The 72,089-nt window shown below is 39.3% G+C and overlaps 1 protein-coding gene across 1 annotated transcript; it reads left to right on the plus strand.

Annotated features, from left to right (window-relative positions):
- The first annotated feature begins 2,543 nt into the window (after positions 1-2,543).
- Ugcg (UDP-glucose ceramide glucosyltransferase) lies at positions 2,544-40,104 on the plus strand. Its single transcript, XM_026391139.2, has 9 exons — positions 2,544-3,041; positions 22,610-22,751; positions 29,880-29,982; positions 31,023-31,124; positions 32,650-32,762; positions 35,119-35,297; positions 36,252-36,338; positions 37,030-37,219; positions 37,693-40,104. The coding sequence occupies exons 1-9, from the start codon at positions 2,944-2,946 to the stop codon at positions 37,861-37,863; spliced, it is 1,185 nt and encodes a 394-aa protein (XP_026246924.1). The 5' UTR covers positions 2,544-2,943; the 3' UTR covers positions 37,864-40,104.
- The last annotated feature ends 31,985 nt before the right edge of the window (positions 40,105-72,089 follow it).

Here is a 72,089-nt window from a genome sequence, read left to right on the forward strand (position 1 = left end):
TCATTTCAGTTATAATTTAGAATTGGTTATAATTAAATTATTTTGGTTTGGGTTTGGTTCAAGCCAAAAATGTTCTTCAACCACTTGGTTTGAACCAGACATTTTGAATTATTTTTTCATTAAGGTTTGATAAACTACCTATGGTCATTAAGAGTTGAACTTGGGTTTTGTTTGCTCCATAATATACATCAATCTAATATATATCAAATGTTACTGAATCACCACTGGATAAAGTCAGAAGTGCTGAACTTGATGGAATTGTTTTTCTGGAATGGAAGCCCCTTTAAACAAACAAACAAACAAATATATTTTTAACAAGTTAACTGTCCCACGGGAGATTAGCAATCAGGGTCTTTGCTGCCACACTACATGGAGGAAATTTAGGCTTTGGAAAGTACATAATCTACAGAATATTAGGATTATTATTCTAAAGCTGTTGTTTAAAAACCAGGTTTGGGCAGATTTAATTTAACTAGGGTCAAGTATGATAAAGCTGATCTCTAGCTGATTACACTCCATTACAGCAATTCTGGTTAACTCTTAAGCACGCTATAACTTTCTTTGGCTTCACTTTCTGTGTTATTGTTCAACTCTATTTTAAGTCTGCAGAAAACATTTTGGAAAAATGCAAAATGTAACAAAATGTTTAAACGGAGCAACTGATGGAGTTCACCAAATCAAAGATGACATGAATTATAAGATGCAAAATTATTATACATATCACTAAGATGCACATTAGAAAGGGGGAAAATATCCTATTTTTTGTAAGATGTCATTGACTGTGAGATGCATTTGCATTTCAGAAATGTTAAAATACATTTTTTTTAAAAGTGTCTTAGACCCGATTAACTACAATAATGACATTTTAAATTGGGGGGGGGGGGTTACCGGGAATTGAACCCAGGGGTGCTTAGCCACTGAGCCACATTCCCAGTCCTTTTTATCTTTTATTTTAGAGACAGGGTCTTGCTAAATTGCTTAGGGCCTGGCTAAACTTCTGAGGCTGGCTTTGAATTGCAATCCTCCTTCCTCCGCCTCTCCAGGCGCTGGGATTACAGGCTAAAATTTCTATTTGTAGTTATTTCAATGTTAGGCTTTTATTCTGCTATAACTTTATCAACCAGTAGTTCTCAACACTAAAAATTTAATTTCTAAGCACTGGTCTCTCTTTACACTAGAAGAACAAAGGGCATCGAGCATTCAGCATTGGTTCTCAACACAGATTTACTATTTTTAGTAAATCTGTAAAAAACTGTAGTTTATCATTTAATCAAAGATTGCAGTATCTCTATCACTAGTAACTACAATAAATAGTAATAATAAAATAAATAACTACTTTTCGAAACTGAATTCAATTCTAAAACCTCTCAAGGGAGGTCATGGATTATTTAAAAGGAAATCACTTGAAATAATAAACACTGTTTAAATGTAGAACAATCGAAAACAACATAAACTCATCTAGGCTAAAGAAATAAACGGAAACATTTATTACTAGCACCTCCCTGGACTTAGGATAAACACTAAGTTACGTTATTTTCTGAAGTAACTCTCTTTTCCATTCTAAAGCAGTGCAATCCACATGTTTAATAAAATTTTTCTAGTAGCTAGTCACTTTTTTTCAAAAAACTTTTTTTTTAAAATGTGAAACTAACTTAACGCAATATATCCCAAACTTACCATTTCAGCGTGTAATCGATGTAAGATTTATTAACCAGATGATCTACATGCACGGTGTATTGTCAACACTAACAGCACAACCGCTTTCGAACCAGCTGCATTTCAAGCGCTCACTTAACCTCTTGTGGCTACCGTCCGCAACAGTGCAGTCCTGGGAGGTTTCAATTTCAACCTAATTCTGTACACTTTGAGTTTGAGAATTTTATTACATAATGTCCCTAAGATGCTTAAAGATCTGTGAGGCACACGGAGATTTAATTCTTGGGTTCGTTTGGAACCAAAATTCCTAAGCATTAAGCGCAGGGGGTGACGCGCGGTGTGTGGGGGGGTAGTCTAGGGGAAACCCTCGGGTCCTTGAACGTGGCCTGGAGGAGGGCCTAGCCGCTCGGAGCGACGCCGGGTGGGGAGGCTGCAGACGCGGCGTTGAGAGATGAATTTCGAGACAAGGTCGGGAAGCTAACCGTGTCTTTTTTTCTGGGGGAACCACGGGACTGCAGAGCCGGAGAGAGGAGGAGCAGCCTCCGATCCCGGCACCCGGTTCCCGAGTCACCGCCGCCGCCAAGGAACGAGCACAGCTCAAGCTGTAAGGCAGCCCGTTCCCGGCGCCTTGGAGGCTCGGTGGGCGGCATCTGGACAGAGCAGCCCGGGGAAAGCCCGGCGCGCGTCCAGCACAAGCCGCCCAGGGGCGCGCTCGCGCCGGCGACGCAGCGGGCGCGCGAGCGGCGGGGTAGGCGGGGAGGAGAGGGTGCACCGCCCCTCCGAGGGGCGGGAGCCGCCGTTCCGGAGGGCGGGGGCGGGGCGGGCACCGCCGAGGAGTCGGGGCGCGATCCGCTGGTTTCGATTAGTGCGCGGAGCCGCGGCGGCGGAGCAGGACGGCGGAGCTGCACCGCCCGGAGCCCAGCGGCGAGGAAGCAGGGCAGCGGGGAGGCAGGGCGGCGGCGGTGCACAGGGTCCGGCCAGCGGCCGCAAAGGTCTGGACACACGAATCAGAGCCACGGGCAGCGGCAGCCCAGATCACGGAGCCCGGCCACCGCAGCGCCCGCAGCCGCGAGCGCGCCGAGGACAGTGCGCGGGCGAGTGCCCGTGGGCGGGGGCGCGCAGGCCCTGCCCGCCCCTTCCGTCCCCACCCCCCTCCGCCCCTTCCTCTCCCCACCTTCCTCTCGCTTCCCGCGCCCCCGCACCGGGCGCCCACCCTGTCCTCCTCCGGCAGGAGCGCTGTCCGCGGCGGCAGCCGGAGCGGGCCGGGCCGGGCCGGCGGGCCGGGGGATGGCGCTGCTGGACCTGGCCCTAGAGGGAATGGCCGTGTTCGGGTTCGTCCTCTTCTTGGTGCTGTGGCTGATGCATTTCATGGCCATCATCTACACGTGAGTGAGGGGCAGCCGGAGGGGCTCGCGGCTAGGGTCTGGGCCTCGGGGAAAGGCGGGAGTGGGAGGTATTTGTGTTTTGGAGGGGACTGTGCTTGGGAGGGGTGAAGAAAGCTAGTTCTCAGACGCTTCCCTCCATCCCCTCTTCCCTTATACAGGATGGGGTGAGGAGCGAGGGTCCTTGGGTAGGAAAAGTGACCAGTGAAGGGGTTGCAGGCTATTGAAAAGCCAGGGGGAAAGAAGGCTGTTCCTTACATATCAGATTGCTTGTACTGATTGTACTGGGATTTGTGTGATTTTTTTCATCTGGGCCAAGATGTATGGTGTATTGTTTTTTTCTCTCGGCATGGACCACATTTCTGTTACGGTGATGATCGATTCCACTCTTCCGGGAGCTGGTCACAGCTACCTGGAGATCTCCCTGTGGATTTTCTTCTTCCTGGAAGTGTTCAGTGCGCTCTGATAGGTGTGAAGCACCTGTCCACCTTGAAAAATGTCCACTAAACCTCTGATCTGGTTGTTATAGCTTTGAGTCATTCTTAGTGTCTACATTTCAGTATGGTTTTCTTTTTTTCTTCTAGTTCCTGATTTATTGTCTTGTTTAGATTTGTACCCTTCTCCTGCCCTCCTTATCTCTACAGTATTTAACAAATACTTCTTGAGGCCGACAAGATACCATTTACTGTTCTTGGCTGAGCAAGACACAATTTGGTGAGCAAGACATAATTCCTGTCCTCATGGAGCTTACATTCTTGAAGGAAGATACGATGACAAAAATTCAAAGAAGTTTATTCCGGGTAGCTATAAAGCCTGTGAATAAAACAGAATAGGGTGAAAAGGTGGAGACATGCGATTTGTGGCTAGTTTTGATATTTCACTCAGTGTCTCTAAAATTAAGTTTGCCTGCGTAAATAAATGAAAGAATTGTGTAGCGCACATTACTGATGTGGATGCACTTGGCTTTTAGCCTGGGAGGAAAAAAGTAAAAATAAAGAACATTTTTAAACTTTATCCTAACAGGGAGTCTCTTAGGAGACCAGAGGACTTGAAGAAATTTGTTTCTTCTAGGTTTTTTTCCCCCTTTTACTACAGAAAAAAAAAAAAAAAAGGTGTGCTTTTCTTTTTGAAAACATTGCTTTTTATTAATAGAGTGTGGCACTTCCTGATGCTATAGAAAGATGCTCCTTGTACAGTATACATTGATATTTCTTTGAAAGTGAAAGAAAACATGCCACTTCCATATTGTTGATATTGGTTTTTGGAGTTTTTGAGTTGTAGGTACTGAACATGTACTGGTGTTCATTTTAAGTATATGTATGGGTTCTTTAAAAAAAAAAAAGTGTTACTTTCTCCAGTCATAAAAATAAAAATGCTCACTATATAATGAATTTAGGCAATATGGAGAGGAATAAAGAAGAGAGTTAAAAATACGTATACCCAAACATTACCTTGTTAATCTTTTGTGACTGTCATTCCAGTTATATCTCTCTGTGTGTCAGAGAGACAGCGAGAGCAAGAAAAGAAGGGGGAAACCTTTTCAAATTCATCTAATTAATAAATGGTTATGAGCGTCAGTTTAGTACAAAGCACTGTTCAAGGTACTAGAAATAAAACATCCAAGGTCATTGTTGAAATGGAGCTGACATGCAAAATGTCATGACCATTTCTTTTTATGTCAATAATGAATATCTCTGCAGTTTTTAAAATTATTTGTTTTTTGGTACTGGGGATTGAACTCAGGGGTACTCTAGCACTGAGTTCCAGCTCCAGTCCCTTTTTTATTTTTGTATTTTGGAATAGGGTCTCACCAGGTTGCCCAAGCTGGCCTGAAAGTTGGTGATCCTCCTGTCTCAGCCTCCTAAGTAGTTGGGTTCACAGAGTGTTCCGCTGCACCCATCTCTGCATTACTTCTAATAGATTTATGAGAGTCTAACATTTTTATTCGTTGTTATTGATGACATTTAGGTTGTTTGCAGTTTATAAAACAATACTGTTTTGTTTTTTGTTTTTGGTGCTGGGGATTGAACCCAAGGCTTCGTGGATGCTAGGCAAAGATTCTACCACTGAGCTACATCCCCAGACCTTTTTCAATTTTTATTTTGAGACAGTGTCTCACCAAGTTGCCGAGGCTGGCCTGGAACTTGTGGTCCTCAGCTTTCTGAGTAGCTGGCATTACAGGAGTGTACCACCACACCCAGTAGAAGTGGTGTGTCTTTTAAACTGTAATACAAATTGTTCTGTAAAAATGTTGTATCTATTCATAGGCCTGGTAACATTGTATAATGGTGCCCATTTCTCTCTCACAAAGTATTAGGCTTTTCACTGTGTTTTGTTTTTGTTGTTTTATTAATTACCAGTCCTGTCAAATATTTTTCATGTATTTATATACTACCTGCTCCTAAGTAGTTTTTTTTTTTTGGGGGGGGGTGTACCAGGGATGGGCACCTAAGCCCTAAGCCATATCCTAGCCCTTTGTACTTTTTTATTTTAGACATAGGGTCTTGCTAAGTCTCTGAGATTGGTTTTGAACTTGCAGTCCTCCTGCCTCAGCCTCTCAAGATACTGGGATTAAAGTGTGTGCCTCCATGCCTTGCTTCTTTCTTAAATTTTTAATTTTACTCTTTAGTGCACCTGATATTTTGCTTTGTTATGAGATTCTAGAGCCCTGATTATTTTAGTTTCATTTGTCCCAAAATCATTTTTCAAATTATTGATAATTCCACTTTTTTGAAAATACCATCTTTATATTTTCTTCTTTATACTTGTGTATTTTAGAGGGCTTTCAGTGGCATTTCACAGATTTATTAATCTAGTTTTTATTTTTAATTAATGAAATTTTATTAACTGGTGAGGCAAACCTCTCCTTGTTCTTTTGCAAAACGTTTTGAATTGGTACACATTTTTACTTAAAGGTGAACTTTAAAGTCTTTATTTCAGACTCTTAAGTAATCTTTTTCTTATTGTTTTGGTTGAAATTAAATTTATAGCTTCATTTGGAAAAGCCTGAATTTCCACATGGGACCATGATATTCTGCCTCCCTCCATTATATATTTGTAATTATAAATATCATACCTCTTTAATTAAAATTAACCCCATTTCAGATAAGCATCTGGAAATGTTCTTAAACTTGAGACCACTCTGGAATTTTTTTATTTCCTTTGGCTTAATGGTAAACAACAGATGTTTTCTTAAAATACTTTTTAAATTTTTTTACTTTTAGGCAAATTTTTAGCTTAGTTGAGATAATGTAGACAGCCTTTGTATTGTCTATAGCCCCACAAAATTGCCTTTTTTTACTGATAGTAACAGGTTCCTGAAAAGCATGTGAAAATCAAAGAAAACGCAATTAGTTTGTTACAGTTTGGAGGGCCTTGTTAATTACAGTAAACCTGTGAATATTTTTATGATTGAATAATTGATGGAAGGTAGATAATCAACAGATTAATTTGTGTATAAATTAAGTCTCATCTTTTTTGATAAGTATTTTTTTTTCTGGTCTGATTCCACCATCAGGATTTTTGATTTGATACTTTTTTTTTTATTGAATTAAAAGATGCCTCCCAGTTTAATGAGTTGTTTTCAAACAGATAACTAAGCACTTTTTCATCTCCCTCTCCCAACTGTATTTAGTAAAATTGCAGTTGAATCTCAACATTTGACAAACAAGGTTAAAGAACTTTGGCAACAATATATTGGTTAAAATACTGTGCTAGGTAGTTTATATTTTATTAAAGGATATGTTTTCTGAATACATATTCTATATCCCCTCAAATCCTTTTTTAAAATACGGCAGCATACCAGTTAGCAGGTATTGATACTTCTGAAAATGTATGCTTGCCACTGGTAGAAATGGAACCTATTCTTAAAAACTTATGGCTCTCTATCTAGGTGTCAGATCAAGGAGCATGGCTTCTCCTTAATCAAAATGTTTAAGTAATATAAATATTGTAAAGAGATTACAAGGAAAATTAAAGCATTTTAAAAACTGGTTATATTAGAAATATTAAACACCATGTATGTCAGTGTATAATGGTTTTTTTGTATCTTCTTTCAAATAAAGAGCTAAGGATTGGGCTTTATTTTTTTAAAAAAATAGAGCTGAAGTTGATTAGAACAATAAACAACTATTATTTAGTGAGATTATTTGTTCTGATTTTACAGATGTCTTACAGTTCATTTAAGCCTGCAATTTAAAAAAAAATTTGGTATCAGGATTGAACCCAGGGATGCTTAACCACTGGGCCACATCCCCAGCCCTTTTTATATTTTTATTTTGAGACAGAGACTTCCTTAGACTAGGGCCTCCATAAGGTGCTGAGGCTGTAACCCTGCAATTTTAAAAGCCGTGATAACTTACAAACTAGAAAACCAATATTTCCAGTGTTTAGAACCATCTTCACATGACATTATCTCCACCAGCCGCTTTGCTCCTTCCAATTTTAATACTGAACCGAGGCTTAGTCATTTCCTAACATTTTAGATGGCAGATACTTGTTGGAAGGGTCTTATTCCCAAGATTTTTGATTTCCTAAAAATAGTTGATGAGCCTCAGCAGGCCGAGTTATTTGGTGATCTTCGCGCTGTCCCCCTCTCCCTTTCCTTTTTGTGAGAGTAAGCATGGCTTGGTAGTTGGGGACTGAGGGGAAAGCAAACACAGGTCTGAAACTAGGTGTCTTCTTCCCTCTTAGCCCCTCAGAGCCATCTTGCAGGATGATGAGGGTATCTGCTTAGGCAGGATGGACACCTTTCCTTTTTTTACTGCCCTTTATTCTTTTTCTCCTTTCTTTTCCCCACCCAACTCTGACCCTCTGATTATCACTTTCCCCCTCTTTTGTAATGTCCTAATGTTTAGCATTAGACTCTGTGTTTCCTGTTCATTGACTAGAGGTGCCAGGCTGCTGTGGTAGTAACTTCTTGTATCCACAGGTACTAACTGTCCTAGTAAAGCAGAGGTCCTTTTCCTGGAGGGTTTTTCAAGTGAATTCTGCCTTGTACAAATACATTTCTAAGGTTTCTAGCAGAGCATTTTATACCATTTGCATAACTTTTGAATGGAGGTTATGTGTTCATTGTGATTACAATTGCAATAAACTACCTGTCAGAAGCTAGTTGTGTTTTTAATCTAAATTTTAGTATTTAGAATATTTAGGTGGTATGATTTGGGGCTTAAAATTCACGTATACATTGGTCTTCTAAACCTTGATGAAATAAAAATCAAGAACTTCTTTTCTGGTTTAAACCTGAAGATGCACTTGGACTTTGGTCAAATGTTGATCAGATCTGGGTGTGGTGGCATATGCCTGTAATCCCAGCAGTTTAGGAGGTTGAGGCAGGAGGATTACAAGTTCGAGGCCAGCCTTGGCAATTTAGATCCTATCTCAAAATAACATATAAAAAGGGCTGGCTCAGTGATAGGTACTAGGTACTGAACCCAGGAGTGCTCTATCCCTAGTACCTGAAAAAAAAATAGTTGATCAGTCAAAGTCATTGTGGCAGGACCACTTCATGATGAATGAATTAAACATTTCAGCAGTTGAGCCTCTTTAACCTGAGCCTAGAAACAATCGTATGTTACCTTTAAGGAGTAGAATGAAAATTATAATTTAGTTTAAATATTCAGTGATAATTCTATTGATTCATTTCTCCCTCCCTTTTGCTACATAATTAGTTCCATACACCTTTTTTTTTTTTTAAAGAGAGAGAGAGAGAGAGGGAGAGAGAGAGAGAGAATTTTTAATATTTATTTTTTTAGTTTTTGGCAGACACAACATCTTTGTTTGTATGTGGTGCTGAGGATCAAACCCAGGCCACACGCATGCCAGGCGAGCGCGCTACCGCTTGAGCCACATCCCCAGTCTCCCATACACCTATCTACCTACCCTAGATTATGGAAACTATTTCTGCTCACTGGTATCTTCACCTACATCCTTGCTCTCTTTCTAGTCTATCCTTCTGGAACACTGATCTTGGTTCATATGCTTGAAGACTTACTATGACTCCCAGTGCCTTCAGGTTAGAAATCAGACTCCCTAACAAGACATGCACAGCTCCTTAGCATACCATGCCCTTGTACCTACCTGTTTCTTCTTTTTGAGTTGGTGGCGTTTGTCTGAATATTCGATGGACTTTCTGTAGAATTCTCTCTTCTTTTTTCCTTTTTCTATAACTCCTGCTCATTCAAGTCATTTTATATTTTAATTAATTAATTTTTTGGTACTGGGAATTGAACCCAGAGGTGCTTTACCACTGAGCCACACCCCCAACCATTAATTAATTAATTAATTTGAGACAAGATCTCACTGAGCTTGCTCAGGGCCTCACTAAGTTGCTGAGGCTATCCTCAAACTTGTGATCCTCCTGCCTCAGCCTACTGAGTTGCTGGGATTACAGGCATGTGTCACTGTGCCTGGCTCCCTGGCTTGTCATATTATGTGTAGCTCCCTACTGGATTAGATGCTCCCTCTGTGTCTTTTCTTAGTACTTCGGATTTACTCATCTAAATTGTAAATGAATGTCTCTTCTCTCATTAGATTTTTGAGGATAGAGATGATGTCTTATTCACTACTGTGTATTCAGGGTCTACTAAGCACTCAGTTACTACCTGTTAAATGAATGATCTTTGAGGTTTCTCCAGTAGCAATGCTGGATTTTTATTTATTCATTAATTCAGTCTCTGATGGCCATTGTGGTTTGAGGTACATCATAGAATTTGGGATGCTTTCAGTGATCATAGATTTTGATGAAACTGATTAGAACAGTAAAATCTTTTTTAAAAATATTTTTTATTAGTTATTGATGGACCTTTATTTATTTATTTGTTTGTTTGTATGTGGTGCTGAGGATCAAACCCAGGGCCTCACACATGCTAGGCAAGTGCTCTACCACTGGGCCACAACCCCAGCCCCACAAGTAAAATCTTTAACTCACTATTTCTAACTAGTTACAAGTTAAAATAGGAATAGGGCTACATCAATAACTTGTTTACCTTCAGATTCTTTGTTAAATCTGAATTTTCCTCCAAAGGTTTTTCCAATGGACTGGCTGTCTTTCCCATAAATAATCTTGATACTCAGATCTATCTTTGGGGCAGTCATAGCCCAGGGCTATCCTGATTTGGATCACAAATGCTTTTTTTCCAGTCATGGAATTTTATTTTATACATGAATAGTTTAATTTAAACATTAAGTTCACTTTTTCTTTATATATATATATATATATTTTTTTTTTATGTATAGACCTTTACTTTTATTCATTTACTTGTATATGTGGTGCTGAGAATCGAACCCAATGCTTCATACATGCTAGGCAGGTGCTCTACCACTGAGCCACAGCCTCAGCCCTAAGTTTACTTTAAAAGAGTAATTTTAGGGGATTTTGTAGAAGAGTATAGAGACAGTCTCATTAGTTTCCTTTTGATGCAAAGGTGACTTTGGGCCTGTGGTGTGTTTGTGGGTGCTGTGTTTTGAAGTGCTTTGTAGTGAGTGCAGATCTACTAAGGAATCAGCAAAATGCTGTGTTCTACATGTTTTCTATACACTGGAGCTAATTCTGTTGTCACTAAAGGGTTATTGAATTGGGTCTTATGATCCTGTTTGAGAACTTAATAAGGATCTTCTCTTTGTTTTCTATGGTGGTGGACTCCTTTATATTTTGTAATATTGGTGTTTATTGTCCAGTGGAAATAGTTGTGTTTTCCTGTACAGCTAACTCATTGTCAGTTATTTTTCTTTCTCTGGAGAATCTTGTCTGGAGAATCAAGGTTACACTGGAAGGTATGCTTTGTGCTGCTATTGAAGCCCATTTTGTTGCAATGCCATTTTAAAATGATAAGTACTGTGTCAATAATATTAGTCATGACACATACCAACCAGAATCACATAACCACCACCTTCCAGAACAAAATCATAACAGCAACAACAACAAAGGCCTTTAGTCTTTAATCACTGGGAACTGCTGACATGGACTGTGTATAGTATGGGCCTGCCGATATCAGAATCAACCTAATTTTGTGTGAAATATTAACCAACGTGGTGGCGTGGAGCAGAGGAGATAAATTCCTGGGTTTAGATAAATTGTTTTAACTGAATTCCATAGCAGAACTATAAAATAGCAGTCTGGATCTGTTAAGCAAGGTGACCTTTGTCCTTGTGGAATCCATATTCTTTCTTGGAATTGTTAAATGTAAGTCTTGTGCCTCACATCTGGTGGAGAAGATCTATATAAGGTTGCTGCAGAGCCTGCTGCCAGCCACCTGAAGGGAAAGAGCACCGCCCACCACTGCCTTCGTTCAACTTTGTCTTCTCTTTCCAAGGGCTTCTCCTCCTATCAGGCTTCCCTCTTGCTGAAACTAAATTAGAATAGAAAACTGTAAAAGAAACCAGTTAAAAATGGTACAAAGCATTAACTGAAAAATCATCGTGGTTGATGAGAGTAAAAAGATGAAAAGACTAAACAATCAGCTAACATGATGAAAAAGTAACAATTTTAGAGACTTGGATGCTAGGAAATAAAAACAAAGCTGGGCACCTGCCTGTTCTCATGTTTGCAGGAGTGGGGCAGATGGGTGGAGAGGTCTGATTTGAGAGTCATACTTAGGGGACCTAGAAGGAGCCTTCTGCCAGCCCTTCTTCAGATTGCTCAGGTGGCAACAGAAGGGTTACACTCTGTCCTGTCACCAAGTCTAGGTGTGGGCTGCTCCCAGTACTGACAGAACAAAGTCCCACTCCTGAGCCTGCCTTCCCCTCCCCACTGCCACAGGGAGCAAGCCCATTGGCTTTCCCCAAACTGTTCTGGTATGACCTTATCTCAGATTCCTGCTTTGGACAGGGGACAGGGCTAGTTGCTCCTATTCTCAACCTCTGTTGCTATCTTCTCTTGAAAGAATAAAATTGCCTTTCTCCATGAAAAAAAAAAGGGGGGGGTGGTGGAGTTGGAGAATCAACTAAGCTAACATAAGGCCATCCCATCAATTCCGAGGCAGTTAGGATCATTAAGCTAAGGCAGGTATAATGCTGGCAGAACCCCTGAATATTTCTTACTGTCACTTGAAGTTCTTTGAAGTTTTCCCTGAATAGATAGATGTCCTTCTAGCTCACAATGGAAAAAGCAGGATCCTGAAGGTCTCTCTCTTTTGCCTCTGACTCATGGCTTACCACCTTTGGACTTTAGGCTGAACTAAGTTGCTTTAAGGAAGCACCACTCTGGTGCCTCCACTCCTCCTCTGTCACTAGTGTTGGCAGTTCCAGTCCTGAGCACTTCCCTGTCCCTGTCCTTGGGGGTGTTAGTGTCTTTAGAACACCTGAATGCCTTTTTTTTTTTTTTTTAAGGTGGTGAATCTAGCTCCCTATTTAAAATTTAATTTAAAAACAATTCCTAGGGAAAACGATACATCTATTGGAATTTTACTATGCTTTCTAACTCCCCAGAATTGCCTACCTGTATCAGGATCACTTTACTCTTCATGAAAAATGGAATCAAGTCATTGATGATTTGTATAGGAAGGCTATGCCCTTTATATACCCACTGCATTTCTGAAAGTGTAATAAAATCAAATTTCTGAAAATTAAATTAATTTAAATGGATATATGTGTTAGGAGGGCAGATTATATTTCAAGAGAACTAAGAATGTTGTTAAAAATCACAAATAATTTCGACACTTGTGGTCCAAATGCCTGAGAGCTTGCCTTGCCACGGAGCGCTTTCTAGGTGTTAGAGACTAGGGGAAGGGGCTTTCTCTCCCACCCTGATTGGGGTGGGAAAGCTGGTGGGTAGCTTCTCTGGGGGCTGTGCTGGCCATTGGAATATAATGGTCAATAGAACAAACATAGTCGCTACAGTATCTTCTGGAATTTTTTCAACATCTTCATACTAAAAGGCAGTAGCTTGAAGTTACATAATAACTTGCAGTTGCTTTCTGCCTTGTATCTGCTGCAGAGTGGAAACAGTTCTGCCTTGCTGGTCTTAGCTCTGAGGGTGCCACCTTCTGCCTGTACTAGCCAAGGGACAGGGGTTCTTGTTACCCAGTGTCTTGAGTCAGCCTCTGAGGATAGGAGCATTAAGAGAAGCCAGGACTATGCAGCATCTCTGCCCAGCTAAGAACCCATTTCATGGTTTAAGAGGAGAGCATGGCTAAAAAACAAATGAGCAAAACAGTAACAGGCCATTTTTGTTGGAAAATAATTTGTGATATTCAGTGTTCCTTACTCTTAAACTTGCATGGTTTTATGCTTCTGGATGTCTATAGCACTTTAAATTTCCTAAATATATGGTGTGACTTTAGCTTTACATACAATGTTAACCTAAATAGTGGGCATGATTTTAAACTGTACATTAGGTGTGTTTTATGCCATGTTTTGACTTAATTTTGTTTTAACCATAATTGGGGGCTTTGGATAATTTTTTTCTCCCCTTTTAATCTTTCTTAGTACATACAATTTATTTTATGTTTTTTAAAAAAAGCATTCAAGGATTATACTTGGAAAGAAATAAAAAAATGAAAACAAAAAAATTCATCATAATGGCTTAATATAAATATATATGAATCTTTTGGAAATATGAATTTCTAGTCTTTCCAATTTGGCATATGTCTCAGCAATATTTGACATCTCTAAATCCCTAATCAAAACTATGATACTTCAGAGAAATTATATTTTGGTGGAAAAGTCTTTGAAATTATAGCATAGGTCTTATTTTAAAGTTATGGATAGTAATAGGTATATTTTTCTTTGTGGCTTTAATCTCATGTCTTTCTCACAGCTTCCCTGTAAGATACTATTATGAACACTTTTATTTATTTTATTTTTTATTTTTGGTACCAGGGATTGAACTGAGGGGCACTCAACCAGTGAGCTGCATCCCCAGCCCTTTTTTGTATTTTATTTAGAGACAGGGTCTCACTGAGTTGCTTAGCATCTCTCTTTTGCTGAGGCTGGCTTTGAACTCTCCGTCCTCCTGCCTCAGCCACTGGGAGTACAGGTGTGCACCACCTTACCTGGCCTATGGCCTATTATACACACTTTAAAAAACACTTAAAGAAGTAACTTGCCCAAGGGCACAGCTAGTAAGCTGGGATAGAAACCTAGGCAGTCTGCCACCAGCCCAGGCTCTTAAATCACTATGCTATATACTGCCAGAGGTGACTTCAAAATAACCCCGGAAGTAATCCATAGGAATAGGGTATCTAAATGAGGATTTCTCCACTTGCTGTCTTAGTCTGTGGCATTGGAAACACTTAGATTATGGTGGAGAAGGCCCCTGCTCATTCACCTCTCCTACTCTTCACATTTTCAGTCCATCCCATAATTGCTAGTCTTTAAGTTTCCACCTGGGCCCTCCTCTGTTCTTATAGTAGTAACCTAGTCTTCCTGGGTCTGTGGCTCTCCACCCAGATGGCACTTTGGAATGACATGAATGGCTTAAAAAATACTGCCACCTGGACCCCACCCCAAGAGATTCTGATTTAATTGGTCTCAGCATCAGGATTTAAAAATCAACTTCCCCAGGTGATTTTGATGTACAGCCTGGACCGAGAACAGCTGCCCTAGACTGTTGATCCACAGTTGTTTCCTGCATGTGCTACCTCTTGGCTTCATTTAGTTCTCCCCGTAGCCGGAACCTGCAGTTCATCACTTTATTATCCTGCGCTTTGCCTCGCCTCACCTTGCCTGGCCTTATATCAGTCTGCCCTGCTATCCTGAATCCATCCAATAATTTATAGCTTCTCAACTTTCAAATCCTGCAGAGGGTAATCACACGCCATGTGGATTAGTACTACTACACATTCATGGTCTCAGATCTCAGCCAAGCCTACAGTGCTATCTGGCAGTACTTTGTTTCTTTATTTAGCTCTGTCATCCATTACCTCTTCTAAGTCTTCACCATTCTACCACATTCTTGGCAGATTTATCTTAATTCCCACTTCACACTGTGGATCCTATCATGCCATTAAATTTTTTTTTTTCTTTTCTTTCTCTTTTAACTAGCTCTTTCCCCTTAGCCTGTGTCCTCAGGCATTCTTACAAAACCAAACAAATCTTTGTGCTTCATCTAGTCACTCTTTGGCCCTTTCCCTCCCTGCAGGGTTTCAGGGAACTAATCTTATTCACTATCATCATCATGTCCCACTTCCTATCCTTTGTAGCCCGTGTACCCCGAGGCTCCATCAACTACTCCATCCCTGCCAAAAGTGCTCAGAGGTCATCAAGTACATACTAAATCTAGTGGACATTTCAGTTCTTGTCTTGACCTTTTGGCAACTTTCAATGTTGTTCTTTCTTAATCCCTTGAAGAAGAAAACAGCCACCCACATAAATCTTTCTGTTACTTTACCTTCATCCTGGCTGTCTTTCTACCTCTGATCACCACTCACTCTTGATCCGCTTCATACATTACTAGTTTGATAATATAAGCTATATTCATCTTTTTTCATGTAATTTTTCTACTTCTTTTTAAAAATTTGTTCTAATTAGTTATACATGACAGTGGAATGCACTTTGACACATCATACATAAATGGAGTATAACTTCTCATTTTTCTGGTTGTACGTCATGTAGAATCACACCGACATGTAGTCATAGATGTACATAGGGTTATAATGTCTGATTCATTCTACTACTTTTTCTATCCCCATACCCCTCCCCTCCCTTCACTTCTCTCTCTACCTAATCCAAAGTAACTCTATTCTTCCCTAGCCCCTTGTTCCCTTATTGTGAATTAGCATCTGAATATCAGAGAAAACATTCAGGCCTTTGGTTTTTTGGGATGGCTTATTTCGATTTGCATGATATTTTATTCATTCTTGACCACCTGTAGATAGTATATGGATGACTCCCATATTTTTGTCTCTAGACCAGTCTTACCTTTTGAGCGCTGGATCTGTTTATTTACCTGTAATCTATTCAACAACCTAAAGAAGTACTAAGAGTGTACTCTCTAACATTGTTTTGCTGGGGCCTGGAGAATTTATAGTTTACTGTGGTTTTTCTCTTGTGCAGTGTCATCCTGTGTTAGAATCACTTGGGATGTTTAGGAAAATGCATACCTTAGGCTCAGGCTGGTTCATTAAATTGTGTGTTCACTTCCTGTGGGCACTGACCTTACTCACTGTGGCCAACTACTAGCCCCCTGAGAAAGAGAATACCACTTCATGTCTTAAGAGTAACTTTATTGTGTTCAAAATAATGTTCATTGCTTTCTTCCATCTGTGATTGTGGCCAGATTTTATGAATGGCACTAGTTACCCAAGCCCAAACCTGAGAGTCATCTGTGCACGTCCTCATCACCTCCTCCACCCCTCATTGAACACTGGCCAGACCCCATGAATTCTGAAATTTCATTTTTCCCTTGACTTTTTATTTCCTGCTCTTCCCTCTGCTGCTTTTTTGGCTATGTACCTGTCTTTTTTTTTTGCGGGGGGACCTTTAGAATATTGCCCCCTGCCTTCTCCCATACTTGGCACTTTTTTTTTCTTCTATGAATACAAAAATAGTCCTGTTATCTTCCTTTTAGTCTTTCATGTTTTTTTCTTGCCAAGAGGCTGGGCTCCTTTTCAGCATTGTCTGTGAAGTGGAGGAAGAGGCTATAGTACAAAGGAATTTTAAAGTATTTCTTCCCAAGCTTGAATGTGCCCATGAATCACCTGGAGATCTTGTTAAAATCTTGTTTCAATAGTTCTGAGGGGTAGGGGAGCTGAGACAGATATTTTCACAAGCTCCAGGAGATACCAGGGCTGCTGGTCAGTGCACCACCCTTGGAGTGTGACGGTCTTAAAGGAATGCCATCTGTCGAATGTTAGATGCTTCCTTCTCTCTCCATCCAGGGTGTGTAAATAGACTTTTTTTTTTTTTTTTGGTACTGTAATTGAACTCAGGGGCACTTGACCACTGAGTCACATCCCCAGCCCTATTTAGTATTTTATTTAGAGACAGGGTCTCACTGAGTTGCTTAGGACCTTGGCCTTTGCTGAGGCTGGCTTTGAACTTGCCATCCTTCTGCTTCAGCCTCCCCAGCTGCTGGGGTTTCAGGCATGCACCACCACACCCAGCCTAAACATACTTTAATGATCGCGTGTACCATGTATGTACAGAGACTTGGGCAGAAATTACTTTTAAATGAGACAACCACCAATCCTATTCTAAACACATGGAGATGATGTTGAGGTCATATAACATGCGTGCTCGATTGAGAATGAGCATGCGCGTTCACACGCAGCCCTGAAAATAAGAAAGGAAAATCTCCATCACGATTCACAAACAAAGAAGGAATGCAGAGCAGTTTGTCTGCCGTACCTGCTCATGTCACCTGCTCGGTGACATTTCTGCGTTGGCTTCTGTTTATTGATTTCTCTCCTCATCATTGGTTGTATTTTCCTGGTTCCTTGTATATCTGGCAATTTTTTATTAGATGCCACGTGTTTCGGATTTCACTTTGTGTTGGGTGCTGAATGTTTTTCTGGACTCAGTACCATCCCCTCTGAGTGGTAGAGTCCGCTGGACTCTGCCTGGGTTCCCCTTTCCTGCACCGTGGCCTGGAAATGGCCTGAAGCAGTAAACAGGGTAAGTTGTAGAGCTCATCCTCCCTCAGTCTCCAGAATGTGCTCTTCTATCTAACGTCCAGTATCTCAAAGCCATCCTTCCCTATATTTTACCTGATTTTTTTCTGTTTTTTTGTTGCTTCAAGTGGAAGAGTAATCTAGTCTCTAATCTATCATCTTGTCCAAAAGTTGAAGTCTGGAAGAAGGGGGCCTTGTTTTTTAATATTTGTGCAGTATTTGTGTAAGCACACAAGTCTGCATACTGTTTTTATTAGCTCCAAACTGTGAACAGCCCAACTGTCCACTAACCAAAAGTAGATAAAGTTAGGCATATCAGTACAAGGAATACTACATTGTATTGAGCATGAATAAATTTTAGCTGAATGTAATAATGTGGATAAATCTCACAGAGATGCTGTTAGGCAAAAGAAGCCAGACACAAAGAGTATATCTAAAGGGATTCCATTTATATAAAATTTGATCAGGCAATATTAATCTGCTGTTGGTCAGGATAGCAATTACCTTGGAGAGGAGGGAGTCCGTAAAGGTGGACATGCATGAACTTTGGGGGTTTTGGTGAGACTTTCTTTTCATGATATGGGTTCAGGTTACAGGGAGTTTTACCTTGGGAAATTCTTCAGACTGTAAATTTACCTGTGTTGTACTTCAATAAGAAAGTACCCCTTAATAAAAAGGTCAAGAGAGCAGTGTGTGCCTACAATCCTAGCAGAAAGCAAGTCATCTGTGCTAGCCTGAGAGTGGAAACGGGTAACCAGGAAAAACTCTGTCAACGTGTAGGAGCCTTAGGCTCAAGTTCATACTGTACCTAATGCGGAAGTCCTGATCTGAGATACTGAAATAAAAACTGGCTCAAAACCAGTAAACTTTGCAGTACTTTGTCAGAAACACTCATGAAACTGGCTCAAGTGAGCCAGGCACAGTGGTGCATGCCTGTAATCTAAGCAACTCAGGAGGCTGAGACAGGAGCATCACAAGTGTGAGGCCAGCCTCGGCAACTTAGCAAGACTGTCTCAAGATTAAAAAAAAAAAAAAAAAATTAAAAAGGTGGTGGTGGTGGTGGGGGACCTGGGAATGTAGCTCTGTGGTAAAGCCCCCCTAGGTTCAATCCCCACTACAAAACAATCAATCAATCAATCAGTCAATCAAAAATGGCCCACTTGGAGGACTCCACCCCAGACCACTTTTGAGAAAAGTATAAATGGGCTGCTGATCACAATTTGAAACATACAGCTGTAGGTTGATTTACAACACACTGATCATGGCCAAGGTCTCGTTTCTGTGTGTGGCAGGCAGAGTTACTACATCCTTGCTCCAGACCATAGCTTTCTTGTCATCCATAAGAATTTTATAAGAATTTGTGCAACTCCCCTCATTAAACCACAACTTGCTGACTGTAGATAATTTGCCTCTTCTTCACTGTATCTCCAGTCTATAGGATAATGTTGAACGGGCTCAAAATAGATTTTTCACTAAGTGAACTCTAAATAACGTGGAGCATCACTATATGCCAAACACCATGCAAGTTTTGTGATTTAATCAAAATCACATGCTTTGTGATTTAATGGGTATTCTTTCATTATTTTGGTAAACATTTTATGTAATTTGTATTATGGGCCTCTGTCAGTTTATTTCATAAGTCAAAACAGTATTCTGCAAAGTAGAATCTTATATCCTAGGGGGGGTACATGACAAGCTCACCCCTTGGGCTATGAAAGAAAATCCTACTAAAGAGCGATTGCAGATGAGAATCTTGAGGGTTCTGCCATATAGTCTGACCTGTAACTATTTTTGATTAGAAATTTCAGATATACTACTTATCAGTTCTCTTTGCCCACAAGCTTTCACTGTTATTTGGAGAGTCAGAATGAGTTTATGATAAAATACTGCATTCTCAATATGAAAAGCTCTTAAAAGGATAGCAGGTGCATCTATGTTAATATTTGAAGTAAAATATTTTAAGACAAGGAAGAAGAAGAGGAAAATAGGATTCACTCTCAACATTTTCACAAATTGAAAACTGTAAGAGTGCTGAGTAGTTTAAATGGCCCTTGTTGCTGTTCTGTTCTTAATTTAATGTCTGCCAAATGCAATGGAATTATCAGTGGGCTGGGTTTCACTATAAATTGGTCAGCACTTAATGTAAGTGTTTTGAGACAGTTTCTTATTATTTAATGGTCACATAATGGGGAAAATGGATAAAAACTAATGAGATTTCAGAGTTCTGTTGTCCACTCCTAAACTTTTTCATGATTCTCTGTGTGTTTGCCTCTTCGTCTCTCTGTGATGCATTTTGGGTGATTGCTACAGATCTAGGTTCTAGTTCTCTCTTACACTGGGTGTATGTGAACTTCTGTCTTAACCTGTCCATTGAATTCCTAATGTCAACGAGACAACTTTCCTTTTTAGGTATTGCGTGGTTCTTTTCATAGCTTCGTGGTCCTAGTTGATGGTTTCTCATTCCTTCTCTTGAGTTTTATTCAGGCAACACAGATACTTTGCATTCTGGGCCCCAAACCCACATGATGGGGTGTTTTCCAAAAAGACTTTTCCTTTTATTTTATAACACTTAGGACTGAATCTAAGATAAGCAGCATCCCCGGCTTCCTCTTAGGGCCAGGCCTTTTCTGCCTTGCCTTTCAGGGATGCTAGATTTATACCAGGCTTTCAGAACAGATTGCCTGTCATTCTTATGTCAGGCTTGTCTCCATCTCTAGGTCACCCAGGACCAGCAGATGGCCTGGAGGTGAGCATTGGTCTCGGCACATATTCACTGAAAAGTTCTTGTTTCTGACATAGGAGGCCTTTTAAATATTTTCCTAACCGTTCAATCATATATTTTAAAACATGCTTTATTTTTAACATGTTTGAATTTAAAGGGAGGGGAGAAAATTATGTTTTGTTCACACGTACATGCATACGTACACACAGTTTGTATGTATGTTTTGGCTTCTATACACATTTTTTAAATCTCTGGAAGGATGAGTAAAAAACTAATAACCCCAAGGGAAGTAAGTAATGATTAGAATGGGGCAGATGGGGTAAGGGTGACGGGGAGACTTCTTTTAGGAGAACATTTCATATTTTTAGTGATTTCAACCATATGAACATGTTACTGATTTAATCAATCAAAATGTGTGATACGAACTTTTTACCCCTCAGCCATCCAAATTCCTGTATCGGGTAGGTTTTTCCAGACAGCTGGTCTGCTGTTTTATTGGAAATGGGCAAAGGGTGATTTCTGTGGTATTCCAGCTCCATAGATCCTAATTTTGCCTCTGTGTGGCCCTCTAGGTGCACTCTGGAGATGAGTGGTTTCCACACTGTCTGTGGCAAAAGATTCATTCTTATATTTTCCAGACTGCCGTGAACAGATAAGTTTGCCAAACTACAGTAAAAATAAATTGTTGTAAGTTGCTTTCTGTTAGTTTCTTCTCATTGCAGACCAGCGAAAGGCAGCTGGTGGACCAGAGCACACTCTGAATAGCACTGCTGTAAAGGATGTTCTGTATTTTCTGGTGTTTGATGTTGTGGATCAGAAATTAACACCACCGTGTTCTATGCATTTCTTACCAATTAAAAATGGTTCCATTGTATGTAGCCTGTTTTCTTCCTGTAAAGATGTTTCCATGGCCATTTCTGAAACATGAGGTGTTTATCATAGCACATCCTCGCCTTAAATAGGTGGGAGTGAGCTTGCAGCTGGCTGCTCGTCCTGCTGTGCTTCCAAGTCATTCATAGGGTCATAGTGTAATTCTTTGATTAAAAGATGCATTGATACTAGGTGTGTGTATGGGGGGGGTTGTTTTGTTTTGTTTTACTAATCTTCTCAAAGGTCTTATTATTATTATTTTTTTTTTTGAGAGAGAATTTTTAATATTTATTTTTTAGTTCTCGGCGGACACAACATCTTTGTTGGTATGTGGTGCTGAGGATCGAACCCGGGCCGCACGCATGCCAGGCATGGCGCGCTACCACTTGAGCCACATCCCCAGCCCCTCAAAGGTCTTATTATTGTTTTTCACAATTCTGTCAGGACTACCATCTGGTTGGCAGTAATTATAAGATGCCATTAATTTTAGACACAGTAAAATGTGGGAAACCGTGTCTGAGAATATCTTGCAGGGGACCCGTGATTGCTCTAGCATCTAGTTTCTGTTAACACTTGGAGACTTCCTTTTGAGAAGTACTTGCAATGTACTTATGAGAAGCAGAGAGGAAGTCTTTAGTGTTCTGCTTTAGAAACCTCACCACCCTGTCTCATGTGGCATCTTTTGTTTCGACAGCCTGAGGTACAGTGGAACACTGATTGGCAGGGAATTTTTTCAGCAAGGGCCCTGTGCTGAAGCACCACTAGTGAGAACCTTGGTCACCTTGACACTGGCATATCTTCCAGTGTGGTTAACAGACATTTTTCTATTGAGAATTTTTCTCCTATTTTCAACTTCCCTTATTCTACTCCTGCCACTCTGAGCTTATTAGTATCAAAAGTCATTTTCCCATTTTCTTCTTCCCCTTAAGATGTTTGACGTTCCTTTCAATTATATATTATCTGGACTGTTTATAATTTTCTCAAAACTTTCTTGTTTCATATTTTTCTGGCATAGATAATGAATTTTATTTTACCTGGTATTTATTTTACCTATAGTTCTTTGCCCACCTTGATGGCAGTTCAAGAGGAAGAGCAATAACATGTGGGCTATCACTGTCACTCATTTCTTCACCATGTCATTCCTCTATGCCCAGCATAATTCTTAAGCACCAAGAACACAACAATAAACAGAGAGTCGTCTGAGTTCTTCATTGGAACATTTGTTCTGCTTAGTTCTATTTTTCCTAAACCAAAAGCTTAATTGGTTCTACTTTCTTCATTTTCAGGTCTTCTTTTTTGGAAAGATGTCAGCTTTTAAAAATCTCATTTTAGGATTTAGTAATTTATTGATAGTTTGCTATGTGCTTTATTTTGATTTGACACTAATATATTCTCTAGAAATAAATTACGTGTCATTTGCTTTACAGCCGATTACACCTCAATAAGAAGGCGACAGACAAACAGCCATATAGCAAGCTTCCAGGTGTCTCTCTTCTGAAACCACTGAAAGGGGTAGATCCTAACCTCATCAACAACTTGGAAACATTCTTTGAATTGGATTATCCCAAAGTAAGTACAACACTGTACTCACTAGAAATGGGCTGGACCATGTGTTTATTCTTCTCTCATAAACACTTAGGAATTTTCACACTGCATACAGTGAAAGATTTGAAAATTCACCGTGATGTTGGACTCATAACATTTAAGCTTCAGTAGTAGTTGTCACAGGACAGCGGTAGGGATGACCAAGGCGTGTAAATTCCTTGTCTTAAGCACCTGTATGTCCATCTAAAGTAGTGAGCCTCCTGGAACTTAAGACATGGTCAGGTGTTGGTGGTATGAGTATAAAAATCTTGTTCCAGCTGGGCATGGTGGCGGACACCTATTATCCCCAGCTTGGGAGGTTGAGACAGGAGGATCTCAAGTTCAAAGCCAGCCTCAGCAATGGCAAGGCGCTAAGCAACTCAGTGAGACTCTGTCTCTAAATAAAATACAAAATAGGGCTGGGGATGTGGCTCAGTAGCCGAGTGCCCCTTGGTTTAAATCACTGGTACCTCCCACCTCCACCCCCCAAAATATTCTTGTTCCGTGAGATTCATATGAAAACAGAAGGAAGAGGAGGATGTGAGTGAGAAACAGGGTGTAGTGGTCTGAAATGGAATGAAGACAGCTAGGACTAACATGAATCCCCTTGAGAAACTGGCTTTTAGCCTAGAAGGGGATATGATTAGTGGCAAGCAGAGGTCTCATCTTACCTAATTTTTAATTTCTTTATTCTGATTTTTAATGCTTAATTGTATTGCTCATACCACTTACCTATATACTCTGCATCTACAACTCAGTGTGTCCCTTCTTTGGAGAACTTCCAGTTTTCTTAAGATAGATTGTAATATTTTTATAGATTCCTTTTAGTATTCACTTTGAGTTTTTTAGGAAAACTTAATACATGTTGAATTTTCATATTTAGCTTTACTGAAGGTTTATAAATTGCCTATTTGAGCTAAGTGAAATAAACCAATCGCAAAAATAGGAAAGGCAGAATGTTCTCTTTCATATGCAGATGTTAACATACAATAAGTGGAGGAAGAATAGAAGTTCATGGAATTAGACAAAGGGAAATGAAGGGAAGAGAAGGGGGATGGGAACAGGAAAGACAGTAGAATGAATGGGACAAAACTTTCCTATGTTCTTATGTGAATAATGACCATTGTAACTCCAAATAATGTAAACCACAAGAATGGGAAGTTATACTCCATGTGACATGTCAAAATATATTCTACTGTCGTGTATAACTAAAAAGAACAAATAAAAACATAATCAATTAATAGCCTATTTGAGACACTGCTTTTCAAAGGGTGTAGATTACTTGTAAGAACAAAGTGTCTTTAAATTTCTACATGCTTGATTTTTCAGTACAGCTTAATTTTCCCTTTGTCAATACTCACTCGCCTCGATTTTTTACCATTTCCTCAGTTTTTTTTTTTTTTTTTTTTTTTTAGTTATTTTTGCTGCTTGGAGGCTCTTCCCTGCTGTTTCTTTAGTACTCTATAATCTGCACTATCAGATGATGATGAACATACCACACTTCTCAGGGGGATCAGTGTTCATGCTCTTTCTTTTAGCCCTTATTTTTCTTGGTGCAGCACCAATGAAAAGAATAGCAAAGACACAGTTATGGTAGCCTTAATATAGTTCTTAGTAAGTATGGGGACATGAGTATCATTCAGGTTTTTTAGTGTTATTTTTATATTATCACTTTGTGAGTTTTAGATTTATGTATTGAGAACTAATTAAAGCAAAATTTTCTTCTGGCCTATTGTGTATTTATATTAAAGAATTTAGAGATTTGAATTATATGTGTATATTATATAGTCAAATAAATATGTCATTTTCAAAAAATAAGATAATTATATTTTTCCCCCTCTGACTAGAGATGCAAATTGGAAAATGGTAGAAATAAGGTTAATTATAAATTACAATTTGGAAAGTGATAGAAATAAGATTAAATGAATAACAAAGTAACTTTTACAAGAAGAAAAATGGAAGTTTTCAAGACCCACATTATATAAGTAAATGCAAAGGAAAATCTATTTTTCTGAATGAAATATTTTCATTCATTATGAATAAGTATTAGGGCAAAGCTTAGAATTACAAATCATATACCTTTATTGATGTGGAATGTGATCTCATATTTTACTTTCTTAACCATCATCTTATCCTTTCCCCATTCAGTCATCCCACCCTCCTCCACATTCAGTCACTCTTTTTTTTCCATGCATTGCAATTGTTTAATTGATGCATAATTATACATAATAGTGGGATATGTCGTGATATAGTGTTTTCATTCTTTTCTTGCTTTGCTTCCTAGAAATTGTTCAGTTTTGAAAAAGGTTTTGACCAAATATAGTACTACCTTGCCTTCACATGGCCAAAAGCTCCTTCCCAACCATTACATATGATACAGTCCTGTAAGCAAATGATAATATTATTTGACAGATTAGCAAACCAAGGTACAGAGAGGATAAGTGGTTTGCTCCAATTCACTGAATCATAAAATGCCCAGAATAAATACTAAGTTTGTTAAATTACTGTAGTTGTCTCTCTGCAGGTCACTTAATAACTAAGACCATGTTCAAGTGTAAATAAAGGAGTTTGAATTCTAGAATTCTAGTAACCTTTCAATTCCAGGCTTAAAAACAAGATTATGTTTTGTGCAAAGTCACCTCTGATCTATACATGAAATGTTGCCTCAACCAACATTGATTTGACTGCTTTGCTTCAATCACTTTTAAGCCTTGGTTATTTAATTTTTATGTTGCAGCCTTTCTGAGGTGATAAGTCATGGGATTTAAATAGTTGAGGAAGTTTGTGCAGCCTTTAGTTATAGAACATGTTCTTAAAAATAACCCTGGGAACATATGTTCCATTAATTATGAACACTTGGGGTGAATCTGTAATTGATTTCTTCTGAATGAAATTTTAAAAAAATGTTATAATTCAGGATTATTTCAAGCTCTAGTTTCACTTAGGTCTTTTACCATTTGCAGTATATCATTGAGGTATTTGAGTTAGTTGAAGAGAAAACTATTTTAGTGCTCTTTATGAAATGAGAACCAGCATATGCAGAAGATTATTCCTATTCTAAGGCAAACAAGTTTATTTTATAATTATAAAAGCTGTGTAAATAGAATATTTGGAAACCAGAGGAAAAGTGCAAAGTGCATGTGAATTAGGTACTACTGTGCTTGGTCAAGCGTTTTACTTGTTCTCTCTGTAGTGAAACATTTGCAGTAATAAATTAGACCACTGAAATCACAATTCTGAGTGTGAACAGATGCAATGTTTGTGTCACCGGAGGCAAGTAATCACAAAATAAACAGTCACATGACGGCCAGGCCCAGCACACTTTAGTGTTTGCTTTTTGTTGAGTGTGAAGGTCATTTTACAAAAGTATGGAAATATCTTCCTTCTGGACATAAGTTTTTCCTCTGCTATTTGATTTGGAACCTCATGGGCCATTTTGGGGAAAAAGGGTAGAACATATGTTGAAGTTTTAATTTTTTATTTAATTTTGGGCGTTTGCAAGAATATTTATTAGTGGTATTTGTTCTGAATTTCTAGGTTTCAATTTGGTAAGATTATACTAATTGCCCTGAAAGATTTCTGTGCTTGAAATGTCTTATAAATCCACCTTCATGTTAATGCACATTCTTTAGAAGACACAAAAATGAAAAAAAAAATGATACAATTCATTTTCTGCAAAATTGAATGCTCATTTGGCATCAGCATAGGAGAGGTTTGGGGGAGATCCAGCAGTAGCAGAAGGATTCAGCATTATGCATCTAAAGTGGCTTGCTAGCTTCACTTCAGCCATGTAAACACTTTTAAAATTAATGGTCAGTTTTTAACAATATAGCTATGGTAATTGGACTTTTTTTCTTCTCTCTCTCTTTTGCAAATGTAGAATTGGTTTAAAATGTTACAAGTTCAGAGCTATGTTTTAGATTCCTCATTGTCGGTGGTGCAGTTATCCTTATGAGGAATATTTTTCTAATGCAATAGTCATCTAACAAAGAATTAAAAGACTTTAAAATAGAGGCTGGGGTTATGTCTTAATGGTAGAGCACTCGCCTCCCACATGAGAGACCCTGGGTTCAATCCTCAGCACCACATAAAAATAAATAAACAAAATAAAGATATTGTGTCCATGTATAACTAAAAAAATATTTTAAAAAAAGACTTAAAAATAGGATCAGTTGAAAGCTCAAGTACAAGTGTTGTTAATACATGTAGTAAAATGAAGTCTGAAAGATGAAGAAGTTATCGAATGAATTTGAAAAACTGTATCAACAATCTGTTTTTTGAGACTAGATAACAAATATTCAACCTTACCTGTCAAAACTTTGAATTTGGAGCAGTTTTCTTATAAAACATCTTCTTTCTGGCATCTTTCTTTTGTTTAGAAGTTACCCCAGACAAATGTTTTAACAAATCTATTCACCACTGACTCTGTGCCAGTAAATGTTCTAGGCATTTGGGGTTAAAGTACCTTCTGTCATAGGATCCATGTTCTATTGTAACCCAAATACTACAAAATTGTAAATATGATGTGAGAAGTAGTTATTTGTAAATAATAACTTAAGCTATTTCAAGGTATTTCTACTTGATAATTCAATTAATTGATCCATGCATGAAAACATTTTTTAGGACCGGAGGTGTAGTTCAGTGGTGGAACATATGGTTAACCTGCACAAGGTCCTGGATTTAATCCCCAGCACTGGAAAAAAACAAAAAACAAACGAACAAAAAACCACAAAACTTCTATTTTAAAGAGATATTTTATCCTGTTTATTACAGTAAAACCTTTACTTTTCTAATGTCAACAAGACTGAATCAATGGGATTTTTAAAATATTTGTACATTTAAATCTGTTACTTATGCAGCTTAATATATTCATAAATGCAAAAAAGTCATCATTATTGCAATTTTATATATTCAGTTCTTAAACAATAAAAGACTGGATGTTCTTGCTTGTGGACTTTTTTATGCCTATCTTGTTCTCAGCTTTTTAGTCATTTCACTGTTTTTAAAGAAAACGGGGTGGGGGGGAATTACTTTGTTTGGCTATTTGCATAGCAATCTTACTAAAGACTTAATGGAAAATAACCTTATGCCTTGTTTGGAGTTTTAAGTCTAGAGTTCATGTATTCAAACAGTATCTATTTAAAGTAGAATCTATTTTCTTAGATCCCTTGCAGATGTATAAAGTAAATGTTTTCTTGAAACACCTTAAAAGTGTTTTTTAATAGACACTGTTTTTTAACATATATATTTATACCTAATCCTTTAGAGCGTGTAAAAATACTTGAAAGTTATTTTTGTATGAGCTAAAAAGCCTCTCACCAATTTAATATCTTGTGTCAGTTACAGTGTAGTTAGAATGATTTAACTATTTTAATACAGAGATTTCTAGCAAATCAAATAAACTGAAGACAAAGGGGTGGTTATCATAGCTGAAAAGCAAAGAGTCCTCATTAAAATTTGATACTTTAGAAAACACTTGGAATGCTTCCTCCAATTTGGTGTCATTTTTAATATCAGAAACATATACAAAAGCTATGTGTCTTAAGAGTCTGAACATTTTTTGGATAATGTGATATTGAGTTTCATTTGCACTCTGGCTAATCGGAAGGTATTTGTTTATATTTTGGAATTAAGCCTAAGAGGTGTCATCAATAAAAATTTAAAACTTTAAACCTTGCATCTAAATACAGTTCAGCTGTACGTCCCTTAAAAAATATATATATATTAGCTAAACCTTCTTCACTGACCTTAGTCCTGGTCTTTCTGGGCTTAAGCCCCACAGTACTGAAGATTGAACCCATGACATTGTTCTTATAGGGAAGCACTCAGGCTGAGCCACATCCTGAGCCCTGCAAATTTCTTTATTACCAACCTTTGGTGAAATAAGGTGTACTTAGCAAGTGGTGATTAATCATTATGCTCAACAGTACTGTGAACATTTCATTTCCACTTTTTACTTGTGTATGCTTATCAATAGTCTTAAATAATCAATAGACTTAAATAAAATAGTCCTTCCTATATGTCTAATCCAAGTTAGTTCCTGTGTATTAGACACTTAAAATGTTATGTCCGTAGCTCTTTTTGTTTTTTAGAACACACAGCTTTGTAATTTTTTTCACGGACATAATTAGCTTCCTTTCTGTGCTTAAAAATGTTCAACCTGTTTTAGAAAGAGAATCTGGTAGGAAATTTGTTGTTGAGTCAGCATGACTTTATCACCACTTATGGTAATATTATACTTAGAATATATATCCCACAAAATAAACATCTTTATATGTGAGAGCAAGTACTTTTCACATTTAGTAGTTTACTAATTGGTAACTGAGAATTTCAGCTCAAGATGTTATGAACCTGGCTACGCATCAGAATCACCCCCCAGAGCTTCTGATTCAGAAGTCTAAGAATAGGACCCAATCCTCTTTTTTAAAAAAAAATGTCCTAGGGTAATTTTGACACAGCCATTCAAGTGTGAAGAAACGACTTTCTGACTAAACGTAGCACTGAGCAAAATGAAATCCTGAGTATTTTCATAGGTATAAAGCTGGCAAAGCATGATTTTTCATGATAGTAAATGTTCAATCAAATAAAACTATTTTATTTCAAAAAAATTATATAATAAAAAAGATCTCATCTCATTTTGTCCTTTAAGTGTATCATAATGGGCTTTTACTTGTAATTTATAGCACCTTTATGAAATAATATTGAGTTTCAAGACAAAGCTTCCAGAGGATAGAGGATGTATTTATATTGCTTCCTTTCAATGTTGCTTTTTATTCTGCTGGTGCCCTGTGAGCATTTAGCCTTCAGTGACGAAGGCCCTGGAAAAGCCAGTTTACCCACTAGAGCCTGCCTGTCTGGGAATGGGCAAGACCTCAACCTTGGGCACTGCCAGCCTCTGCCCTATTCCTTCAGCTTGCAAATAGGTCCCTGTCTTGGATGATCTTCCCTCCATTTAAGCAACACTCGTTACCATCAGTGTTTGCAAATACTCTATTAACTTGTAAACTTTGTATATATGATTGTTTTTCTTATGCTTTTGATCATTTGTAAATGCTATCAATAACTGCTTATTTTTGAAGAGGTTAATTTATATAAAACATCTTCTTTGACTAGTATGAAGTACTCCTTTGTGTACAAGATCATGATGATCCAGCCATTGATGTATGTAAGAAGCTACTTGGAAAATATCCAAATGTTGATGCTAGATTATTTATAGGTAAGCAACAAATTAATTCTACACCAACCATTTTGTTTTGTTAATATTCTTAGTCTTTTCTGCATTAAACTATAGATTATGTATTTGCCACCCAGTGATGTTATTAGCATGTTTGCTCTAAGCATGTGTTTTGAGGAGTGAAAGATGTTTACATTCCTTTGAGAAAAGTTATCAAAACAAAGGATTTTGGTTTTTTTTTTTCCCCAAAACCTGTGATTTACATAACATACCAAAAAAAAAATGATATTTTACTCACCAGACACTTATGTTCTTTTGGCAATATTTTCATTGTGTAACCCTTTCTGGGTATCATTGACTGAAATTGGAAGTAAGCAAAACAAATCATTTTTATTATATTGCAAAATGAATATTTTTTGCAAAAGCCTATAGGCTTATTCTTGAGGCTAGTAGAAGTATATTTACCATTAATTTTTAAAAAAATTTTTAAACATAGGTCTGATTCCATTCTATTTCACTGTTTCATCCTAATGGTCAGTTTCTCTATGCTGTTTTAACAGCTTCAAAATGAGTCTTAAAGCTTTTGTTTCTTATTATCACTTTTTTAAATTGACAGAAATTTATATGCATTTATGGTATATAATATGATATTTTGAAGTATGTATACTTTGGGGAATGGCTAGATCAAACTAATCAGCCTATGAACTACTTCACATTCTTGTTTATTTGTGGTGAGAAATCTACTCCTGGTAATTTTCCAATATTCAACACTTTGTTATTTTAACCATAGTTATCATGTTGTACAGTTGCTACTAAATATTGATTCATATTATTAATGTAATAATTTAAGAATTAAACTAAAACAGTGAATCTTCAAAGCTAAGTGATATAATTTTCCTTTTGAAAATGAAACATTTCTTTTAGATATTATGAGTAATAGAAAATGTAAAAAATGCAGAAGTATGTTTGCTTAAATTATTAAATATGAAAATACTTTTAACTTCTCTCTACCATCTTTCTTTATAATAAAAATATTTTCAGTATTATAATTTTTTTTTACTGTTGTACCTTTACATTCTTAGGTGGCAAAAAGGTTGGCATTAATCCTAAAATTAATAATTTAATGCCAGGATATGAAGTTGCAAAGTATGATCTTATATGGATTTGTGATAGTGGAATAAGAGGTGAGGTTTTCTTATTTATTTTATAAAACTATTCATTTAATGATTAAAAAAAAATCAAACTAAATTGATCAGTCCTTTTTGTTTGCCTAATAATTTATTTCATCATTATCTCATGATAGTATGTTCAGTTATTATACTTACTAAGATTTTGATTTTTTTCTTATCCTAACCCAGAATATTATACACATTAAAGTGTTTTCATTTTGAAGAGAAAATTCCAACCATTAAAAAAAGTGGTTACAGTTCATTATACAATCAACAAACTTTCTTGTGTGTAGTTCTCACTTGTTTGTGTGAGGCATATCTTCTGCTTCAATCTGTCATGGTTTGCATAATACGCTATCTCACACAAAGGGACAGAAATCCACTAAGTGCATGTTGTACTAGAATACACTTATTAGGGTTTGTCCATGTGTTCTTAGATGATTTTAGCAAGAAGCCTTTTATATACTGAAATTATAATTTGCACTTTTAAACACTCATACTTACATTAGTTACTACAATATTTTGCCATATTCTAATTACCTTATGTTTCTCAACCTCAACACTATTGACATTTTAGGCCTAGTAATTTTTGTTGTGGGGTCTGTCCTGTGGGATGTTTTATCAGCATACCTGGCCTGAACCCACTAAATGCCCCCTGAACCCACTTCTCAGCTGGAAGAACCCAAAATGTCTCCAGACATTGTCAAGAGTCCCCTGTGGTGAAGAATTGCTCCTGGTAGAGAACACTGACCTCTTGTTTAAGGTCCAAGCACAATTTTGTTTTATATATAGTAGGTTTAGTTCTAAAACACTAGAAGGAAACATTTAAGGTCATGAAAAATTAGATGTTTGCTATTTGAAAATAGGGCAAAGACTTACATTTTTTATTAGCTTAAATGCAAATTTGAAAATTAACACATGCGATACTCCTACAAATTTCAGGATCATTACAAACCTGTCAACACCTGGTCGAGTCCTTATGTTCATTCTTTCAACTTCTTCCACTCATTCTTCACATTTGCCATCTTATGTTATTAACTCATATTTTTGTTATGCCTTTCAAAGTACAAATCTTGGTTAAATATACTCTTACTCCATTCCCATTAGCAGTTCTAAGAGATCAGGTACAAATAACACTGAGAAAGGGTGAGGTCCCACTTCTTATGGGTTGGAGAGTAGAGACAAAAACTACAGTCCTTTGACCTCCTCCAGAATCTTTTCCATAGAACACATTGCCATCCTTATTCCTTTTGGAGTAGGGGAACATTTGCAAAGTATTCCTAGAGTGTGATATGTATTAGATATATACTGGACTGAATATGTGTAGAGGAAATTATGATAAAGTATGCCTTTTCAAAATTTTGTGTCCTGCTCTTAGAAAAGTGATTGATTAATCTTATTAAATCCGAATGTTTAAGTTTTATTTTAATGTGATAACAATTCATAAGAGTTATTTTACGTTAATGAGCATTTTACTAAAAAGTAACTTTTTCTCTCCCTTCTCCTCATCTTTATTTATTTATTTATTTTTTAATTTTAGTAATTCCAGACACACTAACTGACATGGTTAATCAAATGACAGAAAAAGTAGGCTTGGTTCATGGGCTGCCTTATGTAGCTGACAGACAGGGCTTTGCCGCCACGTTAGAACAGGTAAGTATGGTGGTTATAAATAATATTGGTTATTAGATCACTAATCTCCTAGAAGCTTGAGATTGTTCTGAGAGTTAGAATTGGCTACCTGAAGTTTCATCTACTTGGGAACCTGCTGAGAACTAGAATCCTCAAGGTGAGAGTAGCTGTTTCTTTAGTGAGGACATCTCTGGCCCTTAGGGTTACTTCCTGTTGGACTAACCATACCCTGGCACCAGGAGCTGTGCCCGGGAAATGCCCTGTGTTCCTTCTGCCAGCTGAACACAGTATATTCTTCTTATGATCCTCACCTAGTTCCAAGTTGTTCTAGACTATTGATTTACATAAAAGAATCTTCTTTCAAAGATTCAAACTGAAAAATCCTTTTTTACATATCATGAAGTATTTCATATATACAAAAAAGGTGTTTGTACAAGTCCTTATACAATCCATTTGATTTACCCTATTTTGCTTCAACTTTTTGTTTGCATTTGGTGTGGGAGATCACACCCAGGGCCTTGTGTGCTAGGCAAGTACTCTACCACTGAGCTAAATTCCCAGGCCCTTTTTTCCAACTTATAAAAGAAATTTTAACTTGTGTGTAGGCAACTGTAAACTATAGAAAAGTTGAAGTAGTAAACAAACAATAACAACAAACAGTTTATCACTCAACTAATTAGAGGAAATATTTTTCAAAATTAAAGTTTGTTTTCATTTTAACATTTTAGTACTTTGAATTCTAATTTTTTTCTATGTGCCTTTTAAACAACAAAGTTGATAGTATTCTAAAAGTAATTTTCATTTTATTTGTCACTTTATATAGGTCTTTTCCATCTGAATAACTTAATTATCTTTTATAAAGGTAATTTTATTACCTGTATCATAGTCTATCATATGTAAATTCCTCTACCAGTAAACATTTAGGAAGAAAAACTTATCTTCATGTTATACAGAAGGTTACATGGTTTCAGTCTTTAAATATATCTGCATTTATAGTATTTGAATTGCAGTGTTATGATAGCTGCAGATCTGAAGGGGTAAAGGTACATTGTCAGAACTTGCATTTGACCTTTGGCAACTTGAGCCATGATCTTTTTCTTAATATTGCCTATGAATGTTTCTCCTACTGCAAGAGGTTGTTAGTTTTAAATTCCTGAGCTTTTTTGGTTAGTAAGAGAAACTCGGTGTGTAGCTGTGTTAAATTAAAATACTGTATATTCTTTTATGCCATATTGTACTTTCATTTAAGAAATATCCAAGTTGATGTATATGTCAGTGATAAACATTTCCCAGAACACATCTACTCTCTATGTAGGTGTAATCCATAAAAGTCACTCTGCCATAGTTAGAATGAGTGAAGATCAGTCAGAGAAGTCCTTCTGGACTGTAAAAGAAATCTTCAACCCAGTCCCAAGCTCCACTTAGCCCTAAAACCTCACTGGTTAAAGGATTAAGATGTGTGCCTCTGGTCTCAGAAGTTAGGTTTGATTCAGTCTTACACCATGGCTTCAGTATGCTCTGGGCTTAGAGTGTGTACCAAGAAAGCCTATGTAGAGAACGGGCAGTAAGATGTAGAAGACAGAATGTTAGTATCCACCTTATTTGTGAAAAGTACAGTGAAAAGCAAAATTGTAGAAATTGGGAAGAATCTCATTGATTCAGGACAGAAAGTAGCTAGCAATGAAAGGTTGCCAGAAAAGGAATTAGGAAGTAGGACTGTCCTGAAGGTTGATAAAACTATAGATAATGCATGTATATACATTCAGACTTGTATATACTGGTGTTACCTACTTTTGGACTGATCATACCCTGGCACCAGGAGACTTGCATGTATATACACACATGCACCTGTACCTGTATGCATGCAACTATAGATGATGTGTGTATACGTAGAATTCTGTATGTATATACCCACACATACCTGTACATGTGTGCATGGAAACATATGTATAGATACACTGATCAAATAAAACAAGAAGACGTGTAGGTTTTTTTAAACATCCTAAAAACATGATACATTAAGTAACTATTAATACTTATATGCCAGTTAATAACATTGTACCTGTTTGATTTAATATCCAGATTAAGTTTTATTTGGATAAATTTTTGAGTCTCAGTTTTAGAAGACAGTATTTAAGATATGCTTTTCCCTCTAGAAGTAAAGATTTCTTTGTAATAGTGGTAACAAAACTAATCAACCAAATAAAATACTTATCATCTACTAAATGTAAATACTCATATCCTGCTTTGTATTCAGGTAGTTTAAAAATGATAGGATATTCACTTAATCAGAGAAAATCCTTAGGAAAAAAAGTTTATGAACACCATATTTTTAATGTCAAGTTCTAATCATATATATTTGTGTTTTTCTGGACAGGTGTATTTTGGAACTTCACATCCAAGGTCCTATATCTCTGCCAATGTAACTGGTTTCAAATGTGTGACAGGCATGTCTTGTTTAATGAGAAAGGATGTGTTAGATCAAGCAGGAGGACTTATAGCTTTTGCTCAGTACATTGCTGAAGATTACTTTATGGCTAAAGCAATAGCTGACCGGTAAGAAAGCTAAATTAAGCTGTACTACTTTTAGTACCTAACTTTTGTTGGTTTACTGTTTCTGTTCAAATCATGGATTAGAGCTATTTTATCTTTTGTCATTGAGTACAAGATATGTTAATAATTTTGGCAAAGCATCTATATTAGTTATTCGTAGATATGTACTAATGAAGCCAAATACATGTTCTGATTTCTCTATTTTCAAATTAGTACAGTTGAAGTGGTGAACAGGAAGCTTCTCTGTGATTGTGCATTTTCACTAGTATAGATAGGAATTTCAATTAAATTTCTTTTAAAAGAATTTAAGCTATCAGTGTAATCATAAGCCATTAGGCTTAAAATATCAGTTCAGCATTTGAAATTTCTTAGCAGATTGTTTGATGATTTGCTAAGAAGGCTCTAATGGTTCATATGATTGACTTAGCATTTCTATATCACAAAAGGCTTGTTTGTTTAAAGGACATCACTGCTTTGCATGATAGTTTATTTAAAATGTGGTTTTTAAAATTGAAGTGTTTTTTAAAAATTCTCTCACAATGGTGTTCATGTGGTTCAAAGTCTCCTAGTGTCTCCCATGAGATATATAATGCCACATTTTGTTTATATTTCTTCTTGAATACAGACATGCCTTTTTGGGGAAGGCAGGAAGTAGTGGTCAGGGACTAAACTATCAAATACAGAGCCTTCTCCATTAAGTACTTTCCAAATGACTGCCCTTTATGTTATCTTACACTGTGAAATAAGAGGGCTATAGTTTCTTCTAGTTTGTAGATGGTGCTCTCTTGGGCCGACGTAATTGCTCAAACATCCGTGAGTAGTGTGCTAATCCTGAGGGCTGGGCTCGCCCTGAATGCCAGCAGTTGCTCACTCTTATGGTGATTAATGAATGCATACCCAGTCAAGCTTGCATGTGTTCATCATCCTGGTTCATTTTATAATTATCTTCATTTTCAGAGGTTGGAGATTTGCAATGTCCACTCAAGTTGCAATGCAAAACTCTGGTTCATATTCAATTTCTCAGTTTCAATCCAGAATGATCAGGTAAATCAACTGTTGTCTTATTATACTTTATTAAAAGAAAGGCAGAAAGTGAGAGATTTTTGTTTGCTTCCAGAAAATAGGCTTAGGTTCTTTATTAAAATAAATTGAATCTAAATATAATTTTTTTACTGTGTAACACTGAATTTTGGTATCTGTGTGTGGGGGAGGGTGGTACTGGCGATTACACGTCCTCAGCCCTTTTTTATATTTTATTTAGAGTGGTTCTCTGTGAGCTCTACGTGATGCTTAGTGCATCACTAAGTTGCTGAGGCCGGCTTTGAACTTGCAGTCCTCCTGCCTCAGCCTTCCGAGCTGCTAGGATTACAGGCATGCACCACCATGCCCAGTATAACACTGAAATATTTAAAAAAGATGTTGAAACTTTGAATTTTTTTTATATGCTGATTTCTGTTGTCTAACTTTCAGTACTTTGATTAAACTTTATAATCTGTATTCATCAAAGTGTAGGCCATGCAAATGAAGTTATAGTTTTCTCTTTGATATACTAAATAGAGATTCATAAATACAAACAACAACAACAAAACCAAATACCCTCCCCTCACACAAAACTTTTTATAAAGAAGAAAGCTTTTATATGACAGGGTGAAAAGTTGATTATTTTGGGAAATATAATTGACTAGTTTTTGTCTCTAGCCTGTTGTCTTAGAGAAAATCCTTTTTATTTTTTTAGGTGGACCAAATTGCGAATTAACATGCTTCCTGCTACAATTATTTGTGAGCCAATTTCAGAATGCTTTGTTGCCAGTTTAATTATCGGATGGGCTGCCCACCATGTATTCAGATGGGACATTATGGTATTTTTCATGTGTCATTGCCTGGCATGGTTTATATTTGACTACATTCAACTCAGGGGTGTCCAGGTATGTGGACAGGCATGAAAAAGTTACGATTCATTTGGTAGAACTAAAACTATTTCAATCTAGAAAAGGTTGAAGGAAATCTATCTAAGCGCCATTCTTCAGCTTCTCCGTGAAGGTTAATAACAGGTTTAAACATTACTTTCCCTAGTGGAATGTTTTGACGCAAAATTTAACTTGATTTGCAACTTTCCGATGGTTATACAATTACTTTTATTAAGTTCCAGAAAAAAAAAATCATGATAAGAAAATCAGTAAATATTGAAACTAAGCATATAGTGGGGTAGTAGTTATTTTAATGCTGCTTTTACTGATAATCAGCATTTTCTTAAATGGTATTGCATGGCAGTTAAATTACCTAATGAAACAGATTTGATTTTATGTCATATACTTAGAAATTTCATTTTAAAACTGTGTCTTTAGTCTGACAATGAGGAAATTAGTTTATGTATTGGTTTTTCTTTTCTAATTCCTAGGGTGGCACACTGTGTTTTTCAAAACTTGATTATGCAGTTGCTTGGTTCATCCGAGAATCCATGACAATATACATTTTTTTGTCGGCATTATGGGACCCTACTATAAGCTGGAGAACTGGTCGCTATAGGTTGCGCTGTGGAGGTACAGCAGAGGAAATCCTAGATGTATAACTATGGCTTTGTGACTGTATATAAAAGAAAAAAGAGAAGTATTATAAATTATGTTTATATAAATGCTTTTAAAGATCTACCTTCAGTAGTTTTATCACATGTATGTTTTGGTATCTATTCTTTAATTTATTTTGCATGGCACTTGCATCTGTGAAAAAGAAAAAAGAAAAAAAAACACATCTGTAGTCTTGGCCAAATGGTACTCTTTATTTTGTGGAAGTAGAGAATCAAGAGAATTGGTTCTAGGAACCTTGGTTTGTTTTTTGTTGTTTATTTTTTTAAACAAATAAATATATATAAATATATATATACACACACATATATGTATATGAATGCTCTGCAACAGACACTATGACAGTATCCTTCAGTAGAGAAAGTTTCTTATTTGAGTCCTCTCTCTCAGCTCATGGATGAGCAGATGGCAGCGTTGTTGAGGGTTTAGGAAGGCCATGAGCTTTCACATCTTAAGTGAATGGTGTCATGCAGTGAACCACCCATGGTGAGGTACTAACTGAGAAACTTTTTCATGCTTTATGCCTACCTCTTGTAGTTGTTGCAGAGCAAATATAAATTGTAATAAGGTAGCTAGGCCTTACAGAAACAAATGGGAAAACTTTTAAAAAATAATTATAATAAAAGAGCTGGAGTCTAGTATTTATATGGAATCTGTGAGAGTTTTTTTTTTTTTTTTTTTTTGGTCTCACTGCAATGAACCAAAAGGGGCTGAGTTTGGTTTTTAATTGTAGCCATGTATTGAAGGCATCTTTTTGACCAACTCTTGTTGGTTCTGTCTTGAACCATTGTTAATCACTGTGCTGTAATTAGTATAGCTGAATCTTTCCTTCCCTGCTCCTTGCTGGGCCCACCCCATCTTTCCTTAACTTTTTTTTCAGGGGGGGGGGTGTTGGGGTGATTTTGTTTTAGTATGAGTGGATGTTTTGATAGTTGTCAGGAAAAATGCATTTCAGATACATTTCACACATGAGCTATTTTCTTACACAGTATGTCTTATTGTTAATAAGAATGTAATTTCATGATACAGGTATTTAATATCTTTTTTAAGTAAGTAAATATTCTAGCCATCAATAAATAAATTGCAGTAGAGTATTAATTAAGAGGGGACAGGATGAGTTTTACTCTTAAACTCAATCAGTATCAAACTAAGTCTACTGTGTGTTTTTTTTTTTTTTTACTATGATAGTCTAGTCTTATTTAAATTGGATTTTTGTATTCCAGTTTGTATGACAAAATAGACTAGATCAGTGCTAGTTGTGAATGCATGCTGTACTTCACTCTTCTCTCCCAGTCATGCAGCTAAACTTGCTTGTCAGGTTGTTCTTAACTTGTGGTGAACTGGACTTGTTTTTGTTTAAAAATATAAGGGACAGTGCATAAGCCTTTTTATTATTATTATTATTATTTTGGTAGTGGTGGTCTGCTTTTCTTCAGGATTGGGTGGCATATTGTCTATATGATGCCTACTGCAGGGCTAACACTGGCAATGTGGCAGCTTCGAATTCTAAGTTACTACAGGTTCCATGTCAAAGCATAAAAAGTAGCATATTAGCAATAACTACGTATTTATAGAAACTTCACTTTACTGAGCCAACTCATTTAATTGTCTAATAACTATACACATTAAATTGCAATATATCTATAAATGTGTATATTCTACATACACATTTTATTGAAATTTTTCTCTGGGCCAAACTGCCTTTTTTTTTTTTTTGCCTTATGATGAGTTTGTTTGAAGGGCATTTTCTTTGCGAACAAAGGCTTGGATGCATTTTCCTTTCTTTATGTGAAATGAGTAATTTTGTTCCCTAAGGAAAGTTGCACAGTGAAAACCAGTCTAGTTGTGACCCACTACTTTATTTTTTCAATCACTCGTAGATGAGCTTTGCTTGACCATGTTTGTCATTTGTTGGTGTGTTTTATGAAGTTTGGTTGATGCCATCCTTTGCACTGCTGAAGTGAAATCTTGCTTTTACGTAGCTTTTTTGCTGATCTCAGTATGGGCAGAGTAACAACAAAACCAAAATGGCTGGACAAACTTCTTGTGTCTTGTAAATATAAAAATGACTGTTCTATAAATGTTTTCTGTGTGGCAGTGGAATACGCCACGTTAGCAGAGTTGATTCTTTGTTTAGCAATTTTGGAGTGCAGATAAAATGGTAAAAAAATAATACAAATGTTGGAGAAAGCATCACAACAGAACTGTAGGAGTCCAAATTTAATAACTGTCTTTTAAAAAAAACCCAATAAGTGTATAGAATATACATGTTTTATTATTTAAAATCGTTGTCTTAAGTTTTTTGTTCAAAAAATAAAAATTTGAATACAATCAAATCATTCTCAAGTGTACTTTTTTGCTTACTCTCTCCTTTTATATTTTTATAAGTAATCTAACATGGTCCACCATTCACATCAGAATTACTAGAAGGATTCTGTCAAGTATTGATTTTGAAATCTTTCTTTTATTCGTGCTGTAAGCAGTCCTGTAACTTAAAGTAGGACTTTTCTACATTGGTTGTATGTTAGAATCACCTGGAGAACTTCTTAGAAACTATAGATGCCTGGGCCCCGCCCGTAGAGATAGTTATTCTGGGAGGGGCTTGAACTTCCTGTTCTACTATAAGAATCACTAGGGCTGTGGTTGTGGCTCAGTAGCAAAGCACTTGCACCACATAAAAGTAAACAAAATAAAGTTATTTTTTTTAAAAAATTCTTATCACTGGCACTTGATAAGAAAAACCCAGTGGTCCCTTTGGCCCCTCTCCCCTGGGCTTATAACTTCAACTCAACCTCTGAGATCTTACCACTCCTGTGACCAGGAACGATAAATCCAAGAGGACTTGGATAATGTTGCTGCTGGAGACCTAACTGGGAAATCAACTAAGCTGCACCCAAAGTCCAGGGCAGGCTTTTCTGGAGCTTGTGGCATTCCCAGGCCTGTTTTACCACTAGCCCGTGAGAAACAATACCCTTCGCTGGAAATCATATCTCAAATATGAAGAGAAAGAGTAGACCATGTTATACCTCCCTCCAAAATCCTGTTGAAATCTAATGCCCAGTGTGAAGGTAATTCAGGGTGGGGCTTTTGTTTGGCCCTTACCAAACACTGAGTCCACCAGCATCCTGACAGAACAGTCAATAAACTTACTGCCACCCAGTCTGGTATTCAGGCACAACAGATAAAGAATCTAAAAGGGATCTGGCTGCAAACTGCTAGACTCCACTCCAGCACCTTGACCCAGAAAACAAGCTCATTCCTCCCAGTTTGTGTACCTCTAAAGTTTAAGAAATAAAGGTTGAGTATAGCTAGACAAATCTTGAAATTCCCTCATCCTTACTCTAGAGTGAAGCAGCCCAGGTGTCCATTGAGAGTTGTGGTCACAAGGGCTCAGTAACCTGCAGAACTGGGAGTAGCCCCTGTATATAAGATAATCAGGCCATAGTACTGTATGTTCCTCCACTGGGTCATTTCAAGCTCGGCCTATAACAGGTTTAAAAATTATCTAAATTTTAAAATTTAATAACCATCTGTATTCTAACTCCTTTTTTTTGGTTTGTTTGTTACAGGGATTTAACCCAGGGGCACTTTACCACTGAGCCACACCCCAATCCCTTTTTATTTTATTTTTTTAAAATTTTGAAACACATGGGGGCTGGAGATGTGGCTCAGCGGTAGCGCGCTCGCCTGGCATGCGTGCGGCCCGGGTTCGATCCCCAGTACCACATGCCAACAAAGATGTTGTGTCCGCCGAGAACTAAAAAATAAATATTAAAAATTCTCTCTCTCTCCTCTCTCACTCTCTCTTAAAAAAAAAAAAATTTTGAAACACGGCCTCTCTAAATTGCTGAGGCTGGCCTTGAACTTGCAACCCTCCTACCTCAGCTTCCTGAGCTGCTGGGATTAGAGGCGTGAGTCACCATGCCCAGCTTGTATTCTAACTTAAAAATCTTTCTAGAGAACCAGATTCAAACCTGCAAAACAGGAATGTAAATTACTATAAAGCCGTTTAAGGTAAAATGCTTTACATACATTATCAATAGAGAAGATAAGTGCATACCACACGAGTACATTCATGTGAATGAAAGTGGTTCAGGCTTTTCCTTCTGAAGTTTATCAGGATATAGTGCTTGATTTGTTACTCACTTCAAGTTATCATTGCCTGTACCAATTTCATGGTGGTGGAAAGAAAACAAACATTACAAAAAGGTGAGCAACTACGCCTGTGGAACTAACTGCAAGGATATGTGTTTAATTGAAGAATTTGCTTTACAAATACTGGTTTCTGCGGGAGAGTTTAAAATCACTTTCAGCACTTTCTAAAGACAAATAGAAATATTTTTAATAGAACCAAAATGTACTTAACCTTCACAGGGTCCCTTGCCAGTTCTGGGAGAGATTGGCAGAGACTGAGTGCCCCTGGGGTGGTTTTACATGGTTATGCTCTTTAGGCCGTTAGTCATCAGGACACCTGTGCTGATAGCAATGAACTATATCTAATATCTGATTTAATCAGTGTGGGGAGGTCATTTTTTTCCTACAGGACTGAGTCTCCTCTCCAACCTTCTCTGCTGCCTAAACACCTCCCATTGCAATTATGTGATCTTTGTGCTTCAGTCCTGGGAATTCTGTCATCTTCCCTCATGACTGACAACATCAGGCCCATGGAGATGTTGGAGAAGCCCAGCAAACTGGTGCAGCTCTGCAGCAAGGGAAAGGAGTGGGGTTAAAAGTCATTCCACAGAGCTGATGCCTGAAAATAGTGAACATGATCATCCACAGAGTCAACTGATGAGAGCTAAGGACAGAGTTTTGGGGACCTGTGTAGAGGTGCAGTGGGAGAAAAACATCCAGAAAGCCTGGCTGCCAAACCTTGGGTTAGACTAGAATTTTGGTAGCTGTGGGACTTCAGGCAGCTGTCTTAGTCTCTCTGAGCCTGAGTTTATTGCATGTAGAATGGTGGCTATTAAAGCACCTACTGATTAAATGAAATAAAGCACAGAGCCAGTTAGTTGCATTCTACCACCAAAAAAGTAAGAAATATTAAAAGGAGAGACAAGGGGGTGCCTTGGAAAGAGAAATTTCAAGTAGGAAATGCTCAAGAGAAGGGTCACAGACAATTAGGACCAGCCGGTGAGTTCTGGAGTCGGCCTACTCCCTGCTCAGTTCATTATGAGTTGTCTTGTGACAGGTGAAATATTCGCATGGGGCTAACATAGCTTCTTTTTTTTAATTTTTTTTTTATTAGTTGCTCAAAACATTACAATGATCCTGACATATACATTTGATTCAAATGGGGTACGTAATCTTATTTTTCCTCGTGTACAGATTTGGTTATACAGCCACGTTTATACATAGGGCCATACTAGTGTCTACTGTATTGTGCTGCCCTTCCTATCCCCCCTCCCCTCCCCTCCCCTCCCCTCCCCTCCAGTCACCTCTTTCTACCCAATCTACTGTGACACGTTTCTCTCTCTCTCTCTTTTTTCTTCCCTAGCATAGCTTCTTTACGAATGATTTTTGATTGACAATAACATTTTATTCCACGAGTGAGAAAAGAGTGGAACTTTCAGAGCCAGAAATTGTTCATGCCCCTGAGAAAGCCCATTGTGCCAAAGATACCTTTTAAGAATGGCTGCTCCTCTACTATAGAGAGGGAAAGCAGGGATGGGACTGTTGGGTTAGGAGCTTGTGAAGAAGAAATGAAAGTTATGGGCACATATATTTGGAAACTGCAACAATGATGCATTTCTCATACAAGGTCCCAGTAATAGTAAGCTAAAAAAAGAATCTTGAGTTGTTTTTTTTTTTTTTTAAACAACGGGAATTCCTTGCCCTGGCCACAGTGCACATTTTCATTTTGTTTTTAGTCTCTAATTTTTGCTTATGTTGCTTGTTTTATTTCCTGCTTTGTTTCTATGTTGATCTATAGTTTAACTTCTGATTTTGGCTTCTTTTCTGACCTCATTATTTAAATATATGAATTTTTCTTTTTCTTTTCTTCCTCACCCTGCCCTGATGCCCCATACTGGATATTAAACCCAGTACCTTTCACTGAGCTACATTCCCAGCCCTCTTATTTTGACATGGTGTCTCACTGAATTGCCAGACCTGGCCCTGAACTTCGGATTTTCCTGCCTCAGCCTCCTGAGTAACTTGGATTTGGGGGTGTGTACCCTGATTAATTTTTTTTTGATGAGGGTAAGATTTAATATTTTTACATGTGCAATCATTAGCCCCTGGAATTTCTTCCATTTATTAATCTTATTTAAGTGAGAATCTAATTTCTTATTATTTATTCCATATCTCTTTTCATTTTAACCATATAAAACAATGCATGTGGCCAAACAGAACCCTTCCCTCTTGGAAACACTTTGTATTTAGGGGTGTCCTCAAGGCAGGATGGGGTAGATATGGAAATAACTGATCAGCATTTGTGGTACTCAACAGCCCACATATGTTTTCCAAATAAAAGATCAGCCTTCCCAAATGTGATTTCCCTCCCTCTCTTCCAAAGAAAACCATTTTTAGTTTTTAAGTAACAGTATTTTCAGAGTCTGTATGTATTTGTGGTCTGAAATAAAGCACATTTGGCCTTTAGTACATTTCTGAATTCTGTTTTCATCTGTTTTCCTAATTGAAGTTAAAAAAATTATTTTTTTCCTATGCTCTAAAAATCTAAAAAATTAGGTGTAAGGTCAGGCAAGGGTGGTGACCAAAGGAGGAAGATTTAAAGAGGCCGCTGAATGAGGCTTTGAGACTCACTCCCGGCCGGAACTGACAGAGTGGACAGGAGGAGGGTCTGAGGAGAAAACTCGTGGGGGCTTGGCCAGACTGGAATTTTATGGGGCAGGAAGGGAAGGGCTTGGGACAGGAAAAGGGATTTTTGGAGTCCCTTGTCCCACTGGAGTTGGTCGGGGGAGCTGGCTGAACTCCAGGATTGGCCAGGGGATCCCGCTGATTGACAGGTGTTTCCGTGGGCGCCTGATTGATGTTTCTTTCATTTGTGGGCTGCTTGGTGCTTTGTTCCTAAGTCACCGCCACCTACCTGACATTAGGAACTCTGTTCCTCGAAAGTTTGAAAGAATTTATCTGTAAAATTTGGGGGGGGGGGAATGCCTGGCACTTACATAACACTTTCAGTTTATTTGATTGGTGATGATCAGTTCATATTTTCAAAAGTCAGTTTTAGTCATTTGTACCCTAGAGATGCACATAGCAATCTCATCATTATTTCTACACGTTTTCTTCTTCTGATCATATATACTGTCAGTCGGGAGGTTTGCAGCCCCTGTGCTGATTGAACTTGGGCCTCTATGGTTTGAGAGCGGAGTCGAAGGCAAGGCCATCTCTCCCATGTCTAGGAACTATCTAGAAAACCAGGCCCCCTTGCACCTCCTCTTAAAACCCCTCCATTCCTTCAGGATGAAGCCCAACCCTTTCTCATGGCATCAAGGCTATTTTAGGTTAAGTCCCAGCCAACTTCCAGCCTAGACTCTTGCCACTTTCTCTCATCCACTCGTAGAAACTCCCTTTATAATGAACTTCCTGCCATTTCTGACATCTGGCCTTTCCTGTTTTGGACCTTTGTGTGTGTTGCTTCTTCCACTGGACCCCGCAGTTCCTCTGACTAACTCCCACTCTTCCCTTCGGGATCCACTCAGACGCTAGCCTCAGGTTGGTTACCCCAGAGTCGGTGCCTCCACAGCCTCACCCTTCACTTCTGCTTAACATAGGAATGATTTTAATTGGGTTCATCTTAGATGGGGAATGTCAAGGGCAGGAAGGATCAGTAACTTACTTGGCTTTGCTCGTACCAAGCACCCACCTGACACAAAGTCCTTTTCATTGAACAAATTAGTGAACAAATAAAGATAAGCACACTGCTATCACCAATTTTATACAGCCAGCTAATCACATCGTAGTAGCAAGGAGTACAGACTGTGCAGCCGTCTTGGGTTTCATTTTCCAACATCACCATCTGCTTTTGTACAAACTTTGTGTCTCAGTGGATGCCAATGTTATCAGTTTCTCAGGGTTGATATGAAGATTAGGAGATAATGCACTGAAAAATCATACTTTCTAGAAAAAAATTGTGTTGTTATGATTTGGATCTCAAGTACTAAGTCCTGGTCACTAAGTGAGAACAAAAGCCCAATGACCCAGTAGACACAGAAGCTTTTCTTCCTCCAAGACTTGAGGGAAAGAACCATTCATGGTCTGAAGCAGAGGGTTACATGATCTTTTCTAGAAGAACTGACCCTCAGCCCTTGATTATTTTCAGAGAAAATAATCTAATAATGTCAGATTATTACAGTAGCATATAAGTATGCTACTGTAGCCAGCATAATATGTCCTGAGTGTTTGAACCAATGGATGAACCTGAAAGACATCATTGCACAGACCTGTATTTTTACAAAAATAGTCCACAAAATCTGAAAGCCAAGGTATTCCCAGCAAAGCATAGCATGTACTTACTGCCTGGAGTAAGACACATGCAGAACATTGAAGAGATTTTATCTGGCTATGATATTTCTAGCTGTTGCTCTTGTGTTTTATTATTATTAATTTTTTTGTTTTGTTTTGGTTCCAGTGATTGAACCCACAGATCCTTAACCACTGAGCCACACCCCCAGCCCTTTTTAGTTTTTGAGACAGTGTCTCACTAAGTTGCTTAGGACCTCAGTAAGTTGCCGAGGCTGGCCTTGAACTTTTGATCCTCCTCCCTCAGCCTCCTGGGTAGCTGGAATTACAGGTGTGTGCCCTGAGTTGTTACTCTCTTAATGGGTAACTGGTTCTAGAAAATTCAAAGACAGTTTTCAGGTGTTCTCCAACTCTGAGCACTGAGAGTAGTGAGCCCAGGGTGCTGAATCTTTTCTAGAACTGGCCAGCCATCAAAAGGCCCACCTGGCTTTGCAGCTTTGGCTATCAAACTGTAGTATGAATAAGAGTCATTTTATATCCCAAGAGCAGTGCCCTATTCCCCATGTGGCGAAGCCAAGGACTGTATCTTTATAAGCTTCCCTGAGACTCAGACACAGGCACTTCCAGCCACTCTTTGAGGAACAACTCAGAAAAGGTAGATCAACAGGATGATGCATTTTATACAAGTCAGGCTTAGGGTCTGGAGGGTTAAGGCTCAGATCCTAGGGCACCATTTTGTTGATCTCTAGGTAAAGTGACCCAGGAGAAATGTCATCACCAGAGGTTCCCACAACACATAGGAATCTGCAAGTGATTCCTATGTGCAAGTGATTCCTATGTGAATCTGCAAGTCAGGCCATGTGGAATGGTGGATGTTACTTGGCCATCAAGCACTCTGGACCAGATAGGGAAAGTAGAAGCAGAGGAAAACTCATTGAAAAGATAACAGAAGATTTTATTTTCAAAAAAACCTTATTTTTTCAGAGACTGGCATTTTGAACTTTGTCACTAGGGTAACAGGAACTTAAAAATTTTGGCTTTGTTTTTTGTGTGTTGTCTCAAGACTACCATTGTTCTAAGGAAAATGAACCAAAGTTGCCAAATGAAAATAGGAAGCACTTTCTATCATTCAGAGTCCTACTGACTCCTGCGCTTGCCCAGCCTTGGGGAATTCTTGTCCCATATAGTCACTAGGACTACACAGATAGAGCCAGCACAGAATTAGACAGCTACAATAACCCAGCCACCAAATGAAGAGCCAGACAGCTAGGAGCTCATTAGCATCTAGGGATAAGGATACAAATCTGTCTGCCTTGCTTCTTGCTGTGACCATCTCTGTGAGACTTTGACCATTTCCACTGATGTCAATGGAACCAGGGCAGGGGTGGGAAAAAGGTTTAGCTTTCTTGCATTTGAAAATAAAGACCTAACTCCAAATTGCTCAACGGAAAATCCCAGTTATTACTGGCCCATATTTCAATGTCAGGCAGCCCACCATTGCTTGAGGGATTCCAACAGCTGGCTTGACAAATCATGAGGCAAAATAAAGATCACAAAGGGAGCATGTAATTTTCTGGGAAGAGGCTAAATTGCATGACCAAAAAGTTGTGGCTAACCTAGAGGCAGAATTAATAGGAGAAATGAAGTAAATTTCAATTTGGACATAATGAGGGGGAAAAAACATAATGAGGACTTTTTAGGACATACAATTAGAGCATAAAAAATGAAATAATGGAGTGAAAAAGTATGGTTTCTAAATTTAGAATTCAATGTAGGAATTAAGGAAAACCCATCAATGCTTCTGAGAACCAAATTAGTGTTTGGTGGGATCCCAATAACCCCCCTAAGCAAAACGAAACAAAATGGTAGCAAATGTAGTGAGTATTAAGAGAAATCACCCTTACAAGACAGAGAGAACACATCAGGTGGAGACTTATAGTCTAATAATAGGATTTCCAGAAACAGCACAAGATAGGAAAAAACTAAAGAAAGACTTGCTGCCTTAGATCTAAATGACTGCCCTACTTCCGGGTGAGTTTAATGAAAAGATACACTCTCAGTGTGCTGTGAAATTTCTTAGCTCCAAGGATAAATTTACCATCCATCAGGTAGAAAGAACAAGTTGTTGACAAAGGAATGGGAGTTGGACCAGCAATGCTATTATAATTTAAATATGAGGTGTCCCTTGCAGCCACATCAATGTTTATAGCAGCTCAACTCACAATAGCTAAGCTATGGAACCAACCTAGGTGCCCTTCAACAGATGAATGGATAAAGAAAATGTGGCATATATATGTTTATATATATATAAAATGGACTATTACTCAGCCATAAAGAAGAACGAAATTATGGCATTTGCAGGTAAACAAATGGAACTGGAGACTGTTATGGGAAGTGAAATAAGCCAATGCCCAAAACCCAAAGGCTAAATGTTCTCTCTGATATGCAGATACCAACACACAATCAGGGCATGAGAGGGACGAATAGAAGTTCATTGGAATAGACAAAGGAGAATGAAGGGAAGAGAGGGGAGATGAGAATAGGAAAGATAGTAGAACGAATAAGACACAGTTTCCTATGTTCAATATATGAATACACGACCAGTGTAACTGCATATCACATACAACCAGAAGAATGGGAATTTACACTACACATGTGTATAATGTCAAAATACACTCAACTGTCATGTATCTCTAAAAAGAACAAATTAAAAAAATGCATCTCTAATCATGGGAAAAAAATACTCAAGAAAATAACCCCAAATATAAACAGCCCCAGGGGAAGAGAAAGTACAAGAAAACAATGGAGGTTAACAAATCTTATGATAGTCCTGATCTAAACAGTTGCCAGCCTGACTTGGGACAGGAAGAATTTTTGAATTGGATGAGACTGTCTCTCAGGGAATTTCTAAGAGCCTCACCTAAGATTCTAAGTTATCTCAAAACCTGGGAGTTGGAGTGGGAAGACCCTGGGGGAGTGGAAGTGGTTTCATGCTTTGTTGAGGTTTATGAATTGGGAGGAAGGGGTGCAGTGCCTGTCAACAGCACACTGCAAACGGCTTAGGTCTCCTCAGAAATGGCTGTTCTGAGACTCCTACCTGTTTGTACATCAAGGACTTCTTACTAGTAATAGTTTCTCCCTCTTTCACTCCTCTAACTTCATTATTATTTTTATCATCATCATCATCATCATCATCATCATCTATATTCTTCTCTTTCTCTTTACACAGGACAAATTAACCACAGATTGCAAATTTAGCCCCTATGCTTTTCCAAAACTCATCAAAATGTTCAGTTGAATGAAAAACAGACCTTCTCCCTTAGTAATTATACAAAGGACCAGCAGAAAGCTGATGGCCATGTTCTTTCCTGTTTAAGATCTGCCCTCTTTGGAGGACTGCATTTTTCAATAAGGCTTCTTGGCCATTGTTACAGTCCAGTACGTTCAGCGCCACTGAAAAGCTCTCAACTTGGAGGCTAAGGTGTTAGGGAATGGAGGTGAGCCAGGGTGGAGCATGGAGAGAATGGCAGGGCTGGGGCATAAAATGTCTTAAAGGGCCCGTTTAGGCATTTGGCAGTAGGGAGTCATTGAACATGTTGTGCGTGAGATTCATCTGGCTGCTCTGTGGAGGGTGAATTAGAGACAAAGAGCCTGCAGGCAGAGAGACTCACAGGAAAGTTGTTGCTCTAATCCTAGTTAGGAATGCTGTTTATCCCACCCCTCTGACCTAAGGGTGGCTATAAACTTTTTTTTTTTTTTTTTTTCCTTTTGCACTGGTCAAGGGGAATGTACTTTTTACAAAATCCTCACTATCCACAGTGGGAATTCTTCCTTTTTCTGTATCAATCCTACACCAGCCTTATGAGGATCTGACCTCCCAAAATAAAAGTCCACATCAGGACCACAGCCCACTTATTTAACTCCCTGCCTTCACTTTACCTCCCAGGAGGTCACTCTCCAACCACTTCCTGCATAGGACCCTACTGGCTTTACTTCCTGTTCTAGTCTCCTACATACCCCTTGGACTTGATGACCAACTTGGCTTCCCCACTTTTCCCTGATACTCAAAGTTTGATTCTGTAGCATGTTGAATTAAAACTTTAGTTGAATTCACAGCCTCATTAGTCCTATGACAAAAGTTATGGCATGAATCAGAAAGAAGTACATCCAAAAGAATTGATGCTTTTTATGTGACTCAGAATACCCCAAATCCCACTGCGCTTCTCTGGCCAACAAATGCAGCTCCTCCTCCTCTTTTGTCAGAGAGCCCAGAGTGATCTTGCTAGATGGAGTTAGTTACCTTGAAAGAGGAAGGTGATTCTTTTCATACCCTCTCTTCTTACCATCTCTGATTGCCTCTGGTCTTAAAACCAGAATTATTTCCCATCATGCCCTCCAAGATCCAGAACCAAGAAGAGGACGAAAATGTCAAAAGAGCATTAAGTTTTTTGCTCATTTTTATCAGCAAAACCCTGGAGAACATGTGTGAGAATGAGAACTTGGCCAAGGAAAGAAGGACATAAATAAAGCTGAATTTTTCAATACAGTGTTCTTTTCAGAGATTTCAGATGAAATGCCAACTCCAGCAGCTGGAAGTGATTCTAATTGTTTTTCTCAGTTTGCTGACTAACAACTGTGGCTCAAAGAAGGACCACACCAAAGGAGGCTAACAGGCCAGAAATTCCTGGGTAGAATTAACAGGATTCAATACAATGCCTTAGGAAGAGATTTTAGAGTGGGATTTATCATATAAGATTCATTCACCTCAAAACCATGCCCCTCCTCCCCAATAAAGACTAACAATATACAATAAACAAAACAACATAATCAACCTCACACTGGGTCCTATGATAGCCAAACTCATCCGTGGTTCATTGTATAACTGGAATATATTCAGCAATTTGAATAATTTCCAAATTGACTTCTAGACCCTTTCATGAGGACTATAATGGCAAGAAAAGCAAGTTAGGTTTTTAGAAAGCTTTGAGAAATACATTGGTTCCAGGAGTACCAGAGTCTTCATAAGCCCCTGAAGGCCAAGGATGCAAACAGGAGAAACTGTGCTGAAGTGGTCTCCCGGATTCAATAGGGAATGGAATGGGGAGTCAGGCACACAGGCAAGAAGACCCACACCCATGCATGAGCAGGGAACCATCCAAAGGCATGGTATCTGTAATTGGCACAACTGGCAAAGGTGCTGACGTGGTCATAGGAATAGTTTGATTCTTTGGTGGTATCTAATTAACTAATCAGAAGATCTAAAATTGAACCAAATAGGCATCCCACCCCAAATTTTATTTAATTTATAGAACCCAAAACTCTAAGTCTGGTTAAAAAAAAAAAAAAAAAGAGTCCTTACTCGAGTCAGTACAATAGACTCCTGCCTCCTCACTCAATTCCTGGGTCTCATTCATTACAGAGGCTCTAAGCCCCTCAAATGAAAAAGACTGCGATATCATGACAGGTGTATACTTGCCTCTTTCTTTTCATCTTCTCCAAAAGAAACAACTCTTTATCAGGGTCAATGTATAGTTAGGGAAAGAAAATATCCAAACCTTTGGTTTTGAAATAAAAAGAGGTCAGAAAGCCACTATGGACTGCCAGTCAGTGCCAGCCTTATGATGATCAGGTTGCTAATACTCTAACTGATCAGCTCCATACCAGGCCTGGTGAGACTTGAACTCATCTTGTGACTGGCTGGATAGTTGGTTGAGTGGATAGTTGGAATAGATAAATTCAGCAATTCATTTAATTTTCAAATTGACTTCCTAATGCTTGTCATGCGGGCTATTGTGGCAAGAAAAAAAAATTGGCCTTAAAAGCAGTACTGTCCAATAGAAGTATAATGTGGGCCACATGGCCAACTTTAAATTTCTGTAGCCACTTTTTAAAAATGTATTATCTCTTTTTATTTTTATTTATTTTAATATGGTGCTGAGGATCGAACCCAATGCCTCACACACACAAGACAAGCGCTCTACCACAGAGCCACAACCCCAACCTCTGTAGCCACATTTTAAAAAATAAACAGGTGAAACTAATTTTAACAATACATTCTATTTTATACAACATATCCCACATAGGATCATTTCAACATATAATCAATATAAAACTTAGCAATGGCTTATTTTTGTACTGTCTTCAAACAGAAGTGTATAATTTTACAGAACATGTCCATATTGATTAAACAAATTGCAAATGCCCAATAGCCACATGTAGTGTAGCTATGGTACTGGACAGCACAGTTTCATCACCTCCCTCTTTGCCATGAGAGCAAGCCCATAGCAATGCCACCATGTTCCTGAAAAAGCCTCAGAAATGCATGTGCAACCACAAGACAGCCGAAAGCGGCGGGGATGTGGTGCCTCTTACAACACCTTGGGAGATAGATCACAAAGAAATCTAGAGGACTCACAGGAACATAATTAGGTAGTGGCTCAAATTTTATCTGCTGCTCCAGATGTGGCATTTTAATAGGGGAACAAGGCACAGTTTCCAACACCTGGTTTTGGTAGCTGTGTGGTCTATTCAAATAACAAGAAACATCACCTGCCATTTGTTTTCCCTTGGCAGGCGGGGCTGGACACTTCCTTGACTTGCCTGGAATGTGGCACAATCACCTCTGCCAATGTACCACATTTTAGGCCATGCTTATCTTTCTCTCTTGACATCATGATGGCCTATTATATTGCTGATATCAAGCTAATAGGATTTGGAGGCCAGGATGGAGCTAGTGTTTTGGATGCCTTGAGAAAGACACACATGTGCCTGAAGTAAGAGAAGCATCCCATGAACATGTAGGGGCTACCTCTACAATAAAGGATAAGTCCCTCATAAAGTCCAGGGACTGATTATTACCTTCAAAGGAAGAAGTATGTGTACTTGCAACATCTAGCATTAGTGTGTACCTTGCATTGTGTAGCACTAAGAAACATAGTGTTGGGTAAACCTCTTCAGGCTTTGAGGCAATGTATGCTACATTAAAGCATGGTTGGTGTTTTGATCATTTTGCTGTCATCTCAAAGGCTTGCAGGATGGAGAGAAGAACCCAAATCTGATTTTAACAGTTGACACTCAGGAGCCTTGAAGATCTAGTGGTGTTAGATGGATCTGTGCAATTATAAGATGCTAAAGAGCTGCTGTGGCAGCCCTTAATAGGAGAGTCACAACTAAGACCCTGAGGTTTTAGAGAAAAGACGGGTACTCTTTGGCAAGTAACTGTTCTTGAGAAGCAATTGCCTTTGGTGGATAGAAGATGGAATCCTGTCCATGGACATTAATAACCCATGCAATACAGACTGTCCATGATGAACTAGATTTTATCTGCCTTCCAAGCCATGAAGTTAAGCATGATTGACATCTAAAGGTCTTGGAGTTCCTAGCAAGTTATATGAGCAGGCCACTCAGAGTCCCAGTGTGCCTACTCTTTCACACTGCCACTTCTTCACTGACATATGCCTATGGTCTCATGTGGAGTCCCTTATATGCAGGCCCCCATAGCAGGAAGGAGAGCTCACCCAAGGCCCCCATCGCAGGGAGGAGAAAAGGTTTTGTACAACTCAAGAGCTCCCATTTCTGCTTGCAAAGGCTGATGTGACCATTGCTGTGATCTTGAATACGCACTTCCCAGCAGGATCACCAAACCAAAGCCTCTGCAGGGATGCCATGATGCAGGGGATCAGACAGCTACCTGGTGGCAGATTATTCACATTGGACTCCTTCCATTATAGAAGGTAGTCCTCCCTAGAAGAGATGCTTTTTCTGATTTTTAATTCGTCTCCTCTGCCCTCTCTGCTGGAAAAAGCCACACACTCCACAGGTTCTGATCAAGAAGCTCAATTTACAACTTAAGAAGGAAATGAGCTGACGTGGATGGCACCCAGCTGCCTCACCATGCATGCTGAACTCACCGGACTTAAAGATGGTGGAATTGTTGATCGAAGACTTAGTTATGAAAAGGACTAGGAGACAAAACCTTGAAAGTATGTGCTAAAGTATGTGCTCTGAACCAGAAGTACTGATACTTCTTCGGCCCAGATATATAGGTTAGAAGTAGTTTAGCATTTCTCAATACCACATCTAAGGAACCATTAGATCATTTTTGATTCTTGTTTCCGTAACTGTGAGCTCTGGTAGTTTAGAGGTCTTTGAAGCCAAACAAGGAATATTTCCATCCAGTGACACAAAATACAATGATGCTGACATCTGGATAGGTTTGAATTTGATAAGTCTTTTAGTCCAACCCCAGAAAAACTAGTGGCAACAAAAATGATTGGTATCCCCAGAGGAGAAAGAGGAATGGAGAATCTTTCTGGATAGTGTTGGGGCCTGGTACTCCTTCACAGGAGGCCAATATCCCTGCAGGATGTCATCCTTCTTTTCTCAATTTGCTTCTGGACCCTCAGATCAAATCACTCTATTCTGTACTCAAAGTTTCCTTAAGCATCCAGGCCCAGGGATGGCAGGGTATTGGAAAATGAGGTGATGCTAATTATCCATGCTCCTTCTTCCTAGGCCAACTGCCAAAGCAACTCTGAGATATATTCATGAGTTATACAGCTCAAGATCAAAACACTTACCTTTCTGGCTGATAAAGGCAACCATGACATGACTGGCTCAGATTTCCTACTGCTGATCACCAAAATTGTAGTCCTTCCCTACTAAGGGTCAGAACATGTTCTGGTAAGTACATTGCATGGGAAAGCAGAGAACCTGAATTTGCTGAGAGGAGGATGCTCCAAAAAAGAATATTCTCATCCTCTCTAGTTAGTCACTCTTTCTCTCTTGGGAAATCCATGTGAAGGATAAAGGGGTTGGAACAAGCCCGCCCGTCCTTCTTCCACTTCTCCATGAGAATATGAGGAATGGGGCAGGTGTCTTCCCTCAACACTATGCCTCCCACACTGCAACACCCACTGAGTCTAGGGACCACCAGCAGATCTAACACGTAATCCATTCTGATGGTGAAAGAGATATTCCCAGTAGGAAAGATGGAGGAGTGAGACTGAAACGATGGTGAAGCTCTAGAGTAGCAATCAGCTCAGGCTGCTGCCTAGGGAAGAGTAGTGATTGCCCAGTTGAAGGACCTACATTGAATTCTATTCTATCTTCTGATTTCCAAACTGTGTTTGGAGAGGCCAGTATTGAGTTGTAACAGGTTTGCCCTGGACCTGTCTGCATGGCCAACATATTACGCTTCATTACAAATGCAGTTTCGTAAATCACCAACATTCAGGGTAATCTGAATCAGTCCATTTGTTACCTTAAACTAAAAGATGCTAATAGACCAGCATTCCCAGCAACTGTGCTATATACGACCATATAAATTAGTATTAAAATTTCTGATCCAATAGTTTTAATCCCGCTGATAGTAAGACTTGAGGTTTTAGCCAGGTATGTTGGCACATGCCATAATCCCAGTGACTCAGAAAGCTGAGGCAGGAGGATCTTGAGTTCCAAAGCCAGCCTCAGCAACTTAGTGAACCCCTAAGCAACTTAGTGAGACCCTATCTCAAAATAAAAAAAAAAAACTGGGGTGTGGCTCAGTGATTGAGCACCCCTGGGTTTAATTCCCAACATAATCTGAGCCACATCTCCAGCCCTTTTCATTTATTTTAAAAATTTAGATACAGGGTTTCACTAAGTTCCTTAGGGCCTTGCAAAATTGCTGAGGCTGACTTTAAACTCTTGATCCTCCTGCCTCAGCCTCCTAAATTACTGGGATGACAGGTGTGCACCGCTGCACTTGGCCCTGGGATATTTTTGATCAGCACAGAATTTGCTGTGGTCATTTCTTGCATCCAAATCATCAGTGTTGCAGCTTCAGAAACCTCACTGTTGACCCTTAACCTCTTTTTCCTGACATTTCTAGCAGGGCCTTCGGGGGAGTAGGTGCATCCTTATCTAGTACTGTCCTGAGGTCTGAGAATGGCATGAGCAATCAAATGCCTACAGCAGAATTCCTTGCCACAGAAAGTAAAGCACCTGGGTGGAAATGAACACCCTAGTTGTGGGCAGCTAAGCTCACGAGGGAGGGGCAGGAATACACCTGAGTAGCCAGGAGCTCCATCCTCTAGCCACGATCTCATTGGTCCAACCCACGGCCACCCCACGTCCTCACTGCTTCATCCCTTTTTTTTTTTTGGCATCTGCTACTCTCTCTTCTCCTCCTTTCCCTGTCCTCCTTCCTGTCCCCTTCTCTCTTCAGGATCCTAAGTGGTATGAGTAAAGGTAAGAAAGCATTTATGGAATCCAAGTCGCCTCCTCCCAAGAGTTTCCAGTGATAAAAGGATGGATTTTTTTTCTAAGTTAATTGTAAATTTTCTTTTATTTTTTTTTTTTGTCACCCATAAAATTGTAAAGTTTAAAAGCCACTTTATTTACAAAGGTATGGGAGAACAGGCGCTCTCATACACTGCTGGTGGATATATAAATTCACAACCTCTGTTTGAAAATTATAAATACACATGCCTTTTGACCCGGCATGTCCACTCTAGGCATTTCTTCTGTGAGTATATTCACAGATGCAGCAAGCTTTACTTTTAGTGTTTTTTAGGGAGTGTCCATTAAGAATGGCCCTGATGAGGAAGTGGCATTCTTTGGAGTTCTCTGCAGCCTGAGATATGAGATGACTCAGGTTGAAGCCAACAAATCTGTGTGGATGGAGAATGAGTAGGTAGATGGCATCTCTCCCCTCAAACCTTCTTCTGATTTTTTTCCTATTGAATACTCTGGATAGCACCCCATGACACCCTTGTGGATTGAAGCTGAATAACTCAAAACTATTCACCAAAAAGCTATTCTGCTTTTCTGACAAACAACAGAGGACAAGAGGATCGTGGCTGTGTAATGTGAGATGTTGGGCAAGAGGTGATTAAAAAGCAGTAGCTCAAGTTACACTTGCCATAGAGGCATTGAATACCATTGCACCCCAAATGCCAGAGTGTTGTGCAAATGGAAAAGTCATCTTCAGTTCTCATCTCAAGCATGAAGGGACTCCTCTAGCCACGAAACTCCTTGTTGTCATCATAATTTGTATGAACACAGCCACTAGAGGTCAAGGGTCCCAGCAGAGTGCAAGCCAAGAGCCTTGGGTTGGCAGTTTGGAAGGCCAGCCTTACTAAGCTACTCCCACACTCGTCCTTAGACACTGGACCTTCCCCATGTGCAGAAAGAGAGTTAGTCACGCAGCCCTATAGAAAGAGGTAGGTAGCCCATGTGAAACAGGGATGTGAAGGCTGCCTAAGGAGAATTAGACCCAATTTAGGGTCCCCAGTGGTATCCTCTGAAGAGCCAGAGATGAGAAAGTATTGTGAGTTTTTATTTATCAGTTTGTTTTGGTACTGGGGAGATTTATCACTAAGCTACATCCACAGCCTTTTTTATTTTGCATTTATTTTTTGGTGGTAATGGGGATTGAACCCAGGGACACTTTACCACTGAGCCACATCCCCAGTTCCTTTTATTTGAGACAAGGAGTCTTGCTAAGTTTCTGAGGCTGGCCTCGAACTTGTGATGCTCCTGCCTCAGCCTCCTGAGTTGCCGGGATTACAGGCCTGCACCACCCCACCCAACTCCCTCGTGGTCTTTAGCCAGTGTGTACAACAGTCCTCCTTTAGTCCTTTTCAACATTTCATTTCGGCATCTTCATTTAGTTCTGAGAATGGTGAATTGCAAAGGCAACTTCAGAATCATCTATAAAAAAATAAAGACAAAGACATGCTGCCTGTTACCAATTTCCTTCTCACCGTTCTGGCCACACATCACCCCAGCTCATTTAAGGGGGAGGGGCATGAAAACTGGATGAAAAGATCACAGCACTTGCTGATTTGTTGGCCCAGCCATCCTGTGCTTTATTACTAATCTGTGGTGCCAAGGTCTGTAACAATTATACTGACCTGGGAAGAATCGTGCTAGTGGGATGATGGGATAGAACAATGTCTGGGACTCGAGTGCCTGGATCAAGGGAGACCATTCAGACAGATTTATTCAGAAAATAAAGTGAGCCATTGAGAGGCTGGAAGGGAGCAAGATAGGAATCCTGCCTGTAATTGTAGCTGTGGTCACTGGGAGGACAGGTGTTTCCCTCTGATAATAAGCAGACTGTAATCCTAGGTGCGAGTATGAGCCATTGTCAACAAGGGTGTTTCCAGAGAAATTCAAAGTAATTGCCCAAGACACAATATCAGCCCATAGCAAATTCTCACACTCAAGAATGACATTACAGGCAGGCAGGAAATAGCAGTCTCGATGCAGCACGTTAGGTAATAAGGAAGACACTGGTTCTTCTAACTCAAAGAACATCCTCCAGTGCTTCAGGAGCCAGCCAGGCAAGCTATTCCAGCAACAGAGAGGTGTGGCTCTGTGCGTGGTGACACACTGTGAACACCCAAGCTCTGCAGTGCTCATTAGTTGCGTAAAGGATGGATGAGTCAAAGATCATGCTTCCTAGGACATCGGCCACTTGGCTGCTCCCAGGAACTGGCTCCAGTCTGCCACTGGCCCCATATGAGCAATCCTGGGGCTGATGGTGAACCCAGAGTCACCGTCAACACCTGAGTCTCAGTGGAGTAGGTGGGGAGGCAAGATAAAGAGACTCCTGGCTCACATCCTTTAATCTGAAGCAGGGATTCAGTCAGGGACTTTGATTCTGTGAGCATCTTCATTGTCTTCAGGGCATTGTGAATTTGTGATCGCTACGCAGTGGAAGGTGCACAGTAAGAATCTGGTTCCAGGATTATGTATCCTAGGGCTGGAGGAGGAGGGCTTCAGCCTCAGAGTTTTCAGCTCTAGCAAAAGTCTTACTTCTAAGATAGGGCCTCCACCGACCAGTCAATTGTGACCAAAGCCGGGGTTTTATGTTCTTTGCAGTAAACTCCTTCCAAAGTCTCCCTGGCTGTAGTACTGGTATTGACACTGGTCACACTGCTAATCCAAAGTCCTAAGGTAGTTGAGGATCCCTAATGGTCCAGGAAGAATCAAGTTCTCCTATCCACAATGGTCCAGGAAAAATCAAGGAGTCAAATATTCCCAGGTCGAAATCCTGGCTGAACTTCTCAATATGGACCAAGAATTAATCTCTGGCTCTTCATTTCTATATCTGTAAAATAATATTCACTTTGTAGGTTTCTTCAGAAGATTAAATTACAACAGGTACATAAAGCAGGTAATTAATTCAGGTATATGAAGCACCTAACAGAATACCTAGCACAAGTAAAAGCCCATCAATGATAGTCCACAACAGAGATTAGTGAACGTCAGAGTTGGAAGGATTTTTAAGTTATCCAACAAAACCCTCCTGCTTTTCTGTTGCCAGAATCCCCCATCCCACACCCAAGGCGTGTGACCATCCATCTTCTGCTTTGAATCCATCCAAGGCAAGGGAATTCTCCTTAGGAGTTATAAATTCGTCCTGATTTTGAGCTGAAATATAGCTCTCAGGGGCTTCTGCTATGTGAAACAGCAATGCTGTGCTCAAGTAGGACTAGTCCTGCTGATTTTGCAGACTATATCCTGCTCGGCTCCAGGGTTGCTCTCAACATAGACTCTGACATAAAATGGTGCAACCCTAAAATTCTACAGGATGATGGCCCTGTTATTTAAATATCTGTTGTCAACCTCATATCCTCTGGACTCTTAACTTCTCCAATGACAACACTCCTGCATTCCTCCAACACCTTGCTGGATGAGTTTGGCATCTCCCATCACTCTAGTCACCGTTTGAATGCTCAGCTACGTAGCTGGTTCTGAGCACCATGCTCTGCCATCATCTGACCAGCTTGAGTAGTGAGATTCACTTTTCACACCTCATCCTGCCTGTCCATACTCCATCCTGACCTTGCACAATTTTTGTTGTTAAGTTTTAGTTCTCACTTAAGAGCAGGACTTTATATTTACCCCTGTGAGATTTCATCTTGCTAGATTCTGTTTATCATTCAGGATGGTGAAAACTTCTTTGTATCATTTAACATTCTCTTAGAATGATGAAGATTACACAAGACTCACTGGGCCAAAATAGAGCTCTTTCTTCACCTCTTAGAAAGTTCCCTTCATCTTGACATTGAATCATTTTTCTTTTTTCCTTATTTCTTTTCATTCTTGTTTGCATTTTTCTTTTAATTTTTTTTTTATTGCACTAGTATCCAGCTGTCTTTATTGTAACTGCAATTTTATTATGGAAGACTTTGTTTAGTTTCTTGTTCAAGTTATTATTTCTTCAGCAAACATTTGTTGAGCACCTTCTGGGTCTTGGCACCATACTAGATACTTGTAGAGCAGGCAGGGCTGTGGTGGTAAATGTTTAACAACCAAATACCCAGGAAGAAAAGCCCTGGTTTGTCATGTTTGCTGACTTCTGGGAAATAACTACTTCCAATATGGCAGATTTCAAACTACCAGTATGGTGTCATTGAACATGGAATTGGTAAAAGATTCATGTGCATGATCAACTTTAGTGAACCAGCATAAGCCAACTCCAGCACACACTGATAATTGTCTCTGCCTCAGCAAATCTTCATGGGGTTCTTAGTCTGGTAAAGCAGCATCTACTTCCCCTCTAGATCCGCCATGGATGAACCATGTGAAAGGGTGGAACACCATATGTCTGGTATGGTTTATTCTCAGTAAGCCTATGTTGTTTTGTAGTTGTAAAGGGCTCTTTGGGGTGCTCAGAAACCATTCTTTTCATGTTTCATTCAGAATTATTTCCAGAAACAACAATAAACTCATTCACCTTTAGTTTATGAGATCTAACTTCTTTAAGACACTGACCAATGTTTGCCTCGTTCTAATCTTCTAACACTTTTATTATTCTCCATAAATCCTATAAGTTCTCCATGAGCAATTTGGAAATTTCATTCCTAAGTTCTCTCAGTACCTTGGGGCAAATTTTAATCCAACACTGGAGCCTAGAATTTATTGTGACTCTTCATTCATCTTCAGCTTTGATTCCATCTAGTATGATTTTTCCTCTTTTGGATCTAAATATCTTTCTACTTAATGAGGAAGATAGAAAGAAAATAAAGATAAATGTCTTTTCTCCACACTTCCAGGGAACAAAATTATTTTTTTCCCCAACAGTGAAAGGAAGAAGAATGCCTTCCTCCAAAAATGTCCATGTTCCAGTGTCTGGAGGGAAATGGTATGGTCCATGTGAATCTGTTGTTATATGGCAAGGAAGAGCTAAGGTTCACATGAAATTAAACTTGCTAATAGCAGATCTTAAAGATAAAGGACTATCCCAGTGAGCCCAATTTAATCCCAAGGCTCCTTTAAATGAGGAAGAGAGATACACAAAATATCGAAAGATGCTATACTTTGAGCTTTGAAGATAGAGAAAGAGTCCCACAGATAAGGAGTACAAAGGGCCCCTAGAAGCTGGAAAAAAACAGACAATGGATTCTCCTCTGGAGCCTCGAGCAGGAAAACAGTAGTGCTGACACCGAGATTTTAGTCTAGTGAGACCCATTTCTGATTTCTGACCTCTAGAAATGTAAGATAACAGATTTGTGAGGGTGTTTTTCTTTTTGTGGTACTGAGGCTTGAACCCAGGTCATCCTACCACCAAGCTACATCCCCAGTCTTCTTTTTTTAAATTTTGTGACAAGGGTCTTGCTCCATTGCATGGGCTGGCTTTGAGCTTGTGATCCTCCTGCTTCAGTCTTCCAAGTAATTGAGATTGCAAGCATGATACCATTGTGACTTGCTAATAAATTTGTATTTTTAAACCATCATGTTTATGGTGATTTTGTTATTGCAGCAACATAAAACTCATGCACTAGCCCATCCCAAACCTCCTTCTCCCTTGCAATCTTTCACTTTAGAGGTTGGAAAGCCCAGTACTTGCTATGTTCACAGTTCTGGATGTGTAATGGAGACTCAGATACCACTTTCACCAAAATAAGGTGTTCTGGAACTTCAGAGGACCTTGACCACTGCAGAAAGTGCTTTGGCTGTCAAAACATGCTGTGGGAGAAAGTGATACTCACCTAGAGATAATGCTACTCTCACTGCAGTCACATTCATGAGGGAACTCTCCAGTTCCCCAGCTCAATCTTTCAGTGACGGGTGCACACACAGCCTCTTTCCAAAGTGTCTTCATAACATTAAGAATGCTACATCTGGAGAGATTGCCAAATTTAGCCAACCATTCCACCTGGAACCACCTTTCTCTACAATCTCAGTATCCTAACTCTTGAAAACAGAGGTCCACCTGATTCCAATCTCAACACCCACCATGTTTTCTAACTCAAAAATCAATGCCATTTCTTCTAGAGAACAACTCACTTTATCACAGTAAAAAGTTCATTGCTGCTTCCCTACTTCTTCTGAGGAAAATGCTTCATTAATACCTCAAGCCTTTCTCTTGTCAATCAGTGTTGCTTCTCCATCACTGCTTCTCTCTTTGGTACTGGAACTGAACCCAGAGGCACTTTACCACTGAGCTACATCCCCGGGCCCTTTTTAAAATTTTGTTCTTTTTAGTTATACATGACAGTAAAATGTGTTTTGATTTATCATATATACATGGAGTATAACTTCCCATCCCAGCCCTTTTTAAATTTTTATGTTGAGACAGGGTCTTGCTAAGTTGCTTAGGGCCTTGATAAGTTGCTGAGGCTGACCTCAAACCTGCAATCCTCTTGCTTCAGCCTCCTGAGTTGCTGGGATTATAGGCTGGTGCCACCACAACCGATCCATTGCTTCTCTTAACTGCTGCTACCTCTGCCCATCACCATGAATCCATCAGCAAAACAAAGCAAAGCAAAACTTTGCCACATATTCCAGCCTTATATGAATGAAAATTTCAGTAGATGAAGAAGAATTTATTTATTGCTGTTTCTTGCCCTTTCCTTCCCTCCAGTTAGGTGGGCAACCTGCAAATCTTTCCCATAACCATTGTATTTGTTCTTTCTTCTTTTTTTTTCCTTTCCTATACTTCCATAGAGTCTCTAGGCTAAAGGAATTGATTTCCACACCACCATAAATGTTCCTTTTTTTTTTTAAAGAGAGAGAGAGAGAGGATTGTTTAATATTCATTTTTTAGTTTTCGACGGACACAACATCTTTGTTTGTATGTGGTGCTGAGGATCGAACCCGGGCCGCACGCATGCCAGGCGAGTGCACTACCGCTTGAGCCACATCCCCAGCCCCATAAATGTTCCCTTGATGGCTCTGTTTTCTGATCTCAGGTACCCTCTGTTCATTACTCATCAGTATGTTCCGGTGCTGTGAGGTATCCCAGCTTCCTCATGTGACAGGCATCCTGCCTTGTAGTTCACAGTCCAGTTGGGAGAATACTAGATAACTATGCGGTGAGTTAGGAAGTGGCAGGAAAGGAATTGATAAGGTGCAATGAAACCCAGATTTAGGTGAGGGATCACTCCCAGTTTGAGGAATGTCTCAAGGAGGAAGAACTTTTAAACTAGACCTTGAAAAGCATGAAAGGTGTAAAGACATGAAGGGGGTGGGTAGAATCACAGGCAGAGGAGATTTCATGTGATCAAAAAGTTGAGAGGTGTGATAAGGCCAGTGTATCTGCAGAGAAGAATGGCATTCAGTGTGGGGGTGGGGGGAAATAGATAAGATAGAAATGTAGGTGGAGCCAGACCTTGGAAGGCTGTAAAGTCAGCAAACAGGGTTTGGTCTTTTATCCATAGCCAAAGAAAATCTTGGAACCCAGGTGAGTGCAGAGTGAAGTCATGTATATTGTTTTAAATTTTAATGGCTGCTAACCAAAGAAAGAAAGAAGAAACGTTTGTGTTCAGATATTTAACCAAATTGTATTGGTTGTCATCTAAACTCCCATCTCTTTCTCAAAACAATTTTAAAACAAAATTTCCAAATTAAAAGGGACGAGTGAAGAAAATACACTTTAAGTTCTGAAAGGTCCTACCTATGCATAACCCGGAGAAAACTAAGGCTGGAAACAAAATGTTACCCGGATTCCCAGGTACTGGGCTTCTCCAAGCCATGCAACTGGAGAAAGATGATAACCAGGAGGAAGCAGCCCTCAAAGAGCTGCAGCGTAAATGACCTTAGAATGACATTCAGACATTCAGGAGCCTAGATTGTAACTCTTCCTCTGTCAGTGATTCATAGGTCCCTTCCCTTCTCCTAGTCTCTGTTTCTCATCTGAACACTATTGCGGTGTTTAAAGTGGCCTCTGAGGTTCGTCACTGCCCTTAGGACAGGACTTACTGCTCTTGCGTCTATGGTGCCTCAGCCATGGATAAGATAGAAATGTAGGTGGAGCCAGACCTTGGAAGGCACAAAATGAATATACTCCAGTATTGTTTCATCTCTGGGACTTCTCTTGTCCTAAAATGCTATACATAGATTTCTGGATACAAAGAATTTCAATCATAGCCCCCTTAATTCTATCACCCTTTTCTAGTAGATTTGGGTAAGCAATGAAGAGAGATTTTAGCAGGAGTGATGTTGAAGAAAACCAATCACAAACCCTCTGTCCAAAAACGGCCTGCCCTAGAGCACTATTTAGAAAGAAACAGAAAAAGCATGGATTGGTACAATTAACTAGGTTGTGAAATGGGGTCAGGATCCGGATGGGTGGTAGTATTGGTAAGTGGTTCCTGAATAGGGATCTGCCCATCACAGGTTTCCTAGTCCTAATGCCTGGAATTTCAGGTAGGCCTGGGACAGAGCTCGTGGTCTGGAAATGCAGTTGTCCGTCTATTGTCATCACCTGTCACCACTGAGGGGCAAGACAGTGTTGATGGAATAGCAGAGGAGTCAAAAGAAGAGGCAGGAGTAGGGCCAGAATGGTAAAGGAGGTAGGGAAGATCCTAAAAGCTGCCCCCAAGATCTTGCAGCATGGCTCATCTATGAAGGAGACATACTCTTCTCTGCAGATCTTTTTCAGGGACAACTTCTATCATCCAGGGGTAGGAGCCTTCTGGAAGTTAAGCCAAATCTTGTGCTGGAGCCAAGGCCATCAGCCAAAATGATGACATGGGGCCAAGCCTGGCACTGCCCAGCTAGAAGAGTGCCTAGGTGAAGCTTACCCCTCGACTAAGGAGGAAAATGAGGCTCAGAGAAGCGGAGGGCCTTGTCAAAAGCCATCATCCAGCAAGCGGCTGCACTAGCACTGATGTGGGGCCTCCTGATACCAGGCCTGGTGGTTAGAAGAACATCAGCCCCGAAGTCAGGATACATGGCTCCAAATCCTGGCTCCACCTCTGTCCGCTGTGAGATTTGATGAGTTTTTCAACCTCTTTCAGATTCAGCTGCCCTTTTTGTAAATATGGTTGCCACAACAGACTATACCACTCAGGGCTGATATTCTGCTCACATGAAATAATAAATGAAAAGCACGTAATATAATGACTCACGTTTAGTAACTGCTTGGTACACATTGGGAAAAGTTGCCTAGATTTTTTTTCCCTCCCCTTTGCAATAAATGATCCCCACCCCCAATTCTTGCCCCCAGACTGGGAAGATATTGGGATTTTCCAGAGCTAGTTCTCAGTGCCATCCCCTTCAAAGCAGAGGTGGTGTGGGGGGGGGGGGGAGGGAACAGGGTCTGTGCTCTCGAAGCCCCACCTTTCTCCATCCTCTGTCTGTGGAGACTGGGATCACACATGTAAACATCCTTGGAGAACAAATAGGTATGTTACCAAGTGCAGCCCGACAGATGACAAATTGGAGAGAATGATTTGGTCCTAGACTCAGGTCATGGCCTTTGCTTGCCCTTGCTGTGATGCTGAGAGCTGATATAAAACCAGTCACTATGGACCCATCATAGCTTGAGTTATAAGGATGTTTGAAATGTCACCTGTGTGAGAGCACGTGGAGGGTTCTTATGCCAACATGAGCCAGGTACCTTTTAACACGTGATCCAGGCTGTTATCTCACTTGCGCAACAAACACCGTGCTCTTGTAAGTTGCATTATTGACAGCTCAGGGGCAAATTGGTGACCACACACAGAGAGAGATCAGTGCATTTGGGGTTTTTTTCTTTCATTCTATTTCATATTTTAAAATTCCGTATTTTTATTAAGAAAGGAGTTTCCCAACTTGTCTTCCACCCTGCATTCCCTGTTAACATACCTATTTGTTCTCTGAGGATGTTTATACATTTTCAAACAAAACTATATAATTTAGAAATTTTAGACTCTTATGTAGCCAGCCGTTCCTTCAAAAATAAACTAAGTTAGAGTTCGATAGTTTCTTCCAGTTGTATTTTACCGCAAGCACATACTAGTTTGTGTTCTTTGCCGTAACAAAGAACCCCAGACAGAGGGGCTTAAATGGCAGGATTTATTTCCTCACCGTTCTGAAGGCTGGAAGTCTGAGTTCAAGTGCCAGCAGGGTTGGTTTCTTCTAAGAACTCTCTGCTTGGCTTGTACATTCCTGTTGTTTCTGCATCTTTGTGTGATTTTTTGGTCTGTGTGTGTTTGTGTCCTAATTTCCTCTTGTGAGAATACCAGTGATGGATTAGGGCTCACATTGAATGGCCTCAGCCTTAATTACCTCTTTAAAGGCCCTAACTCCCAAAGCAGTCTCATCCTAAGGTATTGGGGAAATAGGATTTCAACATGTGAATGGGGAGTGGTGATTTAGCTCCTCTCTCTCTCTCTCTCTCTCACACACACACACACACACACACACACACACACACCTTTTTCTCTTGTACATCTCTGCAGCTTGATTTTCTCAGAGCAGTTTCAGCATGCTTTCAAGTCAAAGGTGTGTGCCCTCCCAAAGAGGCAGAGAGAGAGAGAGAGTCTTTCGCCTGTGCGTCCTATACAGTAAATTTAAGCAGGCAAGAAACGGGTTGGGAAGAGTTACTAGATTGAAAAGCAACAATTGTCTGTCAAAAAAGTACGCTGGCTCTTCCCAGCTTCTCTTCCTTCTTCTAATTGCTTTGGCTTCTCTGAGTGGTCATCTGAGATTTATGTGATTTTTCTGAAGTTTATTCTTCCTATCACACATAGGTTGGCTACTGGGTCAGTGTTTTCTGTTATCTGTATTAGTTCTAGGAGGAGATTTTGTCCTCACTTTCTTTCCTTAGCTCTTTCAACTTCCTTGTTCAGCCTCATTCTAGTAATTTATCGCTGTATCTTTTATATAGATATATTTAGTTGTCAAGGGACCTTTATTTATATGTGGTGCTGAGAATTGAACACGTGCTAGGCAAGCGCTCTACCACTGAGCCACAACCCTAACCTTGCTATATGTATTATCTCTTTTTTCACAGAGGTCACATGATCTCTCTTTTCTGTGACAGCACAAGGTATCCCTGCATTTTTCCAGGATTTTTCTCCAGGTCTCAACTCTGAACAGTGTGAAGGACTGAGGGATTCTTTGTGTCTCTAGGTTCTGTTGGTGTTCTGCCCCTGGTAGTTAAAAATGGGCCCAGAAGCCCTGTGTCCAGTGCCTCAGTGGTTTATAAGGCTGTGTGTGTGTGTGTGTGTGTGTGTGTGTGTGTGTGTGTGCACGCGCGCGCGGGCGCGAAGGGGTGTGTGCGTGTGTATTTTCAGTTGTTTATGTTTGTCTCTACCCTTTTCCTCTGAACGTCCCCTCCCTTTGGGGCTACCTTATCAGGACACATCTGGGCCTGTGAATATGCTCTCAACTTTTAGACTGTTCCATTTCTGGGTGACACCCATCCTCCCTGTTAGTTGCTGGCTCCTTAAGGCCCTCTGGATATTACTTTGATGTGGCAGTCAAATCTATTTTAGTGTTTTTTATGCCATAATTAGAAAAGACTTTCCTACTTTAAGATTTACATAAATATTCATCTATATATTCTTCTAGTAAATGCCAAGTGATGCCACTTTTTTAAAAAAATGGCTATCCCACTTTTCCAATGTTATTTGTTAAATTATTCAATTTTATCTCACTTATATAGCATATTGAACAGCGTATGGACAATGAGCCTTTTCAGTCTCATTGAAGACCTCTCTCTTCTAGATCTGTTTTCAGAATACTAACGTATTTACAAGCATACTACATTATGCCATCATGCATCGTATATAAAAATGTTAGTTTTTATACTATTGGTAAATCAAAAGTTGCATAAGTTATATAAACTCTCCCCTTTCCTTCTCTTGCTACTCAAGATTCCCATGTACAAGGTCTAGCCCTAATTCTGCCTGATCAAAGCACAACAGATATGCCCCAACCTCTCTCCTTTAGTTTGTGTAAGACATGGACCTCTCTCATGTCTTACACAAAAGCAAGCAGGGCCAATGAACTCAACCTGTGACTCTTGAGTTGTAAATTTTCTGAAGTTATCAAACCTTCATTTTTTATATAACAAGGAGAAAGTCTTCTGTCGATGCTTAAAAATTGTCTCAGCAGGTGGTCCCAAACTTTATCTCTGGGAGGGAGCACTCTTTGTTGAAAAAAAATATTGTTATTGTTTCTCTAAGCATAAAATTTCATTCTCGAAAAATTTGATTCTCAAATTATAAAGCCTGGTCATGAAGCATGGAGTAAAGAAGGGAGTTTAATCATTTAGAGAACAAAAGGAATTATTTTAGACTCCTAAGAGGAAGAGACAGAAACAAGATAGAAGAGAATTAGGAAGAGAGAAAAGGTAGAGGCCAGTAACAGTAAAATTCCCAATGCTGGAAGAACTAAAAGGACTTTTAAGAGAGACTCTAGCCAGGTGCAGTGTCACATGCCTATAATCCCAGTGACTTGGGAGGCTGAGGCAGGAGGATCATGAGTTTAAATCCAGATTCAGCAACTTAGTGAGTCCCTGAGCAATTCAGCAAGACCCTGTCTCTAATAAAATATAAAAAAGGGTTGGGGATGTGGCTTGGTGGTTAAGCACCCCTGGGTTCAATGCCTGGTACAAAAAAAAAATTAAAAATGGAATCTAATATTCAAAGAGAGTTGTTAGCATTAGGGGACAGAAATTCCTCAATTTCTCCAAGTGTTCAGTATCATCTCCTCAGATGAAGACCATGTGTGTGGGAGGGTGGGGTGGGTGCAGTTGGGGAGAATCAAGACCAACAGCTGTACTCTATGTCTAGGCCCAGGTGTTGTGTAATAGCCCATAATTTAATTTATTCAGAGGATATGCAAAATGGAAACCATGAGAAGGTAATTTGTCATGACATTTGCAAAGTTTGGGGAAGGTCATGTGTGGGGAGCCATTCTCACACGTGATCGGGTGCCTCCCGTTGAGGGTCTGAGGCACTTTGGCACATGTCGAAGTTTTTCCCGGCCCTCTCCTGATGAGAGAGCCCATCCGTGTGGGGGTGTGCCTGACCACTGACCCCGGGGACCCAATCGCTGACCCTGACCTTGGAGTGCAGCCCCCCCTCAATCTTCATTGGATGGAATTCTCCCCTGAATCTCTGGTTCCCTAATAAAAGGCTACTCCCCGGCGTGCTCGCTCTCTCTCTCCTGCTAGCCCTGAGTAATCCTTGCTGCCCTGCTGGGCGGCTAGAGGAGCGAACCAGAGAGGGGAGCCGTCTGGGACCTAGCAATAGAATTAAGGTAATTGAGTCTTGTGTTTTTATTTCGATCTCGTCTAACTAACTTTATGCCTAGAACCTCATTAATGAAACCACTGCGCAGGCTGCGTGGTAGAGTCATGATTTCTATAAGTTATAGAATGAGAACTTTAAATTATACTGGCAGGGTGATCTCAGCTGACAACTTTCAGTTATCTAAAATGTCACTGATTATATCTGTGTGTTTATTTGCAAAGGAACTGACATTTTTCACATCTTTGACAAAATAAAGCTCCATGTTGCCCAATTCACCTCCCAGAAACTAGGGGGAGGGGGGAGGGATACCCATAATTTCAAAGTCTACCAGTTCTTTCAATGGTCTTTTTAAAAGCAGAGCGAATTAGATATGATTAAGTTTTTATCTGTAAAAGGTGGCTAATTACGATAGCTTCTTCTCAGCATTGGAGTGAAGATGAAATGATCAGTATGTCTAAAGTACTTTCAAGGGCCCCGCACACGGTAAATTTCCTGTGTTTATTAATATGATACTAATAGTCTTTCGTCATTTTCCTGGTAGAAAAGGGGAATTGATCTGGGTGGGGAATTCTAAGAGGAAAGGAAACTGGAAGCCGGGAGAGACAGAGGCCCAGAAAATTGACTATGTAACCCCCACTCCACCTGCAGCATCTCAAACCCAGAGGAAAGCTGATAATTACCCCAAAATGCCTGTGTGAAGTTTTGGAAGTTTTTGGAGTCAGTTTCAGAAGGAAGAATCACAAAACAGAAGCTGAGCCATGGGAGAGAGAGAACAGCTTCCGGAAGTGAAATGTAAGTGAAACCAAGAGGATTTAGAGAAGTGAAACTTGAACTTGGGGCCCGAAGTGACCAGAAGCTTGCAGAAACTTCCCAGGAATCTACATACATAATGGAAAGGAAACTGTTCTTCCCACAGAATATGAGATTAAAGAAATCTTACCAGTTTTTTTTTTTTTTAAAAAAAACCACTCAATTGATAATTTTAACTGACCTAAGGTTACATTGAAAATAGAATGTATGAGAAAATCAACAAATAATTGAAGTTAAAAATACATTAGATGAAAATTTCTGGGAAAGAGGGTAGTTTAAATGTCCATTTCCAAGGTCCCTCCCTGTCCATATCCATTAAAATAAACAAAAATATCCAAAATAGAGAAGGCCCAGTCTTCTACATATTGAGAATACTGACCAGATGCAATTTAATTTGTACCAAACTCTAAACTGGTGCTAAGAGTCAAAGTACAGCACTCAAGTTGGTAAGCATTGTTGTTCTTGGTAAGGGACAAAATTCTGAGGGTCCCAATAGTACTATCCAATACAGAGATGGGGGGAGTTGTGGGTTACCACATTTGGGATAATTTCCCCCATAAGACATCAACAACAAGTAGCTTCCCTCATTGATTTGACACTGCTTTGACTCTAAATAGGTCTTTAAGGCAGCTGCAGAGCAGAAGCATTGTGTGGGACAGGTGGGGAGGAGGCAGGGGTGAAATACATGCCAATCAACAACAACAACAACAACAATACCATGAGCATCTCCCTAAACAGACTTCCACCAACATGGCTGCCTTTTACCCAAACTGGAATGTAACAGAAGTTGGAGACTCACCCCACTGCTTTCCCCAGTCAGAAGGAAAAGCCCTCAAATTGCCTTGTTGATTTGATATTGCTTACAACTGTAGGATTTTTTAAAAACTTCTGAAGGAAATATCAACTGCTCAGGTGATTTTTTTTAATGATAAAAAAATAAACTAACAGAACACAGGGAAGAGTCCAGAAGTAGAATATTCCATATGTGACCTAATGATTTTGTTGTTATTGTTGTACTGGAGATGAAACTCAGGGGTGCTTTACTACTGAGTCACAACCTCAGTCCTTTTTATTTTTTTAATTATTATTATTATTATTTTTTAGTTGTAGATGGACACAATATATTTATTTATTTATTTGGTGCTGAGGATCAAACCCAGTGCCTCACACATGCTAGGTGAGTGCTCTACCACTGAGCCACAACCCCAGACCCCTTTTTATTTTTTATTTTGAGACAGGGTCTTGCTAACTTGCTAAGGCTGGTCTCCAACTTGCCATCTTACTGCTTCAGCTTCCCGGGCCTCTGGGATTATAATCATGTGCCACTGAGCCTTACTTGGCCAATTGATTTTTTTTTAATAAAGGTGACATGTTAATTCAAATAAGGAAAAGATCATTCTTTCAATAAACTACATTGTTGAAATTCTTTGCCTCATCCTAAATCTATACATCGACTTTTACCTGAACCTATACCCAAAAATTAACCAAAAAAATGAATCGTAGACTTCAGTGGA

This window comes from Urocitellus parryii, chromosome 4 (genome assembly GCF_045843805.1).
Source record: "Urocitellus parryii isolate mUroPar1 chromosome 4, mUroPar1.hap1, whole genome shotgun sequence".
In the NCBI taxonomy this organism is placed as follows: Eukaryota; Metazoa; Chordata; class Mammalia; order Rodentia; family Sciuridae; genus Urocitellus; species Urocitellus parryii.

Bases quoted from the DNA above. Each gene is read 5' to 3' on its own strand.
- Ugcg (XM_026391139.2), top strand. From the start codon at position 2,944: ATGGCGCTGCTGGACCTGGCCCTAGAGGGAATGGCCGTGTTCGGGTTC. The intron at 29,983-31,022 runs GTAAGCAACAAA...TTACATTCTTAG, and splicing joins TGATGCTAGATTATTTATAG to GTGGCAAAAAGGTTGGCATT. The intron at 35,298-36,251 runs GTAAGAAAGCTA...CTTCATTTTCAG, and splicing joins GCTAAAGCAATAGCTGACCG to AGGTTGGAGATTTGCAATGT.